This window comes from Eleutherodactylus coqui, chromosome 8 (assembly GCF_035609145.1).
Source record: "Eleutherodactylus coqui strain aEleCoq1 chromosome 8, aEleCoq1.hap1, whole genome shotgun sequence".
Lineage (NCBI taxonomy): Eukaryota > Metazoa > Chordata > Amphibia > Anura > Eleutherodactylidae > Eleutherodactylus > Eleutherodactylus coqui.
In genome coordinates this window covers 141903230-141975318 of record NC_089844.1, presented here as the reverse complement: position 1 = coordinate 141975318, position 72089 = coordinate 141903230, and the positions used below count along the sequence as shown (strand labels likewise).

Here is a 72089-nt window from a genome sequence, read left to right as displayed (position 1 = left end):
AATAAGGACCTTTGGGGGGTCTTGAAGCCTACACTAACTACCAATTCTTTCCCTACAGCAGCTCCGGTACAAACAGCACTGTCCCTCATCTAACTCACACCGCATCTGAGGCGAACCGCGGGAGGGGCCGACTTTTATGTTCGGGTGACACCTGATCTTCCCAGCCACTCACAGCAGGGGGGTGGTATAGGGCTTGAACGTCACAGGGGGAAGTTGTAATGCCTTCCCTGTCTTTCAATTGGCCAGAAAAGCGCTAACGTCTCAGGGAAGGAAGTGAAAATAACCAGAACACCGCATGGTGTTCGTTACGAATAACGAACATCCCGAACACCCTAATATTCGCACGAATATCAAGCTCGGAAGAACACGTTCGCTCATCTCTAGTTAAGAGTAATGTTGAGACGGCCAAACTTTTAAATTCCTATTTTGTATCTGTTTTCTCTCAGAACGTAGATGGAACATCAGCTGATCTTCCCTGTGCTGTTGGGGGAATCAAAGAATGCAGGCTATCTATAAGCTGAGAGATGGTGAGGGAACACTTAGCTAACTTAAATTAATTCAAGTCTCAAGGTCTAGATGAATTACATCCTAGGATACTAAAGGAAGCAGCGGAGGTATAGTCCAATAAAAAAACAATTGTCAGCAGCACTCACCACAATCCAAATCAATTGGTTGGAGTTTAGGAAAATACTGGTGCTCGCCTAAAGGGAATTGGATCTTTAGTCCCAATATAGTAATGTAGCGGGCAGTTCTAGGCATTATGGGTAATGTAGCTCCCCGTCTGTGACTTTGGATGCATTGTGACATTAGTCACATTGCACATGCGTTATTGGCTGGCCCTGCACCTTACTCTGTGGTATGTGGCATAGTGGGCAATGTAGTTTCCCTTTTATTACTCTGTATGTACTGCAACAGTGGTCACTTTGCGCATGCGCGATTGGCCGGCCCTGCGCCCTATACTCGCTTGATTTGCGGCATCTCGCGCACACACAGTTTAGACCTAGGGACGCGGTGCCACGATATGAATACAGGTGCACATGGAGGAAGGGACACGGTGGAGCCATGATGGGGATCAGCTGTGAGCAGGGACGTCCACATACTGCCCGGTAACGGTGTGTTTAATCTATATCAATTATGGTTGTTGAAAATTGTACTGTGATTAGTTGTTGTTGTTAGTGGGTGGTGTACGTATTAGATTTAAGTCGTATCTCTCTCCTATGAAAACCAGCTTGATAGAGACCCATTGCGGGTTGAAACGTCGCTGCTGGTGCTTGTACCATGGGCTAAATAAAAGTCTATTGATTTTATTTAATTGCACTGTCTGGAGTGCTGCCTTCACGCTTTTCCACTGGAAGCAGCGGAGGTAATTGCTGAACCACTCTTCATAATCTTTGAAAATTCCTGGAGAACAGGAAAAGTCACAGAAGATTGGAAAAGGGCAAATGTTGTCCCTATCTTCAAAAAAGGGAAGAAGGGGGATCCAGGAAACTACAGGCCTGTGAGCCTGATTTCTATACCAGGAAAGATCTTTGAACAAATTATTAAACAGCATGTATGCAAGTACTTGGATAAAAATGGAGTATTTAACCAGAGTCAGCATGGGTTTGTAACAAACAAGTCATGCCAGACAAATCTAATTTCCTTCTATGACAGAATCACTGACTGGGTTGATCAGGGAAATGTGCTGGATATAGTATATCTTGATTTTAGTAAAGCATTTGACAAAGTATCTCATACTATACTTATTGAAAAAAATGGCCAAATATGGGATTGACAAGGCAACTGTTAGGTGGATACACAACTGGCTGAGTGATTTATGACCACTCAAAGAGTGGTCATAAATGGCTGCACATCCAAGTGGAAGAATGTGTCAAGTGGAGTACCACAAGGCTCTGTCCTAGGCCCTGTGTTGTTCAACATTTTTATAAATGATCTGGAGGAGGGAATTGATGGGAAACTGATCAAATTTGCAGACGACACAAAGTTTGGTGGGATAGCTAACATGAGGGAAGAGAAATAAAGTATTCAAAAACATCTAGAAAAGCTTGCACAGTGGGCGATGACTAACAGAATGGTATTTAACAAGGAGAAATGCAAAGTCCTACATCTGGGCAAGAACAATGAAAAAAGTACATACAGAATGGGAGGAATTAGGCTAAGCAGCAGCACATGTGAAAAAGACTTGGGTATACTAATAGATCATAGACTGAACATGAGTCAACAATGTGATGCAGCAGCCAAAAAGGCAAACACAATTCTGGGATGTATTAAGAGAAGCATAAAGTCTAGATCACGTGAGCTAATTATCCCCCTCTACTCTTCCTTAGTCAGACCTCATCTGGAATACTGTGTCCAGCTCTGGGCACCGCACTATAAAAAAGACATAGACAAACTGGAGCAAGTTCAGAGAAGAGTTACCAAGATGGTGAGCGGTCTGCAAATCATGTCCTATGAGGAACAGTAAAAGGATCTGGAAATGTTTAGCTTGCAAAAAAGAAGGCTGAGAGGAGACTTAATAGCTGTCTACAAACATCTGAAGGGCAGTCACAGTGCAGAGGGATCAGCCCTATTCTCATCTGCACAAGGAAAGACCAGAAGCAATGGGATGAAACTGAAAAGGAAGAGACACAATTTAGATATTAGAAAAAACTTTCTGACAGTGAGGGTGATCAATGAGTGGAACATGTTGCCACGGGAGGTGGGGAGTTCTCCTTCAATGGAAGTCTTCATAGAAAAGCTGGACAAATATCTGTCTGGGATGATTTAGTGAATCCTGCACTGAGTTGGGGGTTGGACCCCATGACCCTGGAGGTCCTTTCCAACTCTACCATTCTATGATTCTATTCTATGAACATGGAACAATATCTCTGCAGCACCACCTATTGGGTGGCATCCTTCCTTTAAATCAATGTCAGACCCTTTAAACAAGTCTTTATAACAATGATTGGGAATTGAAAACCAAGCCAAAAAAACATACACAGACGGTTGTTTCGGGGTGTTTACCCCTCATAAGTGTGCAGTAGGTTTCTAGCTTGGCTACAGAGGGGAATTGTCTCTCCTTGAGGAGAGCATCTAGAAGGTATGTGAAGACACTTAGGAGGTGAGTGAGGAGACTTATAAGGGCATGTATGCTCCTCCAGGAAATATATGCAAATAAGATGGAACAATACCTTGCAGCGCCACCTATTGGATGGCAGCATTTCTTTAAATCAATGTCACATTCTTTTTCTTGGGTGCGTGAAAAACACAGTGAACACCAATGCAACACAAACGTTAAAAAACGCACATACACACCGAAAACAAACAGAAATATGCTTTGAAAACTGTGTGTTTTTCATGGACTAAAATTGCATCCGCTCATGTGAATGAGCCTTAAGGGGTATTTCACATGGCTGTATTTTCAGGCGCACGCTTTCCCTGTATTCCACAGACAGCATAAGGCCCCCTAATAACCTATGAGGCTATACACAGGCATAATTTTTCCCACAGACCAAAAAATATATAAACTCAAAGAAAAAAAGCTGAACTTTTAAAATAAAAAAAAGATGATTGGTACTCCGTATTTGCACATGTGCCCGTATGAAGCAGTCCTAAAGTAAAGCCTATGCATTCTGCCTGGGGGTAGCATTACTACAGTGATTATTATAGCAGAAATACGGTGCAGGATTAAAGCCCCCATCTCTGCAATCAAGCAGGAGGTCAGTTCTTCGGCTGTCAGACGCAGCTGAGAACCCGGAGGAGTAGGGAATGGTGTTTTTTAACCCCTTAATGACGTGGCCGTATTTTTTTTTTTGTTTTGTTTTTTTCCTCCTCCCTTTTAAAAAATCATAACTCCTTTATTTATCCATCAATGTCGCTGTATGAGGGCTTGTTTTTTGCGGGACAAGTTATATTTTTCAATGATGCTATTTAATGTACCATGTAATGTACTGAAAAACGACATTCCGCCATCTTTCGGTGCATCTTGTTTCGACGGCCCACAAACTGCAATAAAAATTACATGATAACTTTATTCTATGGGTCAGTACCATTACTATGATACCAAACTTGGATAGTTTTTTTTTGGTATACTACTTTTATTTTTTTTCAAAAACATTTAATTTTTTTAAATTATTTTCAGCCGTCATCTTCTGCGCGCAATAACTTTTTTATTTTTCCATTGATGTTGTGTTGCACGGGCTCATTTTTTGCGAGACATCCTGTAGTTTATGTTGGTACCATTTCGGAAAACATACAACTTTTTGATGGGTTTTTATTGCATTTTTTCTGGGAGACGAAGTGAATGAAAAAGTGCATTTTTGGCATTTTTTTAATGTTTTTTTTTCAGACGACGTTCAACGGTGGTGATACCAAATACGTATTTTTGTTTTATGATTTAGATTTTTTTGTTATAGATAAGGTAAAAGGGGGGTGATTTAAACTTTTAATACTTTGCTTGGTGCAAAATTATTGGCACCCCCATGTAATGTACCTAAGCTATTTCTTTAACTTCCCGGCTTTGCGAAAACATGAAATTTGGCACGACCATTCTTTAGGTCCTAAATAGGAAAAGTACAGGGGTCACAAGTTGATTATTCAACGCTAAGTGCAAAAGTATTGGCACCCCTGTGTAATGTAACTTCCCTGTGTCGTAGAAACATGAAATTTGGCACGACCATTTTTTAGGTCCTAAAAAGGAAAAATAAAGGGGTCACAACTCGACTATTGCAAAAGTATTGGTACCCCTGTGGAATGTACCTAATCTAATTCTCTAACTTCCCAGTGTCGTACAAACATGAAATTTGGCACAACCATTCTTTAGGTCCTACATAGGAAAAGTAAAGGGGTCACAACTCGATTATTCAACGCTAAGTGCAAAAGCACTGGCATCCCTGTGTAATGTAACTTCCCTGTGTCATACGAACATGAAATTTAGCACGACCATTCTTTAGGTCCTAAATAGGAAAAGTAAAGGGGTCACAAGTTGATTATTCAATGCTAAGTGTAAAAGAATTGGCACCTCTATGTAATGTACCTAATCTAATTCTCTAGCTTCCCGGTGTCGTACAAACATGAAATTTAGCACTACCAGTCTTTAGTTCCTAAATGGGAAAAGTAAAGGGGTCACAACTCAACTATTGCAAAAGTATTAGCACTCCTGTGTAGGTTACATAATCTAATTCTCTAATTTCCCATTGTCGAACAAACATAAAATTTGGCATGACCATCCTTCAGGTCCTAAATAAGAAAAGTTAAGGGGTCACAACTTGATTATTCAATGATGAGTACAAAAGCATTGGCACCCCTATGTAATGTAACTTCCTGGTGTCGTACAAACATGACGTTTGGCACAACCATTCTTTAGATGCTAAATAGAAAAAGTAAAGTGGTCACAACTTGATTATTTAATTCTAAGTGCACAAGTAATTGACCCCTATGTTATGTAACTTCCTTGTTTCAATTAATGGGTGAGTGCTGCCTCTGATTGGCTGAGCGCAGGGACCAATCACAGGCAGCTCTCAGCTATTAAATGACAGCTGATAGCTGCCTCTGATTGGTCCCTGCGCTCAGCCAATCAGAGGCAGCCCTTTGAGCAGGCGTAGATTTTAAATCCCCACTGCTGAAAAACTTCAGAGCAGTGCAGGAGAAGAACCGTCTCGACGTGCCTGAGCCCCCAGCTGCAGAGAGGTGAGTATATATATTTTTTTATTTTTTATACAATTTAGGGATGATTTTCAAAGAAAGCTTATATTTAAAGCACTTCCACGAAAATCACTGCAGGGCTTGCCGGTAGCCCATTGCTTTCAATGGAGCCGGCTGTAGTGCCGATGCGGTTGAATTCAATGGGGGAACATCGCGCTCCTCTGCTACAGCTGTGGCAGAGGATTTCTTCATCTTCACAGGGAGTCCCATTGTCACTGGACACTGTGACAATGCTGTCACAGTGTTCAGTGACAAGGGGACTCCCCGCGGAGATGAAGAAATCTTCTGCTACAGCTGTCACAGCAGTGACCGAGGAGCGCGATGTTCTCTGTATGTCAGGGGGGCCGCCGCTGCTACCGCTGGCCCCCTTGACCAAAGGGGAAACCTCTGGATGTGATAGCATCCAGAAGTTTCACATCAAAGAAATCCCCTGCTGTAGCTGTCACAGCTGCAGCAGGGGATAGTGGGCAGTGCACTTTATGTGCGGAAAAACGCGGCTAAGTGTGTTTTTTTCTGCGTGCCGCCCGCTTGGGTCATGCGAATTTTTGTGCATTTGCGTTCTGCGCACGTTAAAACGCCTGTCGAACTGAGCCCTAAAAAGTAATATAAATTTGGAATCACCGTCATCGTACTGACCCACAGAATAAAAATAACATGTAAAGACAACCCCCTGCAAAAAAATTTTTAAATGGTGCGCTTACCCTTTTTTTTCTATTTTTCTGAACTTAGAAATTTTTAAGTTTTCCAATACATTATATGGTACTGTACCACTGAAAAATGCAAATATCTGTAGACAGCTATTAAGTTTCCTCTCAGCCTTCTTTTTTTGCAAGCTAAACATTCCCAGATCCTTTAACCTTCCTGATTCTATGATTCTATTTTCCTGCGTTTTGCACAGCAAAGACTCCAAAGAAGTCTATGGGAAGTGCGCAAATACGCAATGGTGATCCAGGGATTATTCTAATTGCCAGATTGGAGTCAGGAGTGATTTTTTTTCCCTTAAATGGGGAAAATTGGCTTCTACCTCATTGTGTTTTGTTTTTTTTGCCTTCCTCTGGATAACCATTAGGGGGTAATGGGCTGAACTGGATGGACACGTGTCTTTTTTCGGCCTTACATACTATGTTACTATGATAATCGTCTAGTATAAAGTTACCTTGTTTCACTATCTGATTGACCTCTCCTCTGTAGGAAAAAACACTTAGACCAAGAATAAAGTGAATATAGTAGGCTATCCAGGAGTGTTAAAAGTTGAAGTAGTCGAACAGCTAAAGAACGTAAGGTTTCAATTCTCTTCCACAGATAGACAGATGGATGAGATTTTGCTTTTTGGAAGCTTGCAATAAAGAGGTTACTTGCACTACCTTCTAAGGCCGCAGTCAGACGAGCGTGCTTTTTTGCACACCTATGTGCGCCAAAAAAATGTACTACTCGCATAAGTGGATAACTTGTGAACCGGCAAAGTTGCATATGCGTAGCTGCTACACGAAGGTCCTCTAATCACTGAACACTGTGACAGCACTGTCACAGTGTTCAGTGATGATGGGACTCCCCGTGGGAACGAAAGAATCCCTTGCCACAGCTGTCACACCTTTAAATTCCCTGCTGTAAGCAGTGGGAAAACGATTCTATGCGCAGGTGTTTCTATTAACTCCTGCTCCCATAGGAGTAAATGGAAACTCCTGAAAAACGCGAACCTATTTCCTATCTTTTTAGGTGTGCGCTGTTTTGCACTTCAAATCCTGTGCATATGAACGCTTCTATAGGAACCCATTGATTCTTTTAGAAGGATGCATTATGCGTGTGCAAAACGCACGCTTGTCTTACCGAACCCTAATGTTCACTAGGCAGAGCTAAGAGAATTATTTTTCAACATGTATTTCCAGAGCAAGACCTATGACATCTCCTGGACACAGCAGGGTATATCATGAGTCACTAATTTAGTGATGGTAATCATAAACACTTATGGAACATTGCATATAGATTACTGACATTCATATGTAGTTGAAGAGTGAATACTAATGCAATTGAGTGTATAATTGCTTTATATGAAGAGGCTTAGAGCACTTAAGCCCCATTTACACTCAACGATTATCGCTCAAATTTCGTTTAAACAATGGCTTTAAAAACATATTATTGGGCTACTATATTACTGCCTCCTATGTACAAGAATATAACTACTATAATACTGTCACCTTTGTACAAGAACATAACTACTATAATACTGCCTCCTATGTACAAGAATAAAACTACTATAATAATGCTTCCTATGTACAAGAATATAACTACTATAATACTGCCCCCTATGTACAAGAATATAACCACTATAATACTGCCCCCTATGTACAAGAATATAAATACTATAACACTGCCCCCCATGTACAAGAATATAACTACTATAATACTACTCCCTATGTACAAGAATATAACTACTATAATACTGCTCCTATGTACAAGAATATAACTACTATAATATTGCCCCTATGTACAAGAATATAACTAGTATAATACTGCCCCTATGTACAAGAATATAACTACTATAATACTGCCCCCTATGTACAAGAATATAACTACTATAATACTGCCTCCTATGTACAAGAATATAACTACTATAATACTGCCTCCTATGTACAAGAATATAACTACTATAATACTGCTCCCTATGTACAAGAATATAACTACTATAATACTGCCCCCTATGTACAAGAATATAACTACTATAATACTGCCCCCTATGTACAAGAATATAACTACTATAATACTGCCCCCTATGTACAAGAATATAACTACTATAATAATGACTCTGTGTAGAAGAATATAACTACTATAATACTGCTCCCTATGTACAAGAACATAACTACTATAATACTGCTTCCTATGTACAAGAATATAACTACTATAATACTGCCCCCTTTGTACAAGAATATAACTACTATAATACTGCCTCCTATGTACAAGAATATAACTACTATAATACTGCCCCCTATGTACAAGAATATAACTACTATAATACTGCCCCCTATGTACAAGAATATAACTACTATAATACTGCCCCCTATGTACAAGAATATAACTACTATAATACTGCTTCCTATGTACAAGAATATAACTACTATAATACTGCGCCTATGTACAAGAATATAACTACTATAATACTGCCTCCTATGTACAAGAATACAACTGCTATAATACTGCCCTCAATGTACACGAATATAACTACTATAATACTGCCTCATATGTACAAGAATATAACTACTATAATACTGCCCACTATGTACAAGAATATAACTACTATAGTACTGTTGCTATGTACAAGAATATAACTTGTATAACACTGCCCATATGTACAAGAATATAACTACTATAATACTGCCCCCTATGTACAAGAATATAACTACTATAATACTGCCTCCTATGCTCAAGAATATAACTACTATAATACTGCCCCTATGTACAAGAATATAACTACAATAACACTGCCCACTATGTACAAGAATATAACTACTATAATACTGCCTCCTATATTCAAAAAATATAACTACTATAATACTGTCACCTTTGTACAAGAACATAACTACTATAATACTGCCTCCTATGTACAAGAATAAAACTACTATAATAATGCTTCCTATGTACAAGAATATAACTACTATAATACTGCTCCTATGTACAAGAATATATCTACAATAATCCTGCCCCCTATGTACAAGAATATAACTACTGTAATACTGCGCCCTATGTACTAGAATATAACCACTATAATACAACTCCCCATGTACAAGAATATAACTACTATAATACTGCTCCTATGTACAAGAATATAACTACTATAACATTGCCCCTATGTACAAGAATATAACTAGTATAATACTGCCCCTATGTACAAGAATATAACTACTATAATACTGCCCCCTATGTACAAGAATATAACTACTATGATACTGCCCCCTATGTACAAGAATATAACTACTATAATACTGCCTCCTATGTACAAGAATATAACTACTATAATACTGCCCCCTTTGTACAAGAATATAAATACTATAATACTGCCCCCTATGTACAAGAATATAACTACTATAATACAACTCCCCATGTACAAGAATATAACTACTATAATACTGCTACTATGTACTTGAATATAACCACTATAATACTGCCCCCTATGTACAAGAATATAAATACTATAATACTGCCCCCTATGTGCAAGAATATAACTACTATAATGCAACTCCCCATGTACAAGAATATAACTACTATAATACTGCTCCTATGTACAAGAATATAACTACTATAATATTGCCCCTATGTACAAGAATATAACTAGTATAATACTGCCCCTATGTACAAGAATATAACTACTATAATACTGCCCCCTATGTACAAGAATATAACTACTATGATACTGCCCCCTATGTACAAGAATATAACTACTATAATACTGCCTCCTATGTACAAGAATATAACTACTATAATACTGCCCCCTTTGTACAAGAATATAACTACTATAACAATGACCCTGTGTAGAAGAATATAGCTACTATAATACTGTTCACCTATGTACAAGAACATAATTACTATAATACTGCTTCCTATGTACAAGAATATAACTACTATAATACTGCCCCCTATGTACAAGAATATAACTACTATAATACTGCCTCCTATGTACAAGAATATAACTACTATAATACTATCATCTATATACAAAAATATAACTACTATAATACTGCTTCTGTGTACAAGATTATAACTACTATAATATTGCCCCTATGTACAAGAATATAACTACTATAATACTGCTCCTATGTACAAGAATATAACTACTATAATATTGCCCCTATGTACAAGAATATAACTAGTAAATTATTGCCCCTATGTACAAGAATATAACTACTATAATACTGCCCCCTATGTACAAGAATATAACTACTATAATACTGCCCCCTATGTACAAGAATATAACTACTATAATAATGACTCTGTGTAGAAGAATATAACTACTATAATACTGTTCCCCTATGTACAAGAATATAACTACTATAATACTGCCCCCTATGTACAAGAATATAACTACTATAATACTGCCCCTATGTACAAGAATATAACTACTATAATACTGCCTCCTATGTACAAGAATGCAACTGCTATAATACTGCCCCCAATGTACACGAATATAACTACTATAATACTGTCCCTATGTACAAGAATATAACTACTGTAATACTGCTCCCTATGTACAAGAATATAACTACTATAATACTGCTCCTATGTACAAGAATATAACTACTATAATATTGCCCCTATGTACAAGAATATAACTAGTATAATACTGCCCCTATGTACAAGAATATAACTACTATAATACTGCCCCCTATGTACAAGAATATAACTACTATAATACTGCCTCCTATGTACAAGAATATAACTACTATAATACTGCCTCCTATGTACAAGAATATAACTACTATAATACTGCTCCCTATGTACAAGAATATAACTACTATAATACTGCCCCCTATGTACAAGAATATAACTACTATAATACTGCCCCCTATGTACAAGAATATAACTACTATAATACTGCCCCCTATGTACAAGAATATAACTACTATAATAATGACTCTGTGTAGAAGAATATAACTACTATAATACTGCTACCTATGTACAAGAACATAACTACTATAATACTGCTTCCTATGTACAAGAATATAACTACTATAATACTGCCCCCTTTGTACAAGAATATAACTACTATAATACTGCCTCCTATGTACAAGAATATAACTACTATAATACTGCCCCCTATGTACAAGAATATAACTACTATAATACTGCCCCCTATGTACAAGAATATAACTACTATAATACTGCCCCCTATGTACAAGAATATAACTACTATAATACTGCTTCCTATGTACAAGAATATAACTACTATAATACTGCGCCTATGTACAAGAATATAACTACTATAATACTGCCTCCTATGTACAAGAATACAACTGCTATAATACTGCCCTCAATGTACACGAATATAACTACTATAATACTGCCTCATATGTACAAGAATATAACTACTATAATACTGCCCACTATGTACAAGAATATAACTACTATAGTACTGTTGCTATGTACAAGAATATAACTTGTATAACACTGCCCATATGTACAAGAATATAACTACTATAATACTGCCCCCTATGTACAAGAATATAACTACTATAATACTGCCTCCTATGCTCAAGAATATAACTACTATAATACTGCCCCTATGTACAAGAATATAACTACAATAACACTGCCCACTATGTACAAGAATATAACTACTATAATACTGCCTCCTATATTCAAAAAACATAACTACTATAATACTGTCACCTTTGTACAAGAACATAACTACTATAATACTGCCTCCTATGTACAAGAATAAAACTACTATAATAATGCTTCCTATGTACAAGAATATAACTACTATAATACTGCTCCTATGTACAAGAATATATCTACAATAATCCTGCCCCCTATGTACAAGAATATAACTACTGTAATACTGCGCCCTATGTACTAGAATATAACCACTATAATACAACTCCCCATGTACAAGAATATAACTACTATAATACTGCTCCTATGTACAAGAATATAACTACTATAATATTGCCCCTATGTACAAGAATATAACTAGTATAATACTGCCCCTATGTACAAGAATATAACTACTATAATACTGCCCCCTATGTACAAGAATATAACTACTATGATACTGCCCCCTATGTACAAGAATATAACTACTATAATACTGCCTCCTATGTACAAGAATATAACTACTATAATACTGCCCCCTTTGTACAAGAATATAAATACTATAATACTGCCCCCTATGTGCAAGAATATAACTACTATAATGCAACTCCCCATGTACAAGAATATAACTACTATAATACTGCTCCTATGTACAAGAATATAACTACTATAATATTGCCCCTATGTACAAGAATATAACTAGTATAATACTGCCCCTATGTACAAGAATATAACTACTATAATACTGCCCCCTATGTACAAGAATATAACTACTATGATACTGCCCCCTATGTACAAGAATATAACTACTATAATACTGCCTCCTATGTACAAGAATATAACTACTATAATACTGCCCCCTTTGTACAAGAATATAACTACTATAACAATGACCCTGTGTAGAAGAATATAGCTACTATAATACTGTTCACCTATGTACAAGAACATAATTACTATAATACTGCTTCCTATGTACAAGAATATAACTACTATAATACTGCCCCCTATGTACAAGAATATAACTACTATAATACTGCCTCCTATGTACAAGAATATAAATGCTATAATACTGCTCCCTATGTACAAGAATATAACTACTATAATACTGCCTCCTATGTACAAGAATATAACTACTATAATACTATCATCTATATACAAAAATATAACTACTATAATACTGCTTCTGTGTACAAGATTATAACTACTATAATATTGCCCCTATGTACAAGAATATAACTACTATAATACTGCTCCTATGTACAAGAATATAACTACTATAATATTGCCCCTATGTACAAGAATATAACTAGTAAATTATTGCCCCTATGTACAAGAATATAACTACTATAATACTGCCCCCTATGTACAAGAATATAACTACTATAATACTGCCCCCTATGTACAAGAATATAACTACTATAATAATGACTCTGTGTAGAAGAATATAACTACGATAATACTGTTCCCCTATGTACAAGAATATAACTACTATAATACTGCCCCCTATGTACAAGAATATAACTACTATAATACTGCCCCTATGTACAAGAATATAACTACTATAATACTGCCTCCTATGTACAAGAATGCAACTGCTATAATACTGCCCCCAATGTACACGAATATAACTACTATAATACTGCCCCTATGTACAAGAATATAACTACTGTAATACTGCCCCCTATGTACAAGAATATAACTACTATAATACTGCCCCCTATGTACAAGAATATAACTACTATAATAATGACTCTGTGTAGAAGAATATAACTACTATAATACTGCCCCCTATGTACAAGAATATAACTAGTATAATACTGCCCCTATGTACAAGAATATAACTACTATAATACTGCCCCTATGTACAAGAATATAACTACTGTAATACTGCCCCCTATGTACAAGAATATAACTACTATAATACTGCCCCCTATGTACAAGAATATAACTACTATAATAATGACTCTGTGTAGAAGAATATAACTACTATAATACTGCCCCCTATGTACAAGAATATAACTAGTATAATACTGCCCCTATGTACAAGAATATAACTACTATAATATTACCCACTATGTACAAGAACATAACTACTATAATACTGCTTCCTATGTACAAGAATATAACTACTATAATACTGCCTCTATGTACAAGAATATAACTACTATAATACTGCCTCCTATGTACAAGAATACAACTGCTATAATACTGCCCCAATGTACACGAATATAACTACTATAATACTGCCTCATATGTACAAGAATATAACTACTATAATGCTGCCCACTATGTACAGGAATATAAGTACTATAATACTGTTGCTATGTACAAGAATATAAATTCTATAATACTGCCCATATGTACAAGAATATAACTACTATAATACTGCCCCCTATGTACAAGAATTTAACTACTATAATACTGCCTCCTATGTTCAAGAATATAACTAATATAATACTGCCCCTATGTACAAGACTATAACTACAATAATACTGCTCACTATGTACAAGAATATAACTACTATAATACTGCCTCCTATATTCAAAAAATATAACTACTATAATACTGTCACCTTTGTACAAGAACATAACTACTATAATACTGCCTCCTATGTACAAGAATAAAACTACTATAATAATGCTTCCTATGTACAAGAATATAACTACTATAATACTGCCCCCTATGTACAAGAATATAATTACTATAATATTACCTCCTATGTACAAGAATATAACTACTGTAATACTGCTCCCATGTACAAGAATATATCTACAATAATCCTGCCCCCTATGTACAAGAATATAACTACTGTAATACTGCCCTCTATGTACAGGAATATAACTACTATAATACTGCCTCCTATGTACTAGAATATAACCACTATAATACAACTCCCCATGTACAAGAATATAACCACTATAATACTGCTACTATGTACTAGAATATAACCACTATAATACTGCCCCCTATGTACAAGAATATAAATACTATAATACTGCCCCTATGTACAAGACTATAACTACAATAATACTGCTCACTATGTACAAGAATATAACTACTATAATACTGCCTCCTATATTCAAAAAATATAACTACTATAATACTGTCACCTTTGTACAAGAACATAACTACTATAATACTGCCTCCTATGTACAAGAATAAAACTACTATAATAATGCTTCCTATGTACAAGAATATAACTACTATAATACTGCCCCCTATGTACAAGAATATAATTACTATAATATTACCTCATATGTACAAGAATATAACTACTATAATACTGCTCCTATGTACAAGAATATAACTACTATAATATTGCCCCCTATGTACAAGAATATAACTACTATAATACTGCCCCCTATGTACAAGAATATAACTACTATGATACTGCCCCCTATGTACAAGAATATAACTACTATAATACTGCCTCCTATGTACAAGAATATAACTACTATAATACTGCCCCCTATGTACAAGAATATAACTACTATAACAATGACCCTGTGTAGAAGAATATAACTACTATAATACTGTTCACCTATGTACAAGAACATAATTACTATAATACTGCTTCCTATGTACAAGAATATAACTACTATAATACTGCCCCCTATGAACAAGAATATAACTACTATAATACTGCCTCCTATGTACAAGAATATAACTACTATAATACTGCCCCCTATGTACAAGAATATAACTACTATAACAATGACCCTGTGTAGAAGAATATAACTACTATAATACTGTTCACCTATGTACAAGAACATAATTACTATAATACTGCTTCCTATGTACAAGAATATAACTACTATAATACTGCCCCCTATGAACAAGAATATAACTACTATAATACTGCCTCCTATGTACAAGAATATAAATACTATAATACTGCTCCCTATGTACAAGAATATAACTAATATAATACTGCCTCCTATGTACAAGAATATAACTAATATAATACTGCCTCCTATGTACAAGAATATAACTACTATAATACTATCCTCTATATACAAAAATATAACTACTATAATACTGCTTCTGTGTACAAGATTATAACTACTATAATACTGCCCCTATGTACAAGAATATAACTACTATAATACTGCTCCTATGTACAAGAATATAACTACTATACTACTGCCCCCTATGTACAAGAATATAACTACTATAATACTGCCCCCTATGTACAAGAATATAACTACTATAATACTGCCCCTTATGTACAAGAATATAACTACTATAATACTGCCCCCTATGTACAAGAATATAACTACTATAATACTGCTCCCTATGTACAAGAATATAACTACTATAATACTGCCCCCTATGTACAAGAATATAAATACTATAATACTGCCCCCTATGTACAAGAATATAACTACTATAATACTGCCTCTTATGTACAAGAATATAATTGCTATAATACTGCCCCCTATGTACAAGATTATAACTACTATAATACTGCCCCTATGTACAAGAATATAACTAGTATAATACTGCTCCTATGTACAAGAATATAACTACTATACTACTGCCCCCTATTTACAAGAATATAACTACTATAATACTGTCCTCTATGTACAATAATATAACTACTTTAATACTGCTCGTATGTACAAGAATATAACTACTATAATACTGCTCCCTATGTACAAGAATATAACTACTATAATACTGCCCCCTATGTACAAGAATATAACTACTATAATACTGCCTCCTATGTACAAGAATATAACTGCTATAATACTGCCCCCTATGTACAAGAATATAACTACTATAATACTGCCTGTTTTGTAGAAGAATATAACTGCTATAATACTGCCCCCTATGTACAAGAATATAACTGCTATAATACTGCCCCCTATGTACAAGAATATAACTGCTATAATACTGCCCCCTATGTACAAGAATATAACTACTATAATACTGCCCCCTATGTACAAGAATATAACTACTATAATACTGCCCCCTATGTACAAGAATATAACTACTATAATACTGCCCCCTATGTACAAGAATATAACTACTATAATACTGCCCCCTATGTACAAGAATATAACTACTATAATACTGCTCTCTAATGTTGTATAGATGTAATGACTGTGCTATTCTAGTGTACATGTGATTAGAAAACACAGGGATCATTTCCCAGTGACCCCGCTGTGATGGGACTGATGTAGTGGACCTTTAATTAGGCTTATCCTGAACTGTCATGCTACCTCGTGTTTTGGCGGATTATTTTACAGTAACATCCTGTTTGTCTTTATCTGTAAAAAAAAAAGTTAAGACTGTGAGAGAGAGAAGTCTCTTCCTTTGCAGAATCAGCAGAGCGGAGAAAAAACTGCAGCTGAAGTTTGAGATTTCCCATTCTCATCAGAAGAGGGTTGAGAGTGAGCGGTTGGGTAAGTAGTGAGTGAGCTCCTATATATGGCTGATGCAGTATTAAGGGGCTGCTTTGGTACATTATGAGTAAAGTTGATGGAAGAAAGTGCTGGATGTGGGGAGCTATAGGGACAAAGACCCAACATGTATTCCTCATGGATCCAGGTCTGTATTCACATTCCTCATATATAAATACTGCGGATCAATCATCATTCTTTATAACGTTGGCAGAAGCCCCTTCTGAATATGTACGCTGTTACAGTGTTACTTTGCCTTTAAATGATACTCTTAAAGCGACGGGTGACCTTTTCTTTGATCGTTCATGTATATGCAGTCGTACCTCTCGATTTCTTTGAGAAGACCAATCTTGATCCATCGCGGCTTTTTTTGTCACAGATCTTCGATTCGCCTATATGGTATGTATAGCGGCCCCGTCAATGGCAGTACTCCACCTAAGAAGACTGTATTTCACCTTTTTTTAGCAGATGATTTCGATTTGTTGCTCACTTCACTGTTGTTATTTTGTGGTACCCCAGCTTAATAGTTGGAGCAGCTGCAAGGAAGTCACATTCCCCTCAGCTGCTCTCCTTTGTAGTATTAACATAATATAGGCATCATTTATAGCCCCCGTACCACATCATCAGAGGAAGGAGCCTGTGATGCGCTGACGGGTGTCCCAAGAAGGGGACATATTGGGGTGGTGGTCTCCACATGCAACTCCCAGTATGCTCTTGCAGACCACTGGAAGCCTATAGCTACTGCTCCATAGAGAAAAATGCTATATGGTGCATATGCTAAGGTTCCATCTGGGCATTGCTACTTATGCAGTTGCCTTATATGTTGATACGGGTTCCGTATAGACAGTAGACTCATGCTCCGGTCATAGACATGCGGGGATGATGTAGATACTTGAGTACATGCAATGCTGTCCACTAATTATCTTTTCTTGTGTTCTAGGCACAGGCTGGTGACTTCCTCTCTGGGTACAGCACTGGGTATAGGTGGTCCCCTCCTTTAAAATTTCCGAGGCCCAGCCTCCGGTCTTAGACATGCATGACTTGGTTTCCACTACCACGAGCTCTGTGCACTTCTTCAGCACTTGAGAGCCCAGGGGAGGCTGTCACCCACCCACAGATTTTCCACCAGCGCATGTCATCTGCTGCCAGTGGTCATTTAACTCAGTGAGTGTCAGAGGTTCCCCGACCAGACGATATGGAGGCTATGGCCATATACAACTTTAAGACCACCGAACGGGACGAGTTACCATTCAGCAAGGGAGACACATTGAAGGTAAGACATTACACCTCAGTGATCATACCTGGCTGTCAGGGCATCCTGGGAGTTGGAGTTTTAACAACAGCTCTGCAGGCCTATATGTTCTACACTATATATAATGTTTATGGCTATTATGTAGTGGCTGAGCTCTAGTGAATCCTTAAAGGGGAAATCCAGTCATATTCATCTTATAGTATGATATAGATACACGTGGGAGGATCAGATTTCCAGTAACTGAAATCTCCGCATAGTGCCAAAGGGGTTTGCTTGCTCTTTACAGCCCTCTGTTTGGGAGATCAGTGATGTCCAACATGACAGATTCCACCAATTTCTTCTAATTTCACTGTCTAGATGACCATTTTGACTAATTTAGCCTCTAAGAGTGTACATTCAAGTCTTTTGAAGGCCTGTGTTCTTGCAGAGATAAGCAGCTGCCAAGCACTTATGTCACATCGATTAGGTTGAATGTTTGCAATTGGGATTCCATCAGGCTTTCCCCATGTATATCAGATCAGGGGCACAGCTAAGTGTGGGGGGGAAAAGGGGGGAATGGGGGTGGGCGGGTGAGGGCAGGCGGGGCATGTGCCCTGGGTGCAGTCAAGACTAATTGAAAGATGAGCACAAGCCTAACAATTTAACCCTTCTACAGTATACCTGGAACAGAACTGGTTCTACAAGAAGAGGACATTACAGTTTTGGACAAAATGTTGTTCTAATTCGAACCGCTGTAGCTCTGGTTCTATCAGTGCTACCGACAAAAGCCAAGATTCTTGAATTGGGGTCAGGAATATTTAATTTACATCTGCCATGTGTGGGAGTAGGGTGTTCACTGCACCTGTAAGTGAAGACTGAAGATTCTGGGGGAGGGGCACCAAACTGATTCTTTGCCTGAGGCAACAGATAACCTAGCTACATCTCTGATCATATTGCTGGTGGATCTCCTCAGAATCCACCAGTTATAGGCACAACACTGCAGGTTTTGATTGGCCGATGGCAGCAATTAAAAGATAATTAAAGGGGTTTTCCCACTACTTAAAATTGCTCCACAATCACTCTGTCCTTTTAGGTTGCTGCTGACATATGACTGTTGCAGCCAATCACTAGCCACAGCAGTGGCCTCCTATAGGTTGGCTGCAGAAGTCAGGTGCAACCAGGACAGACAGAGTGGTTGCGAAGCTGTTTTAAGTCTCCAGAATACCCCTTTAATTATGTTTTTTTTAAGGACTTTGGGCATGTTTTTTCTTTTGATGACCTAACCTCATAATATACTATCAACAGGTATGAGAGTTTGATTTTTGTGGGACAAGTTTTATTATTTAATGCGCCATTTACTGTACAGAAAAACCTTTAGAATTTTTTAAGTGGGGAAAAATAATTTTTAAAAATGCAATTGCGCCATTTTTGTGGTGTTTCGTTTTTACAGCGTTCACAGTGCAGTAAAAATGAAATATGAACTTTGTCCCATGGATAAATATGATTACGGTGATACCAAATTCATATCGTTTTTTGTAATGTTTTTATACTTTGAAAAAGTTAAATTATTTTTTCATCAACTGGCCTGTGCGCAGGCTCACTTTTTGCAGGGTGATCTGTACTTTTTATTACCACCATTTTATGAAACACATATTTTTTTTTATCACTTTTCAATCAATTTTTTTGGAGCTGGGATAACTAAAACCCCACAATGCTTTCATTCTGTTCTTTTTTTTTTCATGGCGTTTACTGTGCAGGCTAAATATTGTGATATTTTAATATTTTGGGCTTTAATGTACACGGTGATACCAAAAAAAATCCACATGTGGGATTTTAATTGTTTAGATTTTTTTATGGAAAAATGGGCAAAGATTTTTTTTGTAATTTTTAATATTTTTTACAATTTAAAAACGTAATTAAATTTTTTAAAAACATTTTTATTTAATCCCCACAGGAGGCTTGAAATTGCGATCAATTGATCGCTTGTACTATGTAATGCAATGCTTGCGTTTTACAGCTTATTGCAATTTTTAATGTTGCCTATGGAGCCCTGCCATGGTCAGGGCTTGATAGGTATATATGCCTGGCCACGCTGGGAGCCTTCAATTGGCTCTAGGCTGCCATGCTAGCCTATCGGCATCCCCAATCGCATTCTAGTGGCTGATGATGGGGCATAGGAAGGTGTGTTTCCCTGCACTTTATCATCCATCATTAGAGGAAGCAAGGGGAATACTGGCTTCACTCGCATTGAAATTCTGCCCCTATATCTCCTGCTCAGGACAGGATGTGATGCTCTGACCATGACAGGAGCAGGAAGCAGCACGGTGCTCCCATTTATTTCCTCTGCTTCCTCTGACCACTGATGACAACTTTCAGAGTGCAGCCAGCCGGACGATCAGCTGATGCATGGAGTTCCAAGTGGTGGAACCCATCCATCGACTGCTCACGTCACGACCTATCCAGAGCATAGATCATCAGTTAAAATAGACTGGAATACCCCTTTAAGCTGTCTTTAAGGGGTTAAGCTGATGAAATAGAGAAGTGAAACAGATAATAAAATGTAATTTCTGCTTTTGCGTGGCACAGCCCATGACTGATGCTGGCAGAGGGTACAGTGGGCAGATCTCACGATCTTTATCAAGCAGATAATGTCTATGGCTTCCCCGTGGTTCTGAGGCACCGCACATGATGGGTTGCTACTCGCCACTCATGACTGGGACTAGGGATTGTAGTTCACATATCCTTCCAAGATTTTGTAGATTCGCCCAAAGAGTTTTCTTGGCAGTTTTGAAAACTTGACCTTTAACCCTTTCAAGACCATAAATGATTCAATTGAATTTGTAGGCAGTTTAAAACTATGAGACAAATATGTCCCTCGGTCCTCAAAGGGTTAAATGGTTAAGTATGAGATGGAATCGGCTTCATTCTTTTTACGAGTCATGGGCCAAAAATATAAAAGATCCGCACAAACAGGATGTTTCTTTTCCCTCTTGGAGCAGTACACAGCCGCGCTATTCTTAGATGTTTTCCATTGTATTTACTTGCCTTGTTTTGTCTGGGTGATCAGACCTGAAATGTCATGTGCCATTGTGTCCATCCATAACTGGGACATGGCGTCACACCAGGAAAAGCGTTCAAGATGGGGAGGCAGCTGGATTAATGGTGAAGCCAGGCGCACCTCTGGATTTGAAGGGATTGTCCAGTTTGCCTACCAACACTTTCTGATGTGTCGGGGGGGGGGATGGGAAAGGGTCACTCAACTTTTCTCCAGGGAAAGACGGATCGGGGACATTGAATTTCAACACCTAGCTAATCCTTTCGTTCCCCAGAAGATTAGCTGCTCAGCCAAGTCAAGCATCCATGAGTATGGAAATCCAGGGAAATAGTTGTTGGCCAGACGATCATTTGTCTGACAGTTGTTGAGGCTGTACAAGGACCTTTAAAACTATAAGGTTCATTTACAGTAAACAGCAGAGATGAGATACGATAGATAGGTCCACAGTGCCCTGGAGCTTAAAGGGATTGTCTGGTAGTTTATTGGAGTACTAACCTTTCATACAACTTCTGTTCATCTACTAGCTTGTGTTAGTCTCATCATTTCTGTAATATACTTGAACTAAGCATTTTGTTGTTTTACCACTGTAAATCGCGTTTAAAGTGTCTGTCACTAGGGGTCTCCCTCCCCAGCTTATTTGCAATCCCCTCTCTGTGGTTAGGTACAGAGCTTCTGTAGTAACAAGGACAATGTTTCCATAGCAAAAGGAGAGGGGCTGTTTTCAAAGGCAGCTCTCATGCACTTACAGGCTGCAGGCTAACAGATCTGTAGACATTGTGCGATTATAGAAATAATCAGGTGGAGAATGGCCGATTGATTTTAAAAAATAACTGTGAATCAGGACTCCCGATTCTGACTTCTATTAAAAGCAATGGGAGTAAAAGTAAGTTTATCTAATTTGGCCTCTGAGATTTTCTTTCAGCAACACAGGAGGTGATGGCGGCTAGCCAGTGGTCAGCACTGCTGCCCTGCAGTGGTGGGGTTCAAGATTCAAATCCCCATCAAGGTCAGATTCAAACCTAGAACTCCAGCACTGCAAGGCAGCCGTTGGGACTCGAACAAGGGACCTCTTGCTCTCAGAGCAGTGGCTCGCCCTGCTGAGCCATCCAGGCCTTTGGACAAGTTCCCCTGCATACCTTGACATTGTTTCCAGATCCTTCACAGCACTGGTCAAGTTTCAATTCTACCTGCTCTTCTGCTACAAGACTTTCTGATACCAACCCCTGGCTTCCCTGCTGAGTACACTACCCGCTTCTTCAAGCTGTACTGCAAACCAAGACCTCCCGTTGCCGACCACTGGCTTCCCTTCTGACGACGCTACCCACCTTATCCATCTGTACTGCAAACCGAGACCTCCCATTGGTGACTCCTGGGTTTTCCCTGACTACTCTCAAGACCTGTGGCTATAACACCTGAGGCTCCAACCCACGTGCCTGAAACCACTACAGCAGCAGTGCTAAGACAAAATACCTGTCCTTTCCACTGCAAGCAGTAAGCTGATATTTTTTTGGAAATTATTGCTAAAAATGGAACAGGATGATCCTATCTAGCAAAAATTGGCCCAATTTTTATTGCCTAATCACGACAAGTGACCCTAATAATGATCTCCACACTCTGCTTCTCCTGATGTTACAACATGCAGGTGTATGTCTGTACACTTTGCACCTACACATTATAGTGTACTTACTAACCATTTGGCAAGAATGTCTCTGAATGCTTGAATCATCCTGAAAGAGCAAAAGGGTGTGCATTCAGATACTGCCTCCTTGCTGACTAGACCAGAGACAGTGCAATGTTGAATAGGAAGCATGGGCAAGGAAGTCAGGACAGTGAACTACTGGCAGAATGCTAGGCCTGCTACATTCTACCCACCCACCCCCACACCTCTGTCCCCGGTAGTGGATTGCAAACAGCAAAACAACTGAAAATTTGGGTGCAGATAGCAGCAAATGAGAGAGTCAGGAGAACCTGGTGTATTTTAGAAAATTTGTTGAAAACTCAAGTACGCTTTAAGAAATTAATGGCATTGTCCAAGATTCGATAAAAAATGGTTGCTCTCTTTCAAAAACAGAAGCACATCTGTCCATGGGTACTGCAACTCAGCTGCATTGGAGTGTATGGGGCTGAGCTGCAATACCACACACAACCCATGGACAGAAGTAGTGCTATTTTTGGAAGACATTAGTCATGTTTTACTAATTCTGGACGACTCCTTTTTGGTAAGGGCAGGAAATGTTGTAGAATTAAAAAAAAAAAACTATACTGCTAAATTCCACATTGCTCCAGCGCTGATGTACCAGTGGCCCCCAGACAGTTTTTCTTTTTCTTTTTATTCTTGCATCCATGTGACTTGTGCATCTAATCACCAGTCTCAACAACAATGCTAGCATGTGGCTGCTGAGACTAGTGATTGGCTGCAGAAGTCATGTGGATGTAGGGCACATAATCTCTGCAGGAATCTCTGAACGGAGGCTCTGAATGGAGTCCCTGACGCAGATGTGAATAAAGCATTACATAATCAGCTACTGTACCATCTCTACAATACTGTCATTACCATCTGTATTTTACAGTTACCTAAATAAGTTGCAGATCATAAGTATACAGTCCGGATGAGCTGTGATCTCTTCTACTATACCTGTGTGATAGGAGCTGTGTGATCATCATCAGTAAGTGTGATAGGAGTGCTCATGTCCCCTTCTATGCAGGTTCTGTGGTAGAGATTATGTAATAGCATGAAACAAGCTAAGAATCTGAGTAAAAAATAAACACGTAAACCCAAGTAGATCTGAACTGATCAGAATTGAGATCACATGACAATTTAAGGAAAAAGAGGCCAGGAGTTTCCGATAGAAAGGAATACCTAACCAAGGTACCATTAGCGTATATATATATATATATTGGGAGAGTCAGCTCAGGTAGAGCGTGGGATCGCAGTGTAAACAGCAGTCAGAGACCAAGATACAGGTATAGTCCAATACAGGCTTGGCCTGCATTTATTTGAAAGTTCACAAATCAACTAAAACACAGCCTTAGCTTTAGGCATAAGCAAAAATCCTGCTTCTCCAGCACTAACGAAACAGAGTCCTTTCCCAGACTATACGATGCGGCTAGCTGCAGCCGTACGAACATAAAGCACTTTTGTACAAAGTCCTGTTTCTTGTGACCGTGGTCAGAAACGCAGCGTCTCTTCAGACCAGCAGCTTCCAGCAAGCTTAGCTGCACTCGGCCTCCACTCTGTCTGCAGCTTTGCAGACTTTTATAGACTAGATACTTACCCAGCCTCTGCACCTGAGGGGCTTGCCTACCCATAATAAGACCTGGAGTGGAGGGAGTGGAATGGACAGCCCCACTACCGAGCCTGCTATCCATTCCAAAAAAAAACAGGCCCAAACAAGTTTTACAAAAACATCTCCAGCAACTACCCTTGCTGGAGATCACGTTACACCCTGGTTTATCCGGTGTCTCATGTCGTGAGACATGAACTCCCTACATACCTAATGGGCGTAATACCTGAACCTTGGCAAAATATAGTGACTGTCAAGGATTAACCCCTTCAGTGTCTCACCATATAGGTATGCCGATATATATATATACATACATCGGGGAGACAGCTATATAATGAATGAATTAAAAAATCATCAGAGTGGCCGGACAACCCATTTAAAGAGAATGTGCTACCAGAAATTTAACTATTATAGAAAGCAAGTTTTTTGCTAAACATATGTTTTAGGAATTTCTGGTGATTTTTTTTTAACCTTTGGTTGTCACAATCCATATTATTAAAGAAAAAATCCTGCAGTTCTCTCTCCGACCACTAAAGCCTAATAATAGTTTAACACTTATTCTTCTGAAAAGTGATCTCTAGTCATCTCATTAGCATCACGGGCATTATTACTTTGATGATGCTTATATAAAGACTAGGTATTAGTATTATTTATAGTACCACTGTCTCTGGTAATTATAATATAGTGAATGACATCACATGTAAGTCACTGAAGGACCTGTGATGATGGTTGGAGTTGGTCAAAATATTGAAGGACCTGTGATGATGTCACCCTCATGTGATCACGAGCGGAGCTCAGAGCTCCATTGATTAAGCTGCTCGCTGAGTCGAAATCATAGCTAAAATGAAGGAACTGTGACGACGTCAGCTTCATGTAATCAGGGGCGGAGCATGTAACCCACTCTCTCGGTGAAGGACCTTTGATGATGTCACCATCCTGTCATCGGGGCGGAGCATGTAACTCACTCACGGACAAGTGGTCGTTAGTACTTTGATAACACGGGATCCACCATTCACAATAGGTGATGTCACAGGTCACCTCCTCCACCTTGCTGAACAGATCATGGGGCATGCCCAGAATATTCTCCCATAGAAGTCAATGTCCATTGTGTAAATGGACCATGAGTTCTACAGTAAAGCATATTTCTAAATATTTCTAACTGCAGCTTAGACAGGATGGCCGCCCCCTTAGTCTTGTACAGAATATAAAATGCAAAATCTATAATCAGAAAACAAAAATTAGTTGGAAAATGTTTCACTATCTGGTTTTTATTAGTTTTTTTTTTTTTAAGTGACATATTCCCTTTAAGCTCTTTGCTTTGTGCTGTGTTGTGCTTCCTTTAATCTTTTTCTTGTTGTGCTGCCTTTCATCTTTTTCTTCTCTTTCTTCTCTTTCAGATTCTTAATATGGAGGATGACCAGAACTGGTACAAGGCAGAACTTTATGGCATGGAAGGATATGTTCCAAAAAACTATATCAAGATGAAACCCCACCCGTAAGTAGAGCTCTGTCTCATCTTCATTGTATACAACTATTAAAGCTAAGGAAGCTGAGCACCTGTGTATAGATTAAGCACCACCCTCCCGGTCCTCGGTCTCCCTCTGCGTCTGAAGACGTCTTCCTCTATTCTGTATTTCCCTGAAGTCACAGACAAATAGGAAACCACAATGACCAGTGCAAAGTATGTATAGTAGTATTTATAGAGAGGACTGCAAGCATGTAACCAGCTGTACATACAGAGGATACCCAGATTATACCTGCATGCCCCATATCACTATATACAGGGAGATATATAACATACCAGCTGTACATATATAATTATATACAGGAAATACCCAGGTTATACCAGCATGGTCCATATTACTAGATACAGAATGAATAACTTATACCATCTGTACATGTATAATTACATACAGAAGATACCCAGGTTATACCAGCATGCTCCATATCACTATATACAGCAGATATATAATTTAAACCAGCTATACATATATAATTATATACAAGAAATATCCAGATTAGACCACAATGGCAAATATCACTATATACAGGATATATAACTTATACCAGCCGTACACATATATTTATATACATAAGATACCCAGGTTATACCAGCATGGTCCATATTACTATATAAAGGATGTATAACTTATATCAGCTGTACATATATAATTATATACAGAAGATATCCTGATTATACCAGCATGGTTCATCTCATTATATACAGGGAGATGTAAAACTTAAACCAGCTGTACATATATAATTAAATACAGAAGATACTCAGGTTATACCAGCATGATCCATATCACTATATATGGGATGTATAACTTATATCAGCTATACATATATAATTATATACAGAAGATACCCAGGTTATACCTATATGACCCATAACCCCATAGCAGGGGGGGGGAATGTTTAGCAGTCTACATGGGGCATATGCGTTCTTGAGTATTATACAGTATATTGTATTGCCCTCCATCCCATCACATGCTCTGCTTTCCTCATACAGGTGGTATGGTGGTCGGATCTCCAGGCAAGTAGCTGAAGAAATCCTGATGAATCGGAGGTTTATAGGCGCCTTCTTAATCCGAGACAGTGAGAGCTCCCCGGGTGAATTCTCCATCTCCGTCAAGTAAGTCGGACTATTTAGTGGCTTGGTCCTATGGTCATATAAAACTTTCTGAAGACGCCCGAAAAGCCATGTAATTATCTTGACTGAATATGACAAAATTGCACCAACTAAGGAATGAAACGTTCCTAAAAAATTCTCCTGCTTTTAATCTGCATAGTCCTCCACTTGTAAGGGCAGCAGTGTTAGCCCTGAATCATGCTCTTTGTACTATTAACTACAGGTAAGCAGTTTGAACCATAGTTACCTATTTTGGAGGCTCTGGCCAAGCGTCTTTAGTCACTCAGTCATCCAAAGGTCCACCTATGATAAACTGAACTCTGGGTTCCATTGATCAGCTGTAATCAGTGGTGCAATCCAGCAGCAAGTGCCCAATTTCTCTGCAGCACCGCCACAGGAGAGATTAAGTATTACAGAGTTCTCACAGTGCTGGGTCCTCCAGAGGGAGATATGCGTTTTGGAGCTGCTCTCTGCTCCAGCTAATAGGAGACTAGTCAGGACCCTCATCTATCTATTAAATACCCTGTTGTATAGGATAGAAAATACTTACGGTACATTGGGTCTGAAAATTAAGAAATACTGGATCCTTCCATTAGAGGGCAGACTAAGAGCACAGATGATCTAAGACGTGAGTCAGCATACCAGACAACTGTGCAAGATGTTCGCACTGCTTGTAAATATATTGCGGTCCTGTAAGAACGGTCCTATAGGATGGATAAAATCAACGGTTGGGTTAAAAAGGCAAATTTATGACTTACTGAAGGGACTTCAATTATAAGGTGTTTTGTATATAAGTGGCATTTGTGTATCATGTACATAAAACCTTGATATTTTTGGAGACCTGTTCACTTAGCTGTTTTATCTCCTTTGCTTACATGGAATTATGTTCTCTGGACAGAGGGCAACATTTGTTGGGTATAGTGCCCCTAGTGGGCAGACACTGACAGTTGCATCCTGATATCAAACATAGGGACTCGGGGTGGTCAGCTATTAGTTCTGCTGGATTTCACGTTATGCTGCCGTTCTGTCTTGCAAAAATATTTTAATTTATCAGACTTCAGGATTATGAAATGCCGGATTAGTAGAATTTCAACAATTGGTTTACCCTTAAAAGAAGACATTAAAATCTAAAAAAAAAAGTTTGAGAAGAGTTGTGTTTTTTACACACATAGCATAAATACTGCTGATCTTCTGCACGGAAAATCCGCAGCATTCCCAGTACAAGCCCTGCGGATGAACAGATCTCATTCATAGGCTGCAGGAAAGAATCACTGCGGAGTTCGCATGCAGAGCAGATTTCAGGCGTCGCAATTCTCATAGAATGTGAGTCAAAATTCTGCAACAAACAACATCACAATGTAAGTGAATGGCGTTTACACTCAAAGGGAAGAAATCCGCAGCAGAAAAGAGTCATTTTATAATCTGCAGCAGGCTCCATCTGTTAAAGAGTTCCTGCGCTTTCACCTTCGGAGTGCTTCTGCTTGGTCAGCTGTTTTCGGCTCCTTCTGGCAACTGAAGATTACCCCATATAGTGCTATATGGGGCTACACGGGACCGTCTTCAGCAGTCGGGACGGAGCCGAAAATGGCCAACGAAGTAGAAGTAAAGGTGAAAGCACTGAGTGAAATCTGAAGTCAAAATCTGCACCAAAGTGCGCTACAAAGTCATATGCAGATTTGGTATAGAATTTCCTCGCCTGCTCTTACTCTTAGGACTTATTCACACAAACCATTTGCGCTGCGTATTACATGTGCAAAATTAGGGCATGCAATAGGCAATGAATAGAGACCATTGATTTCAATGGATTTGTGCATTTTTTGGCATGCTCATTAAGGATCCCACTAGTCTACTTGGCCTTTACGTAGGCCAATTCAGACTCTATAATGGACAGACGATCGTTAAAACAAGTGTTCGTTCCCCATACAGAATCATCGCTGTCGGCAGCACATCACCCGTTCGCATGGGAACTATGCAATCACCCAACAAATGAGCGTCTGCTTGTTAATAGACTCATCAGGTGCAGCTTTGCACATGCCAACAACTGGACAATCAGCATTACTACAAAAGTTTATGTCCAATTGTTGGCCCGTGTAAAAGGGCCTTTTACCCTTTAGATCATCTGGTGTAGCTGATAATGAAGGATCGGCAGTGACAATGTTGTCGTCTGTTCTTAAAGGTTTAGCACCCTATATAACCATATCAGGGTGGTGGGGCTATCTAACCCCTTCGAAAACACCATACGTACAGTATATATATATATATATATATATATATGTTGTGAGGCTTGTATGGAGCGAGCTTGGGAATTGAGTCTACTCCATATCGGCTTGGGAACCTGACAGATAACAGATGCTTGCTGGCAAATGCCACAATCCAGGCTAGCTCCAGTCGCAGCATATAACTCTCTTGATGCTGTGCAAAGTTGACCACACATCTAAATAGTCAGCTGGAGGGAGTCCCCTCCGGCTCCCCACTGCCCCCTCTCAGTCGTGATCATGGGATGCCGATGGATTAAACATGGCAGCTCAGAGCCTAGTAAAAGCTCCCAGGGCTGCCATGCATGGTTGCCTATTAGGCTCTTATTGTAGCAGGGCTTAATAAGCAACATTGAAAATCACTATATACGGTAGTGCAATACTGAGGTTTTGTGGTATATAGTACAAGCGATCAAGTGATCATAAGTGATTCAAGTTTCACATGGAGATATACAAATATAGAATTAAAATGTTTAATAAAATTTTTAAAACATTAAAAACATAAAAAGTGCCAAAAATCGCTTTTTCCCATTAAAAAATCTGAACAATGGAAAAAAACCAAATATTTAGCATAGCAATGTTTGTAAAAGTCCAGACTGTCAAAATATCACACTACGTATCCTAAGAAATAAGTACACAATGCTGGAATTGTGGTTTGTTTTGGTTAACCTGGCTCCAACAAAATTACATAAAAAGTCTTGTAAAAATTGAGCCCCTCCCCCACTCCCAGCCCAACAATGAAAAAATAGAAACGTTATGGCTCTTGGAAGGTGGGGATGAAAAAAACAAAAATATCAGAAAATGAAAAATCTGTGGCCTTGAAGGGGTTAAGCAGTTTTTGAATTTGGTGTCTGGGCAAAAAATTAAACAATTCACGTCCCCTAACAACAAATGACATGTACCGAGAAGCCCGCAGAATACAAGTTCTTATCGGCACACGTGTTGGCTTTGGCTCTGAGAACTGGTTACCATCATAAGACACATAAAAAATCCACAGCCTGCAAATTACTATATTAGGAGAAGTCAAAGCTGAAGTCTCATTGCCCCAGAAATACCCAGTATGGCATTGAAAACTACGGGCAATTGCCCCTTCTGCCCATGTGATGTCACTGCTCTGCCAGCAGGGGCACTATAACATATTGGTGTATAAAGTAATGATTATTTTGGTGCCCGTGCTGGTCATGCTTCTTTCTCTCCAACTAATAAGTCAGGTATGTTCGCCATGCCACTCTCATTGAACCAGTATAATCGTTATAGTTAACCCTTGATGTGACGCCAGGTTTTGGGGAGTGTCAGGATTAGTTCCTGATCTCATACCAATGTCAGCTCCACAATCTGATTCATCATAATGAGAATCACCATTTTCCAGGGAGTCAGCGTCTGAACAGACAGCACATTAATCTCCCTTGTCACGAATGGTACAGATCACCGCTGCCAGGTAATTGGGTATTAATTGCAGTCACGTTAACAAACAATCCATATGTTAGCAAATAATTGCTCTCCTCCAGCCCATTCAGTCCTATAAGTGGAGCTAATATAGAGGTAGACATAAGCCATGCCCAATTCTGATTACACAGCCAAAATGCCCCATAACAATGCCAGAATGCCCCCTAAAATAGTGCCGGCCAGAGTTCCCCCTAAAATGTGCCAATGTAGCCCCATAACTGCGAGTGTCACACTGCTTACATGAATAAAATCATCCAGAATATCCCCATAACAATGCAACAGTACTTCCTACTAGTGCCAACCAGAATTTCCTCAAAATTATAGTCAAAGTATCTGCCTAATACTATGGGAGTATGTATCTGCCTAATACTATGGGAGTATGTCTCCAACCATAGTTCGTGGAGTATCTGCCTAATGCTATGGGAGTATGTCTCCACCCATAGTTTGGGTGGAGACATACTGCACCAGTACCTAAGTAATGTCCAGGGCCAGGCTAAAGGCCCTCGTAAGAATGCCACAATGCCCCTATGCACATTAGATTACAGTCATCCAAACCTGCTGATTTTGATGGTACCGGATGACTTTCGTATGCATATGGGGGACTCCTAACATTCCCCCAACAGGCGATGTCTGGGGAAAGAAGATTCAGGTTTAGTGAATTTTAGCCCCTGATCCTTTTATTCCCCGGGATATAAGGTACTAGCAGAGGTCCCCCTAGTGGTAGCTGAGGGAGACAGTATGTTATAATGTAACTCTGTGTCTATGCAGGAGATTTAGATCTTCATAGCACCATAAATGATGGGGGGGATTGACTAATGTTTAATGGTTGTGTGCAAATTTCCTCTTCTCCATATATGCTTATCTGAATTCTTGTCTCATCACGCTCTTTTGTGGAGTTAACCTGTGTCTAGTCTTAACATGAATCCAAGATCTGAGTCACTGGACCAGGAGCGTGAAGCCCTTATTACAAAACCCCACATAATACATCATCCTATCATGCCCCCTCCACACCCAAAGTCCTTATTACAAAACCCCTTATAATATATCATCCCCTCATGCCCCCTCCACACCCAAAGTTCTTATTACAAAACCCCTTATTGTACATCATCCCATCATGCCCCCTCCACACCCGAAACCCCTTGAGTTGGGTTGTTGTGCCTGGAAGTCCTCCAAGACAATAATATCACCTGCATATATTACTCCAGTATTGCAGATGGGGTGGAGCGCCTATGACAGGAACTAGATCTATGTTACATAGGTGCCACATTGAGAAATGCCTTCTTTTTTAGGTCTTTATCATGTAAATCTCTTTTGAGTTGTTCATTAGGAATTGATTAGAAGCTAAGAATAGAGCCAGGGCATGTCTGACTTTAAAATGCTAATTGTCCTGCGCTTTAATCGCAATGCCTAGCAATTCCTAGTTGAGCAGTCTGATGCACCATGATGTAACTCACCCTTAAATGGATTGTTCACTTATAGGGGAGCTCTTGATTGAACAAGTATGAGATTATATATTCATACTAACCAACATTTGTTTCCAAAATCACTGGACATTTTAAATGCAGCTCATGCTACCCAGAAACTCCCTAAAAAACTACCAGAAACAACATATTGCTGCAAATTAACATAACCCTATTCCTTTTAAAGGCAGTTCAAAGGAAAGCCCCTAAAAAAGTAGAATCGCTGGCAAGTATGTATAAATAACAATAACAGATTGTGATGTTAATTATGGAATTGCTTTCTTATGGTGCAATAGTATCCTGTAGGACAGGAACGACATTTTAAGTACTCTGCTCTTTAACCCAGAGGCTTACCACTGCCAAAGAAATAGGGATATGAGTTGGTTAAAGGGGATTTCCAGTTCTTTGTAAATAAAGCATATTGTATATATTGTATAATGGAAAGTTCTGCAAATTTGTAATATATTCAAATAAAACTCAAAATTCACAGTTGTTTTTTTTTTTTACATTAACACAGTTCAAGTCCAACAAATAACATAAAATGGTTCAAAATTAAGTTAAAAAATTAAAAAATATTATCAAATTTTAAGCTGAAATGCAACAACAGTCAGAATTTATGGTTTTAACCAAAGGTTTTTTTTAAGAGAACACATCAAGGACAGCTGCTCTGCAGCACAGAAAGCAAATTATGGTTTGGAATTCTTACAAATGTCTCAACTCTTGTAGAATACTTTCAAACCCTCTGATTCCATCTAACCAGTGTTTGAACAGACTGCATTACAACACCCTCTATGGCAGGATTTGGACAGTTTTGCTCTTCAGGACAAAGTACATTGCTATCATAAGGGCAAGAAAATGGCAATTCACCAAAGAAGACAGACAATTATAACCCTTAGAATTGTAGGTCTGCTCTACAGAGAAATTGCTAAGAAAGTGAAGGTGTCAGTATAGCTTCCTGTACCTTCCAAAGGCGCTTGTAAACTGGAGGAAACTCTGACAGGAAGAGGCCTGGCAGACCAAAGACCACTACAAAATGACAAGTTTTTGAGAGTCAACAGTTTGTGAGATTCGTGCCTCACTGCACAAAAGCTTCAAGCACAGCTTAATGCATCAAAATTTGACATCTTTGGTACACCACATTGGGTTTTTGGACGCCATCGAGTAGGTGTAAGGATGGTTCCTGAGTGTGTGACATCAACTGTCAAACATGAAGGACGAAGTGTCATGGTCTGGGGCTCTTTTGCCGGATTCCGAGTTGGCAACTTGAACAGGGTGACTGGCACACTGGATAAAAAGGGCTACCACAGCATTTTGATACGCCATACAATACCCTCTGGTGTACACCTATTTGGTCAGGGGTTCATATTACAGCAAGACAGTGATCCTAAACATACTTCTAGAAGAAGCTGGTAGGCATTAAAGAATATCAATGGCCTGCACAGTCTCCAGACTTAAACTCCATTGAGCTTGGGTGAAAGTAAAGCAAGTTCCTTCAAGTGCAGCACATTTGTAGGAAATTTTGCAACAATGTTGGGAAGACATTTCTGAACAACATCTGAATACAATTGTAGAACGAATGCCTCGATTGTGTAAAGCTGTTTTATCAGCTACAGGTGGCTACTCTGAACTAAAAAACTAGATTTAATTTGGTGAAACAAATTTAATGCGTTCTTTGTATTCACCAAAATTGTTCAATGCATTCATCTCACTTTCATCACATTTAACTGTGTAAATATCAATAAAAACTTTTGACTAATCCCTCAGCGCAGGTCTGTGTTGATGGACAATTGTCACACCCAATACGGATTAACAATGGCGTAAAACAAGGTTGTCTCCTGTCTCCCTTTCTGTATATTATGCTAATGGAGACATTGGCGAATGTGCTCAGAGTGAATCCTAACATTTGAGGGGTCAGGGTGGGACAGAAGGTGCACAAATTAGCATTATATGCAGATGGCCTCCTGGTCTTTATCATCAACCCTAGAGTAGCTCTCCCTTGTATTTAAAAAGAATTCAAGATATTTGGGAGGTTGTTGAACTTCAAGGTGAACTTTAACAAATCAGAAATACTTAGTGTGAACATCTCAGTACCTGAGGTGGGATCATTGAGGCTGGTGTTCTCTCGCGCTTGGAGGGAGGAGGAGATCAAATACCTTGGGATCATGATTACGGCGGACCTGGACAAGCTGTTTGAGATAAATTAGAGACCGATCCTTACAGCACTAGAAGCTGACTTCGACAGATGGAAGACTCTTCCACTGTCCTGGTTCAGAAGGATTAATACAGTCAAAAGGAACTCATTAGCTCGGTTGCTGTACGTCCTACAGACGGTACCCATAAAACTCAGAGGTGCATTCTTTTCACAAATCAGGAAATCAATTATGAGGTTTATCTGGGGAGGCTGCAGGCCAAGATGGAATTGGAGGGCCCTTACCAGCCCCAAAGAGATGGGAGGTATGGGTTTATCAAACATCGCATTATATTACAGAACTTCCCTGACTAAATGCATTTTAGATCTTTTTCATTACAGAGCTCACAAGCTGTTGGTTGAGGCTGAACAGGACTCAGTTCCTAATAGGGAACTCAGTCTTATCTGGCTACCGAGTAAGCAAAGGCATAGGAACCTGGGACTGTCACCCTTTCTCGACAACCTGATCGGAGCTTGGATCAGTCAGGCCGTTAAGTTGGGATTGATCACCAAAGCGGATCCTAAAACCCCATATGTGGGTAATCTAGATGTCATGGCCTTCTTTCAAGGCTCCTCCTTGACGGCTAGAATAGCTGGCCCAGTCCCTCGCGTGCGTAACTTAGTTACGGGCTCAGGTATTGATATACTAGAGGGAGGAACCCATCGACCGGTGCGTGGTACCAGTACCTATAACTCTGTCATTACATTAGGTCTCTCAGTAACATCCAACTCTTTGTGTGTCCCATAACCTCCTTTGAGAGTCTCTGTCTCTTGACTCCGGAGAAGCTATCTAAAATCTCTATGTCATATCGACTACTCCTGGAAAATGACACCCAGGAGGGAGGCTGGACATTGGAACAGAGTTGGGGGCAGGAGCTGGGCAGCAAACCCTTAGAGGAGTTATGGAGGAAGGCCTATGTGCTGACCACAAAATGAATGTGTCCAGTAGGATGCAGGTAGTATAAAACTCTGGCTGGGATTGCCAGAATTTACCCTCAGTAACCAGATACATGTTGGAGGTGCCTTCAGGAAAAAGGTTCCTTTTTACACCTCTGGTGGTCCTGCTCATTAATCCAGTCCCGGTGACAGGAGGTTAAAGCTCTCTATGCTGCAGTATGTATAAAACCCAATAAATATCACTCCTGAGATCACCCTGTTGTCAATGATTCCAGGCTCACTGACCCGAACCAAGGGATCTCTGCTGAGATTCTTTCTACCTGTTGTGAGGCAAATTATTCCTAGTAAATGGAGGTCCTCTGTTGTTCCATCGAGTCTGATCTGGCAGGAGTCCTCAGACAACTTAAAAATTATGGAAGATGAGCTGAGATACACTACATTTTATGCAACCTGGGCTGCTGGGATTCAGTCCTTTTCGCGATTAAATACGTGGTTCGCTAATGGGGCCGTCCCTCACTGATTGCTGTGTAAGATAGATATGACCCATCTTGATTAAGTAAACCCCAGTGTGGGCCAGGTAACACATCTTGGTAATCCAAGACCCCCTTTCCCCCTCTTCCTTCCCCCTTTCTCCTTTCTTCTCTTTTCTTTATTTCCTTACATCTATTCCTCTGCTTTCTCTCACTTTCTCCTGCCTAGGAGGTTATTGTTACACTATATGTTATAGATTAAAAGGCTGCGTGGTTAAAGTATTTTAGACTATTGCACATTAAGGATGGTCTGTGTAACAGTTGCTTATCTCCTTAGTGACCATCCCATAGTCTTTTTACGTCCTAGCTAACTGGGCTTTAATCCCCAGGGCTGTAAAAACACGCTCGCTCTGGGGATTAAAGCAACATGGGTTGTGGATGTGACAGTTTCATGCCGTCAGCTGCCAGAGGTAGCAGACAACCTGGAGCTGTCATGGGGGGCTGCGGGGAGCAAACCCCGGTAATGCGATCACTGTTATCCAATGGAAAGTTAAAAATAAGTTAAAAATAAAAAAGTTAACCTTTCAGCTCCCCTCACAGATTGGATCCATGAGGAGAGCTGAGAGTACTCATCCCCGTCCTCCACGATGTTCCGCTGCATTTTGGTCTTCCAGGACCTGACGCTGGCGTCTGTGCATGCGCGCCAGATGTCATAAGCAGAAGGCCGGGAGGCCCAGAAAATTTAAAATGTCTCTGCATTCGGCTAGTATGAGTAGCCAAGATCAGAGAGATGTCACTAGGAACCGCTGTATGCATGCATTAGATAACGGCAATCATGTAAAAGTAAAAAAAAGTGTAAAGCAGGAAAAAAAAGTTTAAAAAGTTTGTATCCTCTCCCTTCATGGATATGATCTGTGAGGTGAGATAAAAAATTACGTACCTAAGGACCCCGGATTTATCCGTGGACCTTACCCTGGCTTCTGTGCACCCGTTACCAAAACAGCAGACAAATGTGCAAAAGTCGTGGATTGCCGGGGTAATTTAAAATCTCCCTGCTCCTGGCTACCAAACATAGCTGAGAGCCTGCAGATTTCATGGGGGGGTCGCGGTACGCGGTCCTTGGTCACATGATCGCTGTTATCGAATGGATAACGGCAATGACGTAAAAGTAAAAAAAAAGCTAAAGTTTCACCTCCCGTCACGGATTTGAACCATGAGGGGAATAAAAATTACTTACCCAAGGCCTCTGGCAATTTCCCGGACAGGATCCTTATCCTCGGACCTTTCCTGAGCTTCAGTGCAACCGCCTGTCGGCAAAATGGCAGACGCAAGGGCAGAAGCTGGGGAGGGCCCGTGAAATTTAAAATCTCATGGTTTACAGCTAGTAAAGGTATCCAAAAGCCTGGAGCAGTGTCCAAGGTATGTGGTGATTGGTCCCCGGTCATGTGATCACCGTTATCCATTAGATAGCGGCAATCACGTAAAAGTAAAAAAAAACTGTTGAAGTTGAATGCTCCTTTCGGTTTGGGCCCCGTTGTGCATACGGACATAAAATTAAGGCCACAATGGGTATGTTCCTGAACAAACAGGGGTATCCATTTTGGGGTGCAAATCCTCATTTTCATGTGCACTATAGAAAAAAATCCTGTCTTTCAAATAACATGTTTGCAAAAATATGAAATTTTACTTTTTCTCCTCTAAATTGCATTAACTCCTGAAAAAAAACTGTAGGGTCAAAATACCCCTAACCCCCTTCAGTGAATACATTAAGGGGTGTAGTTTTTAAAATGGGGTCATTTGTGGAGGTATCTATTATTTTAACACCTACGAGCCTTTGCAATCTTGGCTTGGTGCTGGAAAATAAAGTGTTCTTCAAAATGTTAATATTTCACAGAAAAAGCCCTACAGAAGAATAACCTAAAACAACCGGTTTATTGATAAGTAATTAAACCCATGGGGTGTAAAGGGACAAACACATATACACCTAGATTCAATGGTAAAAAAAAAAAACATAGTACAAAGGTGCTCAAACCCCAAAGATGTGAAAAGGGGATAACAAGGCCCTGATGGATGGTAGGGCCTAATAAAAGGGGATTGTAAGGTGGATAGACCTCCCCCAGCCCGCAGAATGGAGGCTGAGGACCGCGGCCAAAGATCCACAACCAGGGAGCCAATGATGTAGAAAACGTTTGATGATAAACGCTAAAGAGGCTGTCAATATGTTTCGCAGCCATGTAGCACCCTTAGCGGTGTCCAGCAAAAGGCCCTTAAAGTGACAAATGTCAGATTTCCAAAATTTGGCCTGGTCATTAAGGTGCAAACAGGCTTGGTCACTAAGGGGTTATTGGGATAATCTTATGTAATCCCATGAATTTATGTACACAATGTATTGAAATTGCAGTTTAAATGAAATCCCATTGAACCATAAAACCTTTGCCTAGTAGTGTATAATACGGAAAATTTATCATTGGGAATTTTTTGGGGCAGTTTTTGGCAGATCTTCTTCCCTTCTCCAGTTTAAAACGTGACAAATTTATAAAATGTCTCACATTGCTGATAGAGATCAGGATTTACAGCTAAATTGGAGGAGTAGGATTGAGACAAACTTTGCACCGTTTTCATAAATCGCCGTTCTTAAATCTGTCTATGAACCTCCTTCCACTCAGACCCCGCCCCTTTTTCTAGACACTTTTTAAAAATGGAGTGAGGGGTGTAACATCTGTTCTCTTTAGCACAAATCAATAATTTCTCTAAATTGATTTGTGCCAAAAAGGTGCAACTTACACTAGAATTCTGATGCGACCCTAGATATAACTGTGGCCCTTTATGTTTTAATTCCCCTCCATTTTTAAAGCCCCTGCTTGATTTTAGTGGCTGCGAACATTCTTGTTTACAGTGAAGACTGACAACTTGTTCTGGGCATGTCCAACTAAAGTTGGCGCATATGTGAGATAACGGTCACCAGAAAGCCGATTTTGGACGTTTTAGGCGATCATAGCTTAGAAAAGAAGTGCGAATGATCGTTCACGATGGACAGTGGTGGATCATAGTCGGCCAAAGACCTGATCTGTCCAGTAGGAAAAGGTGGTCATACCGTGGGCCAAACTGCAAGTGTACAATATGATTTGCCAAAACCTCAGTGGTTATTTGCTACACTGGTAAAATCTGTCTGTAATAACATACAAGTAGTAATACTCATCTGCATCACTACATTGTTACCTCATGCTTCAATTACTAGTCAGGGAGTGTGGTTCTTATCTATATGTTTTGGTAGGGCCCTTTTACACGGTCCAATATATCATTCATGCATGACCCAAGTGTATGACGAATGAGAATTCATTCACTTCGCATTCATCATTCAGTTTCGGCATGCAGAAAACTGAATGACGATCGGCCCATGTAAACAGGTAGTCGCTCACTTATGAATAACTGCCAGTTTACTGTAAATGAGGGTGGTGGGATTGAACAATCCCCGCCCCATCCACCTTCATTCAGACAGCGATGATCATTCCTGTGTAAAAGCACAGGAACAATCATTACTGGGACGACTTGTTCTCAGTATTTGGATAGGTAACCGCTGTGCTCACATTGTATGTAACACAGTTTATTTTAGTTAGCGAGAGCTAGGTAAAGTCTGGTGCAAGCACCGAGTTGTGACCAACTCCTAGGGTGATGTCACATCGTGATGTTTTCTTGGCAGACTGTTTTTTGCAGGGTGGTTTGTCATTGCCTTCCCCAATTATCTTTACTCCCCACCAAGCTGGGCACTCATTTTACCGACCTCGGAAGGATGGAAGGCCGAGTCAACCTTGAGCCGGCTACCTAAACCATGTGGTTCAGGTTCCTGAACCGCGAACCTCAGGTCGTTAGCGAGAGCTTAGGACTGCATTCTGCTGCCCTAACACTCTGCGCCACATGAGGCTTATTAGCGAGAACTAGGGGGGTGGAAATAATATACATGATGGCCTTGTGACTTTTCACAAAAACATTCTAATCAATACACAATGATTTATTGTTTTTCATCCAATGCCATTCATACCTCCCCGCAGGGCTTGTCCATGCCAGCTTTGACGCCTCAAGCTAATTGCTCAATGACACTGATCAATCACAATGTTCCCGTCTGCCATCGCTTCGCTCCTGTTGGGATGCTTCGCTGACAAATGAAATTCTAATTTATTACGCTCCACCTCATGTCACTTGCCAAAACAAGTTCTGATGCCCATATCGTGGAGGTAATTTGCTCATCGGCAATTTTCTCAAAATATAAACATACACAGTGTTATTCTAAGGCAGACAAAGTCAAACCAAATAGTGTTAAGTCATCTGTGAAGTCATCCAAGGATGCGCTGTGGTCCTTGGCTTACTAACAAAGGATCCAAGTGATACAGCAGATGAAAGGAGTCATAAAAGGGATCCCAACTCATTGCCCTAGGGCCATGGGGTCTAATCGTAACAGAAGCCAACCTACATGGACTTTGATCCTGGAGGTTCTGTTACCTTACGGACTTACCAGTCCTAAGGATGACATGCAGCCCATAGACATGTAGGGTCCGTCTAAGATTAACCAGACTCTCTATAGGATCAGAGGAGCAATGGGCATGAGGCTGACACTACCGGTGAACAAATGCCGAAACCCTCCTTTTCAACAATGGAGAGGTGCCATGACCTGGACCAGAGGGTCTTATTTTGACTTTGATTAATCAGTGTATATAGATAATTGCTGTCATTAAGGTTGGACTGGGACTCCAGAGTACTATACTAGAGGATCCTCTGGTGGACCCAGACTCTGATACAATTATCTACCAGGGTCCAGCAGAAGACAACCCAATTCGGAGCTGCTCTTGGAGCCAATTATTTGCCACCTAGGTTATTTGTGAATCATCCCATAAGAAAAAGACCTATTAAACCTCATTGATGATATGGTCATACACATGTTCCCTTTACATGGCATGTGGTCCATCAGAATCAGCTGTAGTGAGCCCAAGGAACCCCAGCTTCACATTGGTTGCATAGTTCCTTTTTGGGTGGAGTTGCCCTTTAGCAAAGGTGAAAAGTGACAGTTTACAGGTTTTTGCGCTTCGAAGTGACATGATGGTGACCCTCCATCCGTGATGACCAAGATTAGCCATATCCATGCTGACACGGAGACTTGCATTGTGTATTACAACCTATAAAACATTTACGATAGCTGTTATGTAGAGGTGAGCTCATGGTTTAGACTTGCTTTATCACCCGCGCACTTTGCTTTCTCTCTCCTAAAGACAGATTTAGTAGCATAAACAAACGTGAAACGCACTGGGTGGATCCATGAAATATACGTGATTCATTGTCATCCTCCAGGCCTACTCTCTCATAGGCTGGCCCATTGCTTGTATAACCCCAGCACCTTGCAGGGCAGCTCCCCTTAGCTGTCGATACCCTCCAGGCCAGATTTACTGCTGCAAAAATAAAGTCAAGAACCTGGAACGCAAGAAATACAATATCTGCTTGTTCGAAAGTAGAGCTGTAATGACGTAACCTACCAACAAACGATTACATGTGGGATGAAGGGAACCTGGCAGCAGGTTTTACCCTACTGCACCATTAGGAGCATTACGGTATATCAGTCAAATGTGATTGTTTCTAGCAAAAGAACCCAAGCAATCTTGTAGATATGATACCTTTTAAAGGCTAACAAAAATACATGATGGTAATGCGAGCTTTCCAACCTAGGCAAGGTTCTTCTTTCGGACGGAAAAAGAACCCTGCGTAGGTTCAAAAGCTCGCATTACCATCATGTATTTTTGTTAGCCATTAAACAGTATCATATCTACAGGTATCTCATTCAGTAATGAAGCTTTTTTTTAAACCTGCTTGCTCAATCGTAAATCTGCCGTCCCAGTAGAAAAGCGCTTTTTACAATTTCCGTGCCGTATTGTAATTTGGTCTGAACAATCCAGTGGGTGTATCCAGACCACTCGAGCCAGCTGAGGTCTCTTCTGTAAAGATGCCCCCTCTCCGCTTGATTAATATGGGTGAAGTCCCAATGCCATCCAAAAGCCACTCCAGATCTTATGCTTGAGCCGTGCATCCTGCCAGGGTAAAACGCATGTGTGGCTCTCAGGGTGCGTGGCACAAGCGCAAGATCTAGAGTGGCTTGTGGATAATGTAGGGACATCATCCGTGTCAATCAAAGGGAGAGAGGCGTATTTACAGAGAAGACCACAGGTGACTGGAATGGTCCGACTACCCCACTGGACCAATCGGTTCTAATTACCATACAGAATGGGAGTTTTAAAAAAACACTTTTCTACAGATATCTAAAAGAGTCAGATTTTCGTCCGCCATACCGCGGGAATCAGATGGGTGTTCCTGTCACATGCCAATACAAGGTAGATTATGGTGTTTTAGGCAGGTGACAAGTTGTCTTTAAAAGGGTTGTCTGTATGCCCAATGTTTCACTGATGACCAGTTTATACTCTGGATAGGCTATCAGTTGTTGATTGATGGTGGTCCGTTGCTCAGGACCCCCCCCCCCCCCCCATCCGTCCATCAGCTGATTATCAGCGGTCCGGACATTGTCATGAGCAGACATGAGAGCAAGTACCAGCGCCGACTTCACTCCCATTGAAATCCATGTGAGAGCCGCGCTGCTGGTCAGGAAGTTGAAATGGTACCATTGAAAACTACAGCTTGTCCAGTAAAGTACGAGCCCTCGTGAAGCGATGTCACTGGAAAAGTAAAAATATGTATGGCCTTTGTGAAAGTGGGGGTGGTATACTAGAACTGCAAAATGTGACCCGGACACAGGAGCGTCAATGACCCTTGGTCATGAAAGGGTTAAACAGCTCAGCAGCACAAATCAGCTTGCACTGATACATTGTAACAAACTGTCAGTCTGTTTAGCTCACAAAGGATTGTCTAGCCTGAACAGCGCTGCTGCAGCCTTCAGCTCGGAGACATATTAGGTCTGTGCAGGTTTTCAGTGTATGAGTGTAATTAAGGACCTTCACATTCACTGACAGCAAGCAAAGATTTTGAATGTGGAATAGAATTGAAACACATTAGAAAGTTCTAGAATACTTGCTTATACAATGGGTAAACTTTAGATGAAATTAGAAACACTGCAGGTTGGGGCTCATTCACACGAGCGTGGTTTTCACGCTCTAATAGCATCGCCAAAAAAATCGCATAATGCTCGGGAGAAAATAGCGTGAACGGGCGATCTCCAGCTATTAAGTCTGGAGCTTAATTAGCAGTGAAATTGCGCATTCACACGATTGGCAGGTGCGTGTTATCCAGCTCCCATAGGAGTCTATGGAGTCTCCAGTGCGGCTCGCACTAAAGAAAGCATTGGTTCTAATAGAGCAGCTTTTTAAGCGCGCCTATTCATGCGCTAATAAACCACTCGGCTGACCGCGGCTTTAGACGCAATCTTTTCACGCACCTATACTGCGCTAAAGCCACGCTCATGTGAACAAGCCTTTACAGTTAGACCGGCTTCACACAACCGGATTGAAGAATACTTTTTTCCATGCATATCGGTGTATATTTAGCTGTTTTTCCGCACGCGAAGCATGTACGTTTGCGTACGCCAAAAAACGCCTTAGATGCTCCCAGCCAATTATACGGCTAATTAGTCTAAGTCCCAGATGTGTTCTTTTTCCTGCACAATTACGCAGTGTTTCACGCCTCTTTTACTATATATCCGCACATTTGTGCATCCCCATTGACTTCTATGGGGACTGTGGGTCTGCAAATACACAGGAAAATCCATGTATGTGAATGAAGCCATTGAAATCAGTGGGTTCTACTCTCTGCGTGTTGCGCACACAAATACGCCCGTGTGAAGCATTACAATACTTTTACAGCAGAGAATCCACAGCATTTTTCCTTCTACGTGTAAATGTTTCCATTGCAGTTTGTCCGCAGCGTTTCTGCAAGGTGTGAACACACCCTTATATCTGAGGTCAGCCAGACCCTCTACAGCAGCGGGACAGGCCGTCCTCCTACGGCGAGTTCCTTCTTCGTGATCAGCGCCCTGTGTGGACACATTACGGGTCATTAGCCCTCGTCTTCCCTCTAGGCTCAGCCACACCATGACAATGGTGTCTTCCGTAGACGCCCACAGAGGGCACGCTGCCATGTCTATCCCAGATCTGTCAATGAGCAATAAGACGTGTGCAGCCGTTCATTATACAAATCACGTATCAGGAAATTCAAGCAAATTCCCCTTGTGAATGAGAGCGGTATGGAGCAAGTTTATACAGCGTCCAGACAGGGCTGAGCTGCAGATTAGTCATCGGGAAGTTCCTACCCTGGGCCGATGCTGCTCTGAATGGCTGCTTAGTACATATATAAGGACATCACTGACCACTGGACACCAGGGGCGATACCTATGGGGGTCTGTGAGCAGCAGCAGCCGCTTGCAGTTCTCACTTGTAGCCATAGTCATTCCACCATACAGTGATTTGGGGGACTTATGCTGACGAGGAGGCCACCCTCACCAACCCCAGGGGGGCTTACATACCCTTATCCACCCTCAACTAAGCTTGGAAACACTTCAAAGATCACTTCTAGGAAGTTCTGAGAAATGTTCATCAACATCTAAGATTAGATCTACTCATGGGAAGTTTTAGACCGTAAGAAGTGGCAGTAATGTATCTACAGATGTAGCAGAGCCGAGTTCTTAATTCGTCGTCCGCTCAAACCAGCGATTGCGGAAAAAAATGCATGTTCTATTTTTGCGCGGACGTCAATGCATTTCCGCGTCAGCGTCTAGTAATGGCGCAGGAAAAGCAGGGATCAAAAAAAAATCTGTACTGTGCATATCCGTCCGGACCATCCGCAATACAGAGAAGTACAGATGCACGCGGACACCGGACGGGCACAGTTGGATTCCGCTGTGGGCTCCTGCATGCGGAATCCGACCTGTTCATATGCAGGCGGCCAATAGCACCATAAACTTATTTATGGTGCTGTTAGGTGAGGTGCTGCGAAGTAAAGTGGGCTAATTCGTTTGCTCGCTGTCAATCAAATTTGACATCATCTATTGACAGTAATTGGCGCAGAATGCCCACTTAACGGAATCTAATAAGGCATGGTAAGGAAGGGGGGGGGGGGTAGGACAGAGAAAAGAAAGGCTGTACTAGTCAGCAGGGCCGAAACTACAGTACAGAGCTATGCAGCCGGCTCTGCTGAGCGGAGGACATGACAGATCCTCTTTAACTAGGATTTAGCACATTCCTCAAACAAACCAAAGAGTTCCAAAACAAATTCAGCTCTGCGCTCCACCTGCACATAGTATGCGAGAAAGAAAATCCGGGCATGTACTGTTCTGGTCAGGTTTTATAGAAGGAGGTGCAATCAGTCAATGGATGAGCATTGGCGTGTTCGTTGGCTGATCATCTATCCCTTTAAATGTTTTTTGCCCGATCATCTGGTCATGTAGGTGATCATTTTTGCTCAGTTACTGGGCAATGTAAAGGACCCTAAACCCCTTTCCACCCTAGATGTGTGTATATATATATATATGTCATGGAAGGGAAGGACTTTGCATGAAGTACCCTATATGTACTGCATGTAGATGGGGGGGGGGGGGTCTGAGCCCCCGCCATTCGCAGTGGGAGCCAGCTGTTACTGACAATAGGAGTCCTGCTGCAAAGGTGGGGATCAGAGGGAACTCTGATCAAGGTTGATTGCAGCATGTAAGCAGTCAACAAAGAGATTAAGCATCTGGCATGTCATCCGCCCACCTCCACCTCCTCATTTCAATCATGGGGCCCATGGGTTGATATAGCAGCCAGATACCTGAAAATGTATGTATGTGTCTGTCTATTGCTAAGATAAGAGAATACACTGTAGTACAGAAGTACTACAGTGTATTATCAGAGTGGCCATAGGATCGCAGGTTCATGTTCCCTACAGGGACATAGAAAATGGTAAAAAAAAAATACAGAATAATAATAATACAGAAAAAAAACGATTTTGTGCAACTTTTTTTGGCAAAAAAAGAAAAGAATTTAAAAAAAACAACATATTTGGAATTGCCGTATCAAATGTAATACTTTTTTTATCCTACACAGCAAACACGCCACAAAAAGCAAAAAAAAGAGACAAAATGCTTCTTCCAGAAAAAGGCAAAATAAAAGTGATAAAGTAATTTGTACCTGAAAATGGAACAATAAGGGCTCCCACCCACTGGCGTTTTTTTCTCCACTGCGCTGCGAGAGTAAGTGAAAACTCTCGCAGAGCAGTGCGAGAAAATCGCTACGACAGTCTTTTCAATGGGGCCAGCGGCAGCAGCGCTAGCCCCATTGAAAAGATATGGAGAATGCCGCGGACTTCTGCCACAGCTGTGACAGCTGTCACAGCTGTGGCAGGAGTTTCCTTCATCCCCGCGGGGATGAAGGAACCCTCTGTCACAGCTGTCACAGCTGTGGCAGAAGTCAGCGGCATGCTATCCCATTGCTTTCAATGGGATCGGCAGTCCCATTGAAAGCAGTGGTTTCTGACAAGCCCTGCAGAATGATTATCAGAGAAGGGCTTGAAATATAAGTCCTTCACCGATAATCATAAAAAAGTGGTTAAAAAAATAATAAAAAAGTTACTCACCTCTCCTGCTGTCAGCCGCGTCCTCCTTCGGCTGGCTCCCGGCACTGCTACTGAGCTCTTTCAGCAGACAGGGATTTAAAAATCCCCACCTCCTGAAAGGGCTGTGCGGATTGGCTGAGGGCTCAGCCAATAACAGATAGTGCTTAGCTATTGGCTGAGCGCTCAGCCAATGGCAGATAGCTCTTAGCTATTCATTCATGAATATCAATATCTTAGCTATTCATGAATGAATAGCTAAGAGCTATCTGTCATTGGCTGAGCCCTCAGCCAATAGCTAAGCAGTAGCTGCTATTGGCTGAGCCCTCAGCCAATATGCACAGCCCTTTCAGTAGGCGGGGATTTTTAAATCCCCGTCTGCTGAAAGAGCTCAGTAGCAGTGCCGGGGAGCCAGCCGGAGGACACGGCTGACAGCGGGAGAGGTGAGTAACTTATTTATTATTTTTATAACCACTTTTTTATGATTATCGGGGAAGGGCTTATATTTCAAGCCCTTCTCCAATAATCATTCTGCGGGGCTTGTCAGAAACCACTGCTTTCAATGGGATCGGCAGCAGTGCCGATCCCATTGAAAGCAATGGGATAGCATGCCGCTGACTTCTGCCACAGCTGTGACAGAGGATGAAGGAAACTCCTGCCACAGCTGATACAGCTGTGACAGCTGTGGTAGGAGTCCGCGGCATTCTCCATATCTTTTCAATGGGGCTAGCACTGCTGCCGCTGGCCCCATTGAAAAGACTGGCGATGTTGCAGCGATATCCCAGCGATTTTTGGGTATCTGCCTACGTTTTTCTCGCACTGCAATGCGAGACTTTAACTTTAGAATCGCATCGCAGTGAAGAAAAAAAACGCCAGTGGGTGGGAGCCCTAAGTTAAGCCTTTAGCGTCTCAGTCCTCCCTGCAGTGAGTTGGTGATCATTTCATGGCTCCAGATCTGGTTGTGACGGACACTTATTTCCATGGTAAGCGTTACGTACAGTGAGCTTATGCAGAACAGTCCACACCCTCTCACATAATCCGCAGGATTTGTATAGCCTTTCTCAGCCCTAAAAGGTGTTTATTTAATGAGCCCACAACACGCCGTGTTCAGGTGCTCTTTCATGGCCGATCATTCAGTTTCCCGCGATCCAGCGAGAATCCAAACTATTATGATTCAGTGTAAATGATCATTCCCTTATGAACGGCTGCCTACTTACTGTCGATGGAGGCGGTCGGGCTGGAACGATCCGCGGTCCGCTCTATTCACTAACAATAATCGCTTCTATGTAAAAGCACAGGAACGACTTTCGCTGGGACGACATGTTGCATATCTAGCGCCCAACAGGTCGTCCGATGTAAAAGCCTTTACTACCAGTACTTAATGACTTAACTATCACTTCACTGTCCAGCATTTAATTATAATATACCCTGACATTAGTCAGGTCCACAAAATATTTAAGGGGTTGTCAACTATTGATGGTCTGCGGGATGGGTTATAAATAGTATATTGGTGAGGGTCTGCTGCTCGGGACCACCTCTGATTATCTGTTTGCTGGGTCAATGTGCTTGTGCACTATGCTCCGTTCTCACTGTAGTGGTCATTATTGGTATTGCATGCAGAGCTCCTATTCAATTGAAACTAGGTCTGCAATACCAAGCCTGGCCACTACAGTGAAGACGGAGCTATCTGCTTCTTGCATACTGTATTTTTAGCAGTATGTGTATAGTTCATCTCATGACCTGCAAAATGTTTTTTCATAGTTTTTCCTGGAAAGGAAATATCTTTGAAAAATTGTGCATACACCAGGTAGCGTGGCCAGAGAGCTGCACAACATGTCAGTGCTGTCAGGGAGGCAGCTGAGGAGAAGGCTAGGTTTCTGTGATGATGTGCTGATTCAGAGGGATTGTCAGGGTTTGAACCTGCAACCTCCTGCGCTCCAGTTGGCAGCTGTCTCCAATAGGCCATCCAAGCCTTGGACAGCTCCTATGCTGAAACCTAGTTATGCTTCTCTGTTTCCTCGTTTTGGCTCCACCCTGTTCTTGATTAAGCCTTCTATATAAACCTGACCCTGTTCCCTCCTCCCTTGCGTGATTATTGTGCTCCACTAGCAATTGATCAAGCTCCATTTCCGCCTGCTCCTCTGCTATCCAACTCAGACCTTCTGATATCGACCCCTGGCTTTCCTTCTAACAATGCTACCTGCCTCCTCCATTTGTATCGCGACATTGAGACCTTCTGATACCAACCCCTGACTTCCCTTCTGATAATGCTATCTGCCTCCTCCGTTTGTACCACGACACTAAGACTTTCTGATACAGACCTCTAGCTTCCCTTCTGACAACGCTACCTGTCTCCTCCATTTGTACCGTGAGACTGAGATCTTCTGATACCGACCGCTGGCTTCCCTTCTGACAAGACCTCCCATTGCGGACTTCTGGCTTATCCTTGACCACTCTCTCTCCAAACCTGCGTCTGCCACACTTGGGGCTCCAACCCAGTGCCTAAAACCGCTACAGCAATGGTGGCAACGCCTCTTCGACTCGAAACGATCCATTTGCATGCAGGGCATGCAACATTAAGGGCAAAAACATATGGGCATATATGCAACTACACTTGCCACTACAGAGCATAGTTGCGCATGAACCGGGTTTTGTTTTTCTTTTTCTGGTCTTTTAAACGCCGCACTATAGGTATTAACCACGTGCAAGAAAAAATAGGGCAAGTCCTATCTTTTCTCGCCCGTACTGTTAATGGGCGAGAATACTGCTAGTGAAAACAAAACCATCGAAATCCATGGTTTTCTTTCGTCTTGTTATGTGAAGAAGCGCTAAAAGTAAGAATTTTGGGTGAAGCTAAAAGGCTTCTTTTGTAGAGGTCCGTGTGTCCCTTGCATGCGTCATGCTGCATAGCGCTGTGGCAGCAGATTTCTGATGATTTTCCTGCCGCCAGGCCCTGCTGTACAGCATGTTCATTGCTCATACATTTTGCTTGCATCCAGCTGGAAGCGGTAATTCAGGTTTGCCCTTGATAAGAGCAGCACATTTGCTGCTTGTTCTCCAGCCTATAAAAGGGTCAGACAGATCGGATCGTCTGTGTTCATTATTAGCAGTATGACAATGCCATTAGTGTTCCAGTAGAACTGGTTTACCTGATTATTATCAGTAAGGCTCTTTGTGTGACGCTTGGATTTCGTTGTGGTTTTGGTAAGTTGTGCCAGGAGGACGCTGTGTATTCACAATTTTTGGAATAAAGAGCTCACACCCACTTGCGTTTTTTTAGCGCTACGATATCGCTGTGTTTTTTAACGCGAATGTCAATGGGACTTTCTATTGTTAAAAACGTATCTGTTGTCGGGGGGGCCTCTCCAGCATGTCATATACCGCAGTACTAGCTCTAGCCAGCAGATGGCGCCATTGTATAATGGCAGAAAGAGAAAGCCCTCTAGGAAACCCTGAATCCAAAATTGGATTGCAAAGGGTTAACAGCAGATTCTCCGTGTAGGCTGTCCGCAAGGAAAATCCGCAGAGTTTACAGTAGCTGTGATGTGACTGAGATTTTCAAACTCTCGTTGACATGTTGCTGAAAAAATCCGCCAAAAATCTGTGCAGAATTTTTATCCGCAGCATGTCAATTAAGGGCGGCTTCACACGAGTGTACGTACGTTTCAGCGCAACGTATTTGCGCAGTATATGAAGTTGATTTGCGTGCATAGCGGCACATTCAACTGTACTTTTTTGTGCTCCCAGGGCAGTTTCACATGTGCTCGCAACACATCCCCATTCTGATGTAAAAGGTCCAGGTGTGGTTTTTTTTTCACAGAATTGCGCACCTCCCATAGACTTCTATGGGGACGTTTGCTTTTGTATTGTCAAGAATGTTTTTAGGTAAGCCCAAAATTCACTCAAAAGTGAAAAGTTTTACTTTCAAAAGTTTTTACTAACATTCTGCTAAATTCGATATGTCATGCGCACGGATGCAGCGAGAACAACCCACGCAGGGGATGCAAAATGTAGATCAACTCCAAAAACTCCAAAAAGAAATGACAGAAAGTAAAAAAATTTGTATTGTATGAAAATAATTCATTTTGTATTTGTTCTCTCTTGTCTCGCTAGTTACGGACACCACGTGCAGCACTTCAAAGTACTGAGAGAACGGAATGGGACGTACTACCTGTGGGAGACGAAATTCACCTCCCTGAATGAACTGGTGGATTATTACAAATCAAGTTCCATCGCCAAAACCCACCAAGTGCTGCTGAGGGACGAGGAGGAGAAGGTAGAGCTGCTCACATAGCGTCCGGTCCCATCAGACACACACATAGCGACCGGTCCCATCAGACACACACATAGCGACCGGTCCCATCAGACACACACATAGCGACCGGTCCCATCAGACACACACATAGCGACCGGTCCCATCAGACACACACATAGCGTCCGGTTCCATCAGACACACACATAGCGACCGGTCCCATCAGACACACACATAGTGTCCGGTCCCATCAGACACACACATAGCGTCCTGTCCCATCAGACACACACATAGCGACCGGTCCCATCAGACACACACATAGCGACCGGTCCCATCAGACACACACATAGCGACCGCTCCCATCAGACACACACATAGCGTCCTGTCCCATCAGACACACACATAGCGACCGGTCCCATCAGACACACACATAGCGACCGATCCCATCAGACACACACATAGCGACCGGTCCCATCAGACACACACATAGCGACCGGTCCCATCAGACACACACATAGCGACCGGTCCCATCAGACACACACATAGCGACCGGTCCCATCAGACACACACATAGCGACCGGTCCCATCAGACACACACATAGCGTCCTGTCCCATCAGACACACACATAGTGACCGGTTCCATCAGACACACACATAGCGACCGATCCCATCAGACACACACATAGCGACCGATCCCATCAGACACACACATAGCGACCGGTCCCATCAGACACACACATAGCGACCGGTCCCATCAGACACACACATAGCGACCGGTCCCATCAGACACACACATAGCGACCGGTCCCATCAGACACACACATAGCGTCCTGTCCCATCAGACACACACATAGCGTCCTGTCCCATCAGACACACACATAGCGACCGGTCCCATCAGACACACACATAGCGACCGGTCCCATCAGACACACACATAGCGACCGGTCCCATCAGACACACCGCCATTATCACTAGTTTATTATTGTCTTATCACTCATTAGAACTGAAAGTGAAATCACACATTATTAGTAATCTGTTGTCCAACTAGTCTGCAGGTAAGGGATAAAGCGAAGAATGTGAGATAAGGCTTGGAATACATTACAGTGGAGCTCATGCTTGGAGTTATGACGTTATTGGAATTGTACCCTGGATTGTCTTATTAACCTTTAAGGGCCTTTGGGCACTTAAAGGGTCTTTACTAACAAAGACATGTATCCTCTATTCATAGGACAGGGGACAAATGTTTGCCAACCATTGGGACCCCAAGTGACCCTAAGGATGCTCCCCTTAAATGATGGGGTGATGCATATGCTCGACCACCGCTCCATTCACTTTCTGTGGGTCGGAGGCAAATTGATAAATACATCAATCTGTGCTTGTCCCAGATAAGTGAATGGAGGGGTGATCAAGCATGCACACCACCACTCCACTCATACAGGGCATTATTATTGAAATTGCTGGGAGTCCCAGAGGTCGGACCCACAGCAATCAGACATCGATCCCCCATCCTGTAGATTGAGGATAAAGGTCTTTGGTGGTAAAACCCTATAAGGGGGCCATATACTTTATATAGCTGTTAACTAGATGTTTGTTCAGTCAAAAGCTAGTCTTCCTGAACCTCTATCCCCTAGTCCGTGTCCCCATACACATGCAGTAAGTTATCTACCTTGAGAACAAAGAATCAGGCATCCTGAAGTTCAATATGCCCAATCTCCCCCTACCATTAACCCTTTCCAATACACTGTCTGACGTCTGAAGACATTCTGATTGATGTCGGAAGACGTCTGGCAGGGTATTCGTACTGTATATTACTGGCCGCACTGTAGTTGGGGGCCTCTCCAGCATGTCCCATACCTCAGTACTGGCTCTAGCCAGCAGATGGCACCATTGTATAATGGCAGAAAGAGAAAGCCCCCTAGGAAACCCTGAATCCAAAATTGGATTGCAAAGGGTTAATGAACGTCATTTGTTCATTTTCTGCAGACGTAAAACTGAAACAACAATCGTCCTGTTTACTGTGAATGGTGTTGGGTGGCCAGAGCGATCTCCAGCTCGCTCCACTTCCATCCATTGAATGATGATCGCTCTTGTATGAAGGCACAGGAGTGTTTATTGCTGCGACAAGCGCCTAACAGTCATGCTGTGTAAAAGAAGCCTTACCTTTTGCTGCACATTTACTAAGCAGGAGAGTTACGAGGCGTATTGGCAGACCCCACTGCAGTCCCCCTTTATTCCTTCTGATTACAAAGCAGGAATTATAAAGGAACACTGAGAAGATTACTTTACATTTCCTTTTCCATATCAGTAGCATACCACATAACTTTCCCAGAAGGGCTCCAGGGCTATTGTATTACACGCACATATTTGTGTAAAAACATGTTTTCTCCCAAGTAAGCACTGAGTGTACCGCCGTGTGTATAATATGGGTAGGTCACAATGCCTGGAGCATGTAAATAAGTGCAATGATTACACTGCAGTTTTCGTGGTTATATACCTTTCCGCATTATAAAGGTAGGGATTGTCACTTATAAAAGGCAATGCTAGCATCTGATTGGCTGAGGTATTATAGGACAATAATGGCAATGATTTGCAGCCATGGCTTTTATTACACCCTGGAATGTACTTGTAAACATCAGCAACACACAAAGAAATGAAGACAAAACCTTTCAGCTCCTTGTACTATACTATATATAGGGGCCATTCTATTGGGTTTTAATGCAGCCCCACCTTACAGAATGTTATTCTTCAGTAGGACTATTTTTTGGTATTGAATATCAAACCATATAGGTTAGCTATCCTCCAGTAGGTGGCAGTGTGGAGGATTATTATATCACTCATTTGCATAGCTTTTTCCAAGAATGCATTGCATGACGTGTAAGACTCCCTACACCCATTTGGTGCTCTGCACGAAAAGAAACATTATGCCTAGACACTTATATTAATTCTCAGAGACTTATGTCCTGAAATTTTTTTTTTATTTTTATGTCCCCTTAACAACCCTAACTGGACTTGTCAGTAATATAAAGGAACACTGGGTTTCATAGTGATCAATCTAACCTTATCGTTCATTTACTGACTGATCCTACAACAAAAATGAAAGCACTGTTCTGGGTGGTTGACAAGAAGCCCAATGTCCCTATGATAACAGTAAGCTGTCAGAGCACAGGAAAGGGTAGTCTGTAACTTCAACCACTGAAAACTCAACATAATAATGATGGGCCTTTAAAGGAAAAAGGGGGCGGAGCATGACACAGGGACTCAAAGAACACCAGAGAATCCTTTGTTTTAGCCCGCCCCTCCCATCCTTTATGACTTGAGTGACAACCCTTCTATGTGATACAATATGACCACTTCAGAGGTTGTCAGTTGTTAACCCCAAGGGCTTTAGATGTGCTACAGATAGACTCCAAATGGTCACATTGGTGAAGTCTATGAGCTTGGCCTTCCACCCTCAGGGATATGCAACCTATGCTCTTCAACTGCTGCAAAACTACACTTCCGAGCATGCCCTACAGCTGCACTGTCCAAACAGCTACAGAGCCACAGTTTGATCACCACTGCACTATAGGAATTAATGTGGTCATAGGGAATAATTATGGTAGGGGGTATGTTTTCTCTCATAAGCAACTTTCAGCTGGCCCTCATCTTCTATATACGGCCCAGCTAATGGCCACTATGCACGTATTTACTGTGTATGTTAATTTAGATACCCCCTCCCCATCCCATATAGAAAGGATGAGGTTCTCTAGTTTTAGGCCCAGTGTACTCAAAGCTTAGAGCCCTCTAAACACTTTTTTATATTTACACATAAAAACGAGAGGATGGAAATATACGTGCAGTTTCACTTCTTGTATCGCACATCCGCCACCTACCACCAGTTGCGCTCATGGGAACTTAGAGGTTGAGGATACAGATGGAGGCAGCCAGGCATGATAGATGTATTAACTGTTCTATTATCACCACCATGTTTTATCGTCCTCTAGTGTTGTAATATATGAATTATACTTAGTTTGGCATTAAAGGGACTTGATACATGACAGATTATCAAATGTTATAGATTATCTAATGGGCTATATATTAAACTTGGCTACTAGAGTAAAGAAGTCATGCTTAGTTTTCTGCAATTTTAGGCTGAGGCCCTACAATGTGGTAACCACATGTGGCAGAACCTCTGCCCACTGCTGGCCACCAATGGTCACATGATCTTCCTGGCATTATTGGCTGCCTTGTGTGGGCAGGGGTTTCGACCACATAGGGCTACCGCATCATGGATATATTTGACTTTGCTTCATTCAGCGAACACGTGACCAACATTACATCTTGGATATACGTTTTTTTAATTAGCTCCTACCCTGTAATTAGTGCCTTGCTACCCCCCAGGCCGCGGTGTTATTTTGCATATATGATATACATCGTGTAATAAAAGTGCAGAATTATTAACAGCAGACATGTTGGTTATAACTGGCATCCTCTAGGATCACCTCATACCTGGCAGGACGTCAAATGTTTAACATCTGTTTTTCACAAATAATTAAATTGCCATAATGAAAAAAAATGAAGCTCCCTCCCTGGCCGCAGGGCTGCAGTCCGCGCTTGGATTGTGAAAGTTATGAGCCGAGATTGACGTCTGTAAAGTATCACTGCTTCATCTGTCACAACGGCTTGTATAATGAGGAGCAGAGAACAGGAGGTGACATATGTGACCATGTCCCCTTTAAATAAAGATGGAAAACACTAAAAGGGGTTGTCTTATCAAACTAGTTATCTCCTATCCACGGGATAGGGAATAATCTGCTGATTGACTGGGGGTCTAACCATTGGGGCCCCGACCAATTTTAAAAAACGTTACTCTGGCTCGTCCTGAGGTGTGGCCAACGGTGGTTGCACACTGCCACTCCTTTCATTTCAATGGGACAACTGGAGATAGCAGAATTAAAGATCTTGGATATTTGGCAGTCCCATTCAGATTAATGGGACCACCACTGCCCACACCTCAGAATGCACCAGAGCTCTGTTCTCAACATCAGGGGGAGTCCAAGTAGTCAGAACCCCATTGATCAGCAAGTTATCCCCCAGACGGCTTGCTATTGTGAGACAACCCCCTTAAGAGTTCGTGGTTAAATTCTATTTTGGGTTTTCTTCCTCAAGCTTCTCTACTTTTACAAGGTATTTTATATGAATTTCTATGACAGTCTTATAATCCAGAATACTTAGCTCCTGGCTGGTTTAATTCATGGTCTACTGAATAATGTCAGATGCCAGTCTTTAATAGATCAAATCTTCATTCCCTTCCATACACAAACAAGAAATGTCTTTTTTGTTTGGGTAAGACAGGTGGTGGGCCACAAATTTAGGGCTTTCGATTCATCCAATTAAATACCTTTAACACAATGATGCCACTAAGCTTATGTCAGTAAATCTCTCTGTGTATGGGGCGATATTCGTTCCCATTAGGGTACCCTTTTTGTAGAAATCAGCTTCAAGCTAGCCTTAGGCACACATATGTGCCCCATTAAATAATGTGCCTTTATCCTAAAAAACAGAAGTGATATGCTGTATTGAAAGCTTCAGATGGGGTTCTCTATGGTGTGCTTGTTCAAAAAGTCCCTCCCTTAACGTGTGAGAAGCGTTGTAGGAATATAATTATAAGGGTTTTTTTTCATTTTTCTAATGGTCCTTGGTCTTTGTGTCATTTAAACCAAGTAGACCTGTGTAAGCCTTTAGGAAAGTGGCTGATTTATATTTTTGCTGATTCTGCTCAATGTATAGGGAGTGGTTGTGATCACATGTTTGAGGAACTTAAAATGTTTGGGAGCAGCCATAGCCTTGAGCTCCTCAGGTAAAAAACATTATTTCTGCTGTCTTGAGTCACATCACGTGTCTTTCACAAAAGCAAAACATTTATACCTTAAAAACATATAGCAAAACAACTCAATCTTTACACATGGCCACTATGGACCAAACATCCCATCCATGACTTTCCCCACTTTTTCCCCAATTTATTATCCACCCACCTTACGTCCTATGCTGACGTCATATGAGTAAACCATTAATATTCTGTCTTGTGTTCCAACAGAGAAAGAAACAGTTTGTCCAGGCTCAGTACAACTTCTTCTCAGAGAAATCTTCAGAACTGTCATTTCAACGAGGAGACATTATTGAAGTTATGGACAACTCTGATCCCAACTGGTGGAGCGGAAGGATCGCTGGAAGAGTTGGCCTTTTTCCACAGAACTATGTCAACCAGATCCACTTGTGACCTCAATTGTCAGCAACGAGCTTCCAATTGATGAGACTGTACTTTGATAAGAGGCCTTCAAGAGGTGACAACGGCCTCAAGTCAAGTGAGATAAAGTGGAGACATTACATACAGACTTAGTACATCTTTTCTTCATTCTCACAAGAGACTTTTGAAAAGAAAATGGTATTTTAGATTGTTTGGAAGCTGGAAATTCTTCTCAAACAGCAGAATATTCAGGTTTTTGTGTAAAATGGGTATGGCCTATACATTTAGACTTTGTCTCCTACTCACTGTCTAGAAGACCCGTAGATTGAAGCCTATTTCAATGAGCAACCAGGGTCTACCTAGCTTTAATCCATTGCTTCTATAGAACTAACCATAGAGGGATAAAGCTGTCCATGCACGTCCTAATGGAGGTTACAAGCATATACAAGTGGAAGCAGGCAATTTCCCAGGAGGTCAAAAAATGATACTGCTTATTTTTGAGAAACAGGAAGTATCTTGTTCACCGCCCTAGGAATGGGCAAATCATGAGTTTTCATGACAATCTCTGTGGCCACCATGCTTACTTTGAAGCATGGGATCTTGTGCAGCCATTATGTGTTGGATCTCTGCTTCCATTGGGCAGTCCATATGGATCCTGCAAGACAACACACTAGCACCTCTAGTGTTATGTAAATGTCATTACCATTTTTTTTTGTCTACCATTCATAATAGGTTTTATAGTACCCATGATTCCATAGTTGGGTCAATCAAAAATGAGGGCTGTTGCATGTGGGGAAGTGTCTGACTTACTGATTGTGAACTGACAGTTAATAGTTCTTACTTTTATGCCGTATGCCAGGCATCCATTACCTCTACAGCAGACAATGGCCTCACTAGTCATCTTCTTGACCATATAGGGAACATAACAGGAAGCAACCAGAATACAATCCCCCAAGTACGGGAAATAATATACAGTATTGTGTCTCATCAATGCCCCTTTCGAAGTGCAAAAATAAAGGTGTTATGGGTATCTTTAAGAAATGTCTCTGCTGGCTGGCAGCGCAGTGTGTGTTTCGGAAGGAAGGGAAATAACGTTGCTCCATATACTTAGGAGATTGTGGGTGTCTGCACCTGTACGGCAAAGGGAGGGTCAACAATGACTACTGGAATCCTGGCGAACTTCCCCTTTCAGCGTCTTCTTTCTCTATGCAAAGTAGACTCGACTTTACTTGCCGAAATTAGATTGCAAGCACAGATGCCAAATGGAAAAAGCTGTACATCATGTGATATTGTGATTTACAATACAATGGGTTTTATAGCTGACTTCACCTGGTGATTTAGAATGCCCCGGGCGTATTAACTGAAGAGGTTGTCTAGAATTAAATAAAAATATGCTTTTTTTTTTCAGAAAAATGGAGTGTATCTGGTACTGCAGCTTAGCATTACTCAAGAGTGTAGAGGCAGGCAGATTACCACTAATTGCTGGGCTGCACCTGAACTTGGCCTCTTTTCAAGCACAAAGTCCAGGTGCAGTCTCACAATTAGCGTTACTCTGCATGCGATTGGCACAGATTGGCCACAGCTTAAACGGGCACCCAAAAATCAAGGATGAAAGTGCAAATTTATCCAAATGGCGCATACTTCATAATACAATCAATCAGTGCCACTTCGATAATTGCAATAGATTCAGGTCCCCCTCATGTTTGTAGAAAATGAAAACTAGCCATTGATGACTCTGACTCAGCCGCTGGTGAAAAAATGCACTTAAAGGGATTGTCCGAGATATGAAAGGGCATCCTGAGGGATCCCCCATGGTGTAAAATAACTACATTTGCTGATACTCACTGCTCCATGCTCATCCGCCGGTGGCTCCAGTCTTTTCTGTGTTGTTTGTTTACAGGCTGCACGTAGCATATGACATACGGTAAACCTGCTGCTGCAACCAATGACAGTGCTCAGCGATAATTGCTTCACACTGTCATTGGCTACAGCCTCTAAACATGACATCAGCAGGGAGACCACAGAGCCGCCAGATGAGCGTAGAGCAGTGAGTATCAGCTGTTTTGTTATTCTACACCAAGGGGGTCCCATTAGTATGCCCTTTCACAACTCGGACAAGATGGTTCTACACATAAGATAATGCTCACCCAAAATAGCCAATTTTGGCTATGTTTTCGACCATCGCCTAAAAACCTAACATGATGGTGAACCACAGGACTCGATTCGTCTTTTTAGAATGTTTTTTTTGTAAGCGATTGAAACTGGAAGTATATGGCATAATCTGCCGAAACCTTGGCGATCATTTGTCATACTGGTTATATCTCTCTCCAATGTAATGAGGGAAGTAATACCCAACTGCCCCCCCCCCCCCCTTCTCTGGTGGCCGATTCACCACTAGACCTCACTTCTGGGTATAGGATTATGTAGCCACTACAGCAGAGTCGGGGATTGACTGCAGCGGTCATAAGGCTGTCAAGACCAGCGATGGACCAACTATCAGAGGAATGAGAGCAGCGGAGGGAGGAGAGTATTAGGCCAGATTCACATCAGCTGCATCGGAAAAGCTTGGGTGCAACTTGCATTGGACAGCACACAGACACCGATCTAACCTCCCCAGACCCCGCACATTGCATGTCCTATTCTTGTCCGTGGAAATGGACAAGGATAGAACATGCAGCTATTTTTCTTGTCACATGGACCATCAGTCCGTGTGAGAAATTGGTGGTCTGAGTAGCCTCATAGGCTATATTGGGGCCACATAGTCAGCGAACAGCCTGAAAATACTTCTTATATGTTATTACATCCCTCTGGACCTGTTTCATTCTTCGCTGGATAACCCTCTGTAGGGCTTATTCACACAAACGCATTTGTGCTACGTATTACGTGTGCAAAATTTGCACACGCAAAGAATAGAACCCACTGATTTCAATGGGTTCGCTGACATGAGTGCATTTTGTGCGCACAGAAAAATACGCGGCACGTTCTATTTCCACGTGTATTACGCAAAAATATAGCACATATTAAACTAATTTAATTGTCCATGCTTGTGTGTTTTCTTGTGCACGCAAATATGCATGACATGCGCGAGCAAAAATACACTAAGACACGGACAGGAGTGTGCAAAAACGCAACGCCCATTGTACAAAAATGCACTTATGTCCGTGTGAAGCCGGCCTTGATTTCAGTGGGTTCGTTTACATTTTCATATTTTGCGCACACATTACGGTCGTGCCAAAAAAATACAGCATGCTTTATTTTTTGAGCATTGGCTCACTAAAGGTCCCCGAAGAAGTTAATGTGCAAATATGCGTGCTATAAGCAAGGAGATGCGTTAAACGCTGCGTAATTCCAATGGAAAAAGAGCATATCTGAAAGTCATTAGTACTAATTAGCCATTCCAATTGGTGCGTCTCTGTAGGTGCAAAAACTACAGTAAAATATGCTCATTTTGCAAATAGGCAGTGCCCAGGCACGCGCAAATTCGTGTACGTTTGTGTGAAGCCAGACATACCCCATTCCCAATGTTAATTGCCTATGGGCTGTGGGTCGGCTGCCTTCATTGACTTCAATAAAGGCTGACCGCGCAGAGTCCGCAGCAAAATAGGGCATGATGCGATTTTTATTGTTTTTCACGCGTGAGCGAAATAATAAAAGTCCATGCCTTTTTTTAATGCGCGCGATTTTCTGTGGACGCCAATCGCGGATTCCGCAATAGGAATCTAGTCGTGTGAAGCTGGCCTGGTGGGAATGTTTATATGAACGGCGCCACAGAGGAGTGATGGAGCGCATGGCAGCCGATCATCTCAGAAACGTATGGCCGGTGTTACTTATTATCACATGCACTAAATGCCTGGCTCATTGCTTCATGGTTACAAAGCTTTTAATTGCCTGGAAATATCTGTATGCTAAGTGGGGCCTGGCGACTATAATTACTGTAATGGGGAGTCATTTTCACAGGTTGAGCTGGTTTATATAGAGCTCAGCAGGCTACTTATTCCCTAAGTAGATCCCTGATCGCTCTGATCTCTCCCCGGGAGCAGAACAACCACAGAGATGTCAGCAGGTCAGGCCTTGTTCACACCGGCCAGTATGCCTTCTGCGCTTTATCCAGGTTTGGGATGGACAGAAATTGCACGGAAATAGAACCCGTTCGTTTACACGAGCAATTTTTGCACTCCGACTAACTGTTCAAGTCCTAAAACTCGCTGCATGCCTGTTCTTGTCTGACTCTTGGCTGAGATCAGGACATGTCATTTCCGCAATGGACCCAGAGTCAGAATCGGCTGCCATTGGACCCATTGAAAACAATAGCGCTGCGATATAAGAACACGCATACCTGCGCATCGTGGTGCCATGCGGAAAAACATCGCTCATGTGTATGACGCCATTCAAAAGGATGGGGTGTATATTTGTGCAAGATTTGTGTGTCCACGAACACACAAATCTCGCGCCACTTTCTCCCCCGTGTGAAGCCGGCCTCAGGGTGCTTTCACAAGAGATGGAATATTCCTTAACAACAATGTGCAATATGCCCTCTTGTGGAATATTCAGCACTGCTAATATGCGGAATTAGAAATGGCAGAATTCTGTTGGTAACATCTGCATTTAGACGTGTGGATTTTGGTACGGAATTCCGGGACACCATACTCCTATAATGGTGTTTTCGAATATGTCCGGCCTGTGTGAAAACACCCCTAAATGGCCGGATTATTGGGCACAAATATTTCTCGAAGGCTGCTTCCACACAGGCGACACAATATCGCAGCGAGAAAATTGCAGCAATAGCGCAATAAGTGTTCTGTGTGATATCACTGCTTTTTCTTGTGGTGATATTGCGATTTTGTGTTGCGTGACTTTGTAGCAGTTTTTTTGCTGGTATTTTTAGGGGCCGGGGGAGGAGACTTGAAATATAAGTTCTACCCCAAATATAAGCCCTATCTGCATAAAAAAAATTAGTATAAGGCGCTATCAGCTCCGTTGTGCGTCTCCTCTGCAGCTTCGGCAGACTTTTCTGTAGTCTTCAGGCAGCCCTTCCTGTGTTGGAGGTATAAAATCCCCACCTCCAGGAAGTGCTGGCTGTGATTGGTTCTCAAGTGCTGCGGCTCAGCCAATCAGAGCCAGCGCTCAATGAACCAATGACAGCCATCGCTTCCTGAAGATGGGGATTTTAAACCTCCAATACAGGAAGGGCTGCCTGAAGACTGCAGAAAAGTCTGCCGTAGCTGCAGAGGAGATGCAGGAAAACATGCCTGCGGGCAGATAAAATACACTGATACATGAGCAAAAAAACGTCATTGAGTAAACAAATATATTGCACTGAGGCGTGTGCAATTGTGCATATGCTCGTATGAAGCCGGTTTAAGACTCTATATGCCAGCAGGTGGTCTCCGCAAGGAGAAGCAGCACCCCGCAAGACTAAGAGCACCGTGGCTGTCACTGCTATGGGGGAACTGTGGACGTTACTGTAAGGCTGGTTTCACACGGATGATAAAATTACGCGATTTTTGCCCGATGCGAGAGAGAGTGAAAACGGCCTAATGGAGTCTTCAGTATATGGTGGCAGCTGCCTTTTTATTGCATATATCTTGGCACCTGTGGAGTGCTGATGGATCTTTCGAACAGGGCACACTTCATGCCACTCTTATGGGACAGCATTTACTTCTACCTTTTCCTAAGGCCGGTCTTACACGAACGGATTTAAATTGTGCGCTCTGCAATCATTGTCGGCACGTATATATGCGGACATTGAAATACATCGCCGGTTCATTCATACTTGCGGGTAGGTATTGCGGATTTCGCAAGCAGAAGAAAAATTGCAGCATGCTCTATTTCACCGTGGCATCTGCTCGTATGAACTCCATTGAGCTCTATGGATGCGTTCGATCTGCTGTGCATTCGCAATTACATTGCGTACAGACGCGGATTTGTACACAAGTTGCTAGATAATAAATGGTATAAAAAGCCGGAATTTGTGGGCGGACAATGCAGGACGGAGTCTGGGGAGCAGCACACCATCCAGACTGGTGTCTACCACCTCCGCTTATTCTTCTGAGCTCTTCCTCCACAAGAATAAGGCCGGTCTCACATGACCAGGTTTGAATTGCGAATTCCGCGAGTGATTGATCTGAGGTAATACGTGGTTCAATGAAATGCATTGGATTACGCAATACCGCTCATATTAGCTGGTTGGAAATTGTGTAATCCACTTGTGGAAAATAGAACGCACCATGTTCCATTTTACCATGGATATCCATGACATAGAGCCCATTGTGCCGCCATACTTGCAGCCCATACACAATTACATTGCGTATGGGCTGTAGGTACCCGCATCATCGCAAAGTGACAGCGCGGGAAATACAAACAATAAAAGAAAGCGGTACTGCACATGACCGCCTGCGTGAGTATGCGGTTATACGCAGTACATTACGTAGCCTACACAGGGTCACGGCCTAAGTGGGTTTTTTTTAAGTGGTTTATACTACTTTCAAAAAAGTAGTATGAACCAGCCAAGCCTAGAGAGCAGTATCCCGTTCTGAAGGCTCTCAGACCAGCTCTCACCACGACGGCACAAGATAATGTCGCCTCGGTGGTTGTCTGAGCGATAGAAGGGCGTTTCCAGGGAATGGGCAACCTTGTGATGTCATTCTCTGCTTGCTTTCATTCTTCCACGCGGACGATACGCTGTTCTTAAAGGTACATCCATGTGGAAAACCGCATACATGCGCGACCATACGCAACTCGCTTCAGTGATCACACGCAGGTCTTCCGCTTGCGTAATCCGACCCGTTCATGTGATCCTGGGGTTAATCAGGGAGCTTGGTGCATGTGATGCAGTAGGTAATGTTTACTAGGGTTTGAGGTGACTTTTACCTTGTAGCACGTCCATCGTTACTCGTAAAGCGCGGCTCATGGGTCAGTGACTCACGATTTGTTGTGAAGGAAATACTTATGACAATGCAAGATTTTTTGAGAGTCATCACAATAAAAAGGCGCCACTAAAAGCCCCTGTTGTAAGTTATGAGGCAGCACCATTAATTACACCTTTTATTTAATAATTGTACTTTATGACTACACACATTCTCAGGAATGTCACCCTGCGGCCTCTTAGCTTCGGTGGTCCGCCATCTTGGTTTCCATATAAAAAAACATGCGTCATGAGGTTACAAGGTCATACACACGACATGAGGTTATAGTCCTTGTTTGGGCATGTGATGTAGCAGGCAACAATAAGCTGAATCATGGCACAGGCTAGAAATGGATACTTCAATATATTGAGGTATTTCTCCAGCTGTAGACCGGATGGACTGAAACCTTTACCTGTAATAATAGCTGACAGTGAAGGGTTAACTTAAAGGGCACTCACGGGGATAATGTTTACACTATGTTTTACGTGCCTCTTGGTCTTCAAGCAAAATACGCATAAAAGAAAATGTTGACGCACATGAGAATGATGGCATTGATGCAGCACATCCGTGCCCAAAATGGATCCTCTTTAATGCTTCTTTGTTGAATGGGAGTGGGAGATTCCACTGCTTCTGGGGATTTACACAACATGCTGCTCCAGGTCCGGCCGCGGTGGGAGCAGTTGGCTGGGGCTGTCCAAGAAATTAGGAAAAAACAAAGATTGGTGAAAATTATGAAGTCAAAGGACATTAGTGAACCCTGGACGAGGCACCTTGAGTCCTGAAGCAACCTGGCTAGAGTCGCAACCGACCTACAAAGAGGCATTTGGCAAAAGAAGAAGGTAAAATATATCTTTCTTCAGAAATAAAGCAGCACAAAACATGTTTCAAGGCAAAGAGCCCCTTCTTCAGTAGAGCTGTGGCAACCATCTTTGCATGGCTAGATACATGTAACCCTCCACCCAAGTTGGTGCTTGATTCTCTGCCCATATATTGTATAGCTAAGCTATTTTACAAGCCACAGCTGCCCATACCCCAGTCGAATGTTTTTTTTTGTATTGGTTGCACCTCAAGCCAGCTTTTTTATACTTATGGCGCATTCACTCATGGCCACTTTCAGTAAGCCCTCCATGTGGCTGGCAGCAACCCCACCTAATCTTCAAAGCCCAACTCATCCAATTCATCTACCTTTAAGGCCTCTCCATAGCCTTGAAACTTAGGCATCACTACAGTGCACTCATTTCTACGTTGTTGCGCTAGACCTCTTTCTGATTCATGTGGCACGGGCAACCCCTATAGGCTACTGATGCCACTGGTACTACTACATGATGGCATAATAAGTCACAAAGGAACCCACCTTCATTCTCTCCTGGGGTTGAGTGGTTTCGAGTGGACACTTTCCTGAGGGTGATCTCGGGTGGGCTTCTTCCTCGTGGTATTGTCCACCACGTTAGGTTTTTCACCTGTTGAGAAGAGGTATATCTCAGATCATTGCTTTTCTTAAAAGTCCTTCACGCTGTAGAGTCTGTATACCTGGGGTCATCAATGGCAGCCATGTTGACCACAAGATTTATAATTTGCTTTCGCCTGCTGTCTCTTATGTACCCTAAAGTGGGATCGGCTGACCATCGAGTGTGTGTGTGTGGGGTGTCAAGACTGTTCCATAACCGCAGATGAAAGAAGGATTAGGCAGATGGATCTCGACATGGCCGATCCTTTGTTCTAACAAGAGATAAGCCGCCTTTCTCTACTGAAAACACCTGTACACTCTGCCAAACCAAGCGTGTATGGAAGGGTTGGAAGGAAATGCTATCGGACAAACTTGGTGGTTATGCAGCATGGTACATATGGTTGGTCTCCCATTGATAATGGGCATTCCCTTGGTAATATTTAGGGAAGGGTCAAATGGTAAAGAGGGATATGATCGGTAATGCAAGAATTAAAATGGAGGAACATCATAACTAGCCTTGCATTTTTGCACCAGTTTTTGGCATTACAAATAGGGGGAAATTTATTAAGATCAGCATTGCAAGCCCTGACGGTTTTATTATTATTTCTTTCGACACAGGATATGCCTAACACATGAAGAGGCGCATTCCACTTCATATTTTAGGTGCATCTTGGCACGTATATGCGCCTGCACAGAAATGTACACCGGGTCCAACCTAGCGTACATTTCTGATATAATTTACGTAAATTATACATAAATTTGTTAATCTGGGACAGCCAGACCCTCTCCCAATTATTGCTGGGATGACTATTGGGCCCGCCTGCGCCAGACAATCGTCCCGTGTAAAAGGGCCCTAAGCACCTTCACTGCTCCTTCACCAAGCACCAGTTAGGAGCAGATCTAATGGCTGCAGTGGATAAATTGCCGGGTGATTTCGGTGTTACGATTATTATTGGGTACTGTATGGGGGTATTATTTAGGCAATCCATAGTATGTGCAGGAGCGGTAGAGCAGAAAGCAAAGGCTATGCTTTTCATCTGAGCCTGGGGGACTCTGTGACTAATGGCTCCTTCACACGGGCGTATTTGTGTGCTTTTTTGTATGTGTAAAACTAACACATGCAATACGCAGAGAAAGGAAGCCATTGCTGTCAATGACTTCATACACAATTCCATATTCTGCGACGTATATAAACAGAAGATGCTCTGTTTTCCTGCGCACCAAAGTTCCACACAGAAGTCTATGGATGATGCACAATGTGCAACAGGATATGCAACAGCAGGACATAAAAACACTATTGGGCTGCACTAAGGGGTTAAAAGAGCGAGTGATGTCATCGCTAGTGTTTAGACAGGCAGATACATCTTTGAGTCATTCAATCAAGCATCGTTCAGTCTCTTATATAAGCGAATGTGAAAGATGGAATGAGCGCTATATAAACTGAACGCTAAGTGAACGAGCCAACGATGATTTTTATGCATAAAATGAACGATGAGTGAAAAGCGAACAATTCTCGTTCGCCGTTTATTCGTTGGCTCACGTTTAGGGCTTATTCCCATGGACGTAAAACTGTCGGGTTTTCACACTCAGCCGATATACGCTGCCCCTCTCTGCAAGGCGAGGAGGTAGGACAGGATGGAAGCTTGTCCATGAATATACGTCCATGTGAATGAGCCCTTATACTGAACGATAATTGTTCACTTTTACTCATTTGAATGATTTTTTGAGTGATAATCGATCCGTCTAGAAGCACCTGCTACTTACTGACATCTAGACCCAGCTAGAGGGAGAATAAAGCTTTGTTTGCACAAAGGGTTCTTTAGATGGAAAATTCCAAGGTAGAATCTGTGTCAGAAATCTGATACTGACCCTGGAAAGCTGCCATGGATTTGCAATTTGAGTTTTCTTGATGCAGAAATGTAAGAAAACGAGACTTTCCACGTCAAAATTCTACATGTGGATCCGTGAAAAAAAAAAAAAACATGTCAAAAAGACCCGGATTTTGAAGGCAGAATTCACGTGGTAACTTTCCATGGTGAATTCCACTGTGTGAACATACTAAGAGTTCCCGACTGGCTGACTAAAGGGTCTTTTAGACAGACCAATGACCCAGGCAAGAATGTTGGTAGGAACGTCTGTTTGCCCGATCATCGGCCGTGTGGATGCGCCACCGGTCACTAATTGAAGAAGCAAACATTTTGTGTTTGTTGGGCCAAATCATTGTTGCTGCCCCACATTTTCCCATGTGACTGGAAGATGTGATGCCAACAGTGATGAAACACTATGGGGGATGAGCAATCGTATGAATGATTGTCCATGAAAGATGATGGCAAAGTGCAGGTAATGAACATCCTTCTGAATGGACGGCCGCTCATCATGAACTCCACATCGAGGGATAGGATACACAAACTCCATAATCATCCGAGCTAATCCCACCACCAGGCCGACCATAAGACCCCAGGGTAGAGTCTGAATTGGCCTGTTCATCTTATTGATCGGAGCTTGTCAACCAGAGAAAATTGCATGATGTAAAAGCCCCCTTACGGCTCCTCCACATGGGCGTTATTTTGACACTCACTTAACGCGCTATAAAATCATGACTAACGGAGTGGAAAATCACATGAACAAAAAATGGCGATCACCAAGTCGTGGCTATAATTCGCGATTATTCCATCCATTCCCACGGCTGGCGGCTGTGTCTTGCAGTGAAATGACAGCACAGACCTGAAACTCCTCGGGTGGCAGAACTACAATTAATCACTTTAAATGCCTCACTAGAGGCACCTGTCATTGTTTAGCAGCACTAGCCTCTGCTAAACTCCCTCCCCCTCTCTTTTTCGGATGGCTCCCATAGGAGTCTATGGAGCCTCCAGCATTTTGCGGTCCAAAGATAGGACAAGAACTATCTTTTGACATGGAAAGAAAGGAGGGCGTTTAAATAACACACTTATGTTCTATCTTTTGCAGTACGATCTTTTGGCATGTGAAAAAAATTGTTCGTCGTGTGAAGGAGCCTTAGGAATAAAACTGCACACAGACACAGAAGAAGATGGGTTCTCAGCACAGGATGTAGACTCTTATTATAAGGACGTCCGCTGTGTCTGATCTGCCACCTGCAGGAGGACAGCTGCAGCTCGGTGTCTTCCTGCCCTGATCTCTCATCTGTTTGCACCTTAAGTAATACTAAACAGATACAACCCCCTCCCTAATTAACCCCTATTGCTGCACCGTGTCTCAGTACGTGATGACATCACACTGCATGAAATATAGAATACACTGACTCCACCTCATGTGATGACATCATTCTATATTATCATTATTCCTTCTTATTACTCATTTATGTTGTGCTTCAGGAAGCGATGGGCCCCCAGTCATAAGGGCCCATTTGTGATTGCATGCTCTTGAATCCCCAACTTAATCCAGAGCAGATGTGTGTGTAGGTGCTGGTATATTCCAAAACCGTAGATTTGGGTCATTCTTCAAAACTGTGACAAATAGCTAAACCAAATAGTGGAGGAGGGAAGAATCCTATTTCTAGAGTTGTGTCAGATTCTGCAACTACATGCAAAGTGCAAACGGTGGCTCCGACATTCCACTCACATCACTAGGAAAGAGCCCATAAAAAACCCCTAGGCACATCTGCTTTTCTCTGTCTAGTCACGACAAGGAAGCTCACAGCTTTTACCGGTGGCATAACGATGACACATTTATTATTAGTGATTATGAAGATCAAAACAGGCGCCATTTACACTAAACAATCACTGTATTAGGAACACCTACTCAATAATGGGTTGGTCCACCTATTTGGGTGATCACGGCTTTCAGACATCAGGGAATAGATTCTACAAAGTGGCGAATATTCTCCATACTCAACTCACCCCACTTATTTTGGGGATAAGAAGGAGCAGATCTCACAGGCCTTTCCAGCATATCCCAAACATGATCAATGGGGTTACAGTCCGGGGAGTTTGAGGGCCAAGGCAATGTGGAGAATTCATTGTAATGTTTCCCCAACCACTCCATAGTGATCCGAGCTCAATGACACAGAGCTGTCCTGATGATAGTTGACACTGTGGTCGGGGAAGACTTCCTGAAGATATGGGTGCAGATGGTCCGCTAACGATTCCCTGTTGTGTTCACCAATCAAGGGTTGTGGTATGATGACAAATAGCCCAAGGCCATGCCAGGAGAATGCCAGACCATAACACTGCCATCACCGACTTGCTCAACCCCAACGGAGCACCCTTGGGATACGACTTCATACTGTTTATGCCAGATGTAGACCCGGCCATCCGTATGGTTCAGCAGGAAACAGCACTAGTCACTCCAGACCTTCTGCCATGTGTCCAAGGTCCACTGATGTTTTTCCATGCAAGACGTTGTTGCCGATGACGTGGGGTCATCATGGGTACCGTTGTCGGTCTTTGGCTATTGAACCCCAGTCGATGCAAGGTACACCGCATGGTCATTGTGGAAATTTGTTTCACTTCCCTGCTGTTGCACTGCTGGGCTAGTTGGTTCCCTGTGGTATGTCGCTACTGAGATACCTGATGTTCCACCCAATGTTCACCTCTAGGATCAACCACATGTGGCCTCCCAGTATGTGATCTTCTGTTGGATATCTGTCAATGGTTCAACCAGTGTTGGTACAGTCTTGATACTGTGGTTCAGGAACAGCCAACAAGTGCGACTGTTCCAGAAATACTGGCACCACACCTCCTGGTACCAACAATCTGCCCGCGGTCAAAGTCACTCAAGTAACCATCACTGCCAAATGTTACTTTCTGCTGCGCAGAGAGGTCAGCATGTTATCTTCAGTATGTCATCTTTTTGCATCAGCTTTTCCCAAAAAAGGGGAATAGCTAGCAATTGTTATCAAGACAATGTATAGATTTCACAAGCATCATTTTTAATAGCATTGCAAGAAAAATCTCCTGACCACTTGGTACTTTATAGTATATCAAATAGATTCTACCTACCTGAGAGTGGAGTGGTGGCTCTGTTAATAGACTTATGCCAACTACTACTCCCACTGTCAGTGCACATAAGATGATGGCAAAGTGCAGGTAATGAACATCCTTCAGAATGGACGGCCGCTCATCATGAACTCCACATCGAGGGATAGGATACACAAACTCCATAATCATCCGAGCTAATCCCACCACCAGGCCGACCATAAGACCCCAGAACGCTCCCTTTGAAAGAAGAGACATATTATGTGACATGTGGAGGAACTAGTAACATCTTATAATTGACCTAGTCTAGTGTATCAAGCATCCAAGTAGTATTTATTTCCATATATTACTACTTAGTGGGGCTCCTTTGGCCATAATGACATCTGATACTCACCGTGGCATACTTTCTACTAACGTCTGATACACTTCAGCTGGTATTTTCCACCACCCATCCTGCAAATGTCTAGTGAGTTCTCTCAAAGAAGATGGACGCTGTTCATATTTCCTGATCTGACGTTCCAGTTTGTCCCAAAATCCTACGGGCTCAGGTCAGGACTCTGCAGGCCAGTCCAATCGTGGAACATCCATATCCTCAAACCAATGTAAAACAGTGTTTGATGTGTGACAAGGTACGTTGTCTTGTTGGAAGTATGGCTGACCATTCCCAGAGTATTACCACATTGTTGACAGCACATTATTGTCCAGAACGTCAGGGTCACCTCCGTGTTCTTGGTTCTTGTCACTACAACCAACGGAGCGAGACCATGCCATGTAAACCATTCCCAGACCATAATGGCACACCACACTCAGATAAAAGGTGTTCCAAGGGCGTCCTTTACACCCTGATTTGAAGGTAGAGTAGTGTCATTTAACACTCCATAGAATGTTCTATTGGTCAAGTGTCCAATGACGACGCAAGTTGCACCATTGTAGAGAGGCTGATGCATCTTCTTTGAGAGAACTTGCCAGACGTTTGCAGGCTATTTGTAGGGAAATACCAGCTGACCTGTATCAGACATTAGTAGAGAGTATGCCACGGAAAGTATATCATTATGGCCAAAGGAGCCTCACTAAGTATTAACATATGAAAATAAATACTGTTTTTCATTCTTGCTCAGTTGTCCAATTACTTTTGGTAGGATAGTGTATAGCGTTAATTTCTATTACCCGTCATTTTAGCTAAAGCCTCATACTTCTCCACTCTATGAGGTATTTCTGGTTGCCTAAACATGCTAGAACTGCCTTTCTGGTTGACTATCTTTTGGATATATGCAATTGCATGCACAATGGCCACAAGAAGTTCTGCAATACCAGTGTTTCCCAACTTCAGTCCTCAGGGCACCCCAACAGGTCATGTTTTCTGGATATCCTCAGTATTGCACAGGTGATATAATTATCGTTGATGCCTCAGACATTGCCACAGGGGT

At 41.9% G+C, this 72089-nt stretch overlaps 1 protein-coding gene across 1 annotated transcript; it reads left to right on the top strand.

Moving 5' to 3' along the window:
* Window positions 1-17282: 17282 nt before the first annotated feature.
* On the top strand, window positions 17283-58719 carry GRAP (GRB2 related adaptor protein). Its single transcript, XM_066576594.1, has 6 exons — window positions 17283-17393; window positions 18331-18663; window positions 26358-26455; window positions 27473-27595; window positions 50991-51153; window positions 57206-58719. The coding sequence occupies exons 2-6, from the start codon at window positions 18586-18588 to the stop codon at window positions 57386-57388; spliced, it is 645 nt and encodes a 214-aa protein (XP_066432691.1). The 5' UTR covers window positions 17283-17393; window positions 18331-18585; the 3' UTR covers window positions 57389-58719.
* Window positions 58720-72089: the final 13370 nt, after the last annotated feature.

Bases quoted from the DNA above. Each gene is read 5' to 3' on its own strand.
- GRAP (XM_066576594.1), top strand. From the start codon at position 18,586: ATGGAGGCTATGGCCATATACAACTTTAAGACCACCGAACGGGACGAG. The intron at 18,664-26,357 runs GTAAGACATTAC...CTTCTCTTTCAG, and splicing joins GCAAGGGAGACACATTGAAG to ATTCTTAATATGGAGGATGA. The intron at 51,154-57,205 runs GTAGAGCTGCTC...GTGTTCCAACAG, and splicing joins TGAGGGACGAGGAGGAGAAG to AGAAAGAAACAGTTTGTCCA.